Below are 70,005 nucleotides of genomic sequence, written 5' to 3' on the forward strand. Positions count from 1 at the left end.
GAAGAGAGGTGCTGTCAGCTGATGACCACCTGGTGATGAGTTGGATCAGATTGTGGGGAAGGTGGCCGGACAGCCCTGGCAAACCCAAACAAGTAGCTGAGGCCCCTGTCCATGGAGTCTTCAACTCCCACCTCTGGAAGAACCCAGGGTGTAGAATCCGAGTGGGCCATGTTCTAAGCCTCCATTGTGGACACGACTGCCAAATGGTCATTAGTGCCAGATGTGGCGGCAACTGGCATACTGGTAGTAAAAGAGGCTGTCAAGCTGAAGAAGGAGGCCTTTTGGGCCTGGGTGGATATCATTGGGTGGAGGAAGGAGCATTTTGAGGGATGCCTGAACCCAACCAACATATCTTCCAAGGAGGAGGCAAAGTTAAAAGCGTGAGGAGAAGTCTTGCCCATGTCCTTGGCAGAGGTCGCTGAGGTAGGCACCAGGAGTTGAAGAAATCCACCCTGAGATCCTGAAGACCTGAAGGAAATTGTAGGGCTGTCTTGTTTGACATGCTTCTTAAATGACACATGGAGGTAGGGGACACTGCCTGTGGACTGGGTGAAACTGGTGGTTGCCATTTTCAAAAAAGGGGACCAGAGGGTGTGCTTGAATTATCAGGGTGTCACATTGCTTACCCTAGGCCAGGGTGCTGGAAAGGAGGCTCCGACCAATTGTCAAACCTTGTCAGACCTTGTCCTGGCTGTGGAACAGTAGACCAAAGCTTTACCTTAGCAAGGTTACTTGAGGGCTCTTGGGAAAACTTGCCTATCCGGTCTACATGTGCTTTGTGGCATACAGCCCAGTCCCTCAGGTGATCTTGTGATCTTGGGAAATACAGGATTCAGGGGCAGAAAATCAAACACCTTCCTCGTGGGTGTTGGCCCTGTGGGTTATCTTTTGCCACCAATCCTTTTTGTGATTTTTTTTTTATGGACAGGATTTCAAGATGCAACCAGGGGGAGGAGTGTGTCCAGATACGGAGCCTTATAATTCCCTCCCTGCTATTTACAGATGATATGGTTCTGTTGGCTTTGTCAGACTGGGACTATCAGCATGCGCTGGGGCAGTTTGCAGCTAAGGGTGAAGTAGTTGGGATAAGGGTCAGCACCTAAGGGCCATTGTTCTCTGTCGGATAACAGTGGATTGCGAGGAGCTCTGACATCCAGTAGAGTAGAACTGCTATGTCTTTCATGTCAAGAGGATCCAATTGAAGTGCTGCAAGGCAAGGCAAGGCAAGGCAAGGCAAGGCAAGGCAAGGCAAGGCAAGGCAAGGCAAGGCAAGGCAAGGCAAGGCAAGGCAAGGCATCTTTATTTATATAGCGCATTTCATACCAAGGCAACTCGATGTGCTTTACATAAAGACAAAAAAAGAACAGCATAAAACTGCATAAAAACAAAAGAAAACATAGAGTTAAAAGCAGGGGCAAAAAAGTAAAATAGAAGAAAATTGAGTTTTAAGTTCTTAAAAAGAGCTCAGCTATAATCACATGAAAAGAGAAATGTTTTTAACCTGGATTTAAAAGTGCTTACAGTTGGGGCTGATCTCAGTCTGCTGGTAGTTTGTTCCAGTTGTGTGCAGCATAACAACTAAATGCTGCTTCACCATGTTTGGTCTGAACTCTGTGCTCCACTATCTGACCTGAGTCAGTAGATCTCAGAGCTCTGCTGGGTTTATACTCTACTAACATGTCATTCATGTATTCTGGACCTAAACCATTCAGTGATTTGTAGACCAGTAGCAGAACTTTAAAATCTATTCTGTAGCTGACTGGGAGCCAATGTAAGGTCTTAAGAACTGGGGTGATGTGATCTGATCTCTTTGTTCTGGTTAAAACTCTAGCTGCAGCGTTCTGAATGAGCTGCAGCTGCTTGATACTTTTTTGGGGGAGTCCAGTCAGAAGACCGTTACAGTAATCAAGTCTACTGGAGATAAAAGCATGAATCAGCTTCTCCCGATCAGTTTGGGACATGAAACCTTTAATTCTGGATATGTTCTTAAGTTGATAAAAGGCTGATTTGGTGACTGATTTGATATGGCTGTTGAAGGTCAGATCTGAGTCTATCAGCACGCCAAGGTTTCGGACTTGGTCTTTAGTTTCTACAGACAGTGACTCAAGGTATTTGCTGACAGCAACCCTCTTCTCTTTATTGCCAAAAACAATGACCTCAGTTTTTTCTTGATTTAACTGAAGGAAATTTTGGTTCATCCAATTTTTGACTTGCTCTAAACAGTGATACAATGATTCTATTGGACTGCAGTCATCTGGAGACAGTGCGAGATATATTTGTGTGTCATCTGCATAACTATGATAGTTGACATTAGAATTCTGCAGAATTTGACCCAAAGGCAGCATATACAGGTTGAACAGAAGGGGTCCAAGGACTGACCAAGGACTGAGGAACTCCACATGTCATAGCCACTCGATCAGATTGATAACTACCGATGGTCACAAAATAACTCCGCTCCTCCAAGTAGGACCTGAACCATTTTAGGACTGTCCCGCTGAGTCCTGCCCAGGTTTCCAACCTGTCCAACAGTATACTGTGATCCACAGTGTCAAACGCAGCACTGAGATCCAACAGGACCAGAACTGACACCTTGCCTGAGTCAGTGTTCAACCTTATGTCATTTGACACTCTAATGAGAGCTGTTTCTGTACTGTGGTGAGGTCGGAAGCCTGATTGAAATTTGTCAAAGAGTCCACTGGAGTTCAAGAAGTTGCTGAGTTGATTAAAAACCACTTTCTCAACGATCTTGGCTATAAAGGGAAGATTTGAGATGGGTCTGTAGTTGGTTAAAATGGTAGTATCCAATGTTCTCTTTTTTAAGAGTGGCTTGATGGCAGCTACTTTTAGGGCTTTAGGAAATGTGCCTGATTGAAGTGAGCAATTTATTATTTGCTGCAGATCTGTTTGGACAGAGCTTACAATAGTTTTAAAAAAGTCAGACGGCATTGTGTCCAGACAACATGTCGATGTTTTAAGACATCTGATTAGGGTGCCTCGTGGACACCTTCCATGGGAGGTCTTTCAGGTACATCCAACTGGAAGGAGGCCTCAGGGTAGACCCTGAACATACTGGAGAGATTATATATCTCATCTGGTTTGGGAATGCCTAAGGATCCCTCAAGAGGAGCTGGAAAACGTTGCTGGTGAAAAGGACATGTGGACTGCACTGTTTGACCTGCTGCCACCATGGCCCGACCCCAGATAAGCAGAAGAGGATGGATGGATCAGAACAGTACCTGAAAATTTCAAGCATGTGGCATGAATAGTTCAGAAGTAATCACTTATGGAAATTTACTAGTAAAACTTGATTATTAGGACCACAGCTAATTTTAAAGCCTCCATATCTCAGAATCTAAAGAAGATACAGTCTAAACATTTTGCACACTAGATGTTGGGTACATTGACATTATTTACATAAAGTATGAAGTAAATCCAAGATGGTCAGTCAAGTTTTCTCATTAGAGAACAGCCCAAACAAACAGCTCATATATAAATCAAACTACAACGTAATACATCTCAACTTAAATTTTCTCAGTTTTCAGTTTGTTATTCTGAACTTTTCTAACTTTGGTGAAGTCAATAGAATTTAGAACAGAGTGTCCAAAGGTTGTGGTGAATTTCTTGTTCTGAACCAGCTGAACAGAAACTAAGAACAGTCACCCAAGTCATTTAGTGTTTTTATAGGATATTTTTGATTTATACAACCAGAGAACAGGTTTGTTTTAATCCACAGAAATCGCAAGAATCTTCAATCTCCAAAGTGTTTTGTGATCATAATTTGTTAAATCCTATATTATGATCAATTATCAGTAGCACTTTTGTCTTCAGTCGAACAAACTCAACTTTTCACAGACTGAAGCAACATGAATTAATCATCAGTTAACCTGGGGAGGTATGTGTTTCTGTATGTGCTTCTGTGTGTGTGTGTGTGTGTGTGTGTGTGTGTGTGTGTGTGTGTGTGTGTGTGTGTGTGTGTGTGTGTGTGTGTGTGTGTGTGTGTGTGTCAGGTTCATAGGGGAGGAGTCGGTGGCTGCAGGTGAAGCTTGTGACCTCACAGACAGTCCCACCTGGATCATTGACCCCATCGACGGGACCACCAACTTTGTTCATGCGTGAGCTATTTAATTAGACACACTGAAACACACTGGCATCATCATCATCAGTTTTTATCAAGCACACTGACATCATCACTTCAGTTCAGTGACATCATCATGTTTCAGCTGTTTCAACATTAAATAAAACCAGTCAACTAGTCAGTAAAGGTTTCATTCATCCAAATGACATCAATATGTCCTCTCACCTTCTCTGATGGAGCCCAGCACTCAGGAGCTAATTTTGGGTCCAGGTTTGGACATTTGTAGTTTACTTCAAACCCACATAGATGAACAGAGTCTAGTTTTAAATATGACATTTAAAACACTGAATAGAAACAGAGTCACTGTTTGTCCAGTTATCCCCACCACACACTGGATACACACTGGAGACTGAAGAAACAGTCCATGTTAATAATTAGATCACACTTACCTTTAATAACCTGCATTGATAACTTTAATGTCTCTCTAACAGATTTCCTTTTGTTGCTATTTCCATCGGATTCTCTGTCAACAAACAGGTCAGAGTTCAGTTCACTACAGTCCACCTACTAAATATGTATCTTGATGACTTACTATAAAATGACTTACTATAGTCAAGTCATGTTTTATTTCCATAGCACATTACATAAACAGGGCAAAACAACATGGTTTCCATAAAATTAACAAGATGTACACAAAATACATACAAGAAATCATATACAAATGCATAATGAAAATAATAAAAAGTAAATTTTTGATGTGTTTTTAACCTCTATTTTTGAAATGTTTTTAGGTGGTAAAAGGCTGATTTTGTGAACTGATTGATATGGGTCTTAAAGTTTAGATAGCCACCTATGATTACAACCAGATTCCTCACTTCACTTTTGCTCTCAAAGACAGTGCACAGAGACGAGCTGCAGCTCTGCCTCTCAGCTGATGACGTACTATAGTGTGACCTGCTACATAATGAGTTACTATACTATGACCCAGCAAGTTATGATGTCTTGCCTGTCTCTCCACCCTCCTACAGAGTGAATTTGGTGTGGTCTACAGTTGTCTTGAAGACAAGATGTTTACAGCGAGGAGGGGCAAGGGAGCATTTTGTAACGGAGAGCAGTTGAAGGTTTCTGATCAGGAAGGTCTGTGATCAATTATACAACAGAAGATATTTACTCATTAACAACTGGTCAGGGCTAGTGATCACAATTATCATTAAATCCAGTTTAATTTAGATACACTGCTTAAAGGCAACAACTGAGAAAAACATGTGGTGCAGCATCAGAGTGGGGCAGGTATGATTACACCTGTTCTTGTAAAGAGATCTGAATATGAATGAGGCTTAATGAAGAAAAAAATCTTAACTCGACAAAATGCTCTGATTAAAGCAGTGATCTCTGAATACTAGAGCACAACAATGTCACAATGTTCTCATCCAATCAGAGACCAAAATGTGACCTCTGAACTGTGTTTGCTTTTGACCATTAGACATCAAACAGTCAATTATTGCCACAGAGTTCGGATCCAGCAGAGACCCTGAAGCTGTCGACAAGATTTTCTCCAGTCTGAGGAACATCCTCTGCATCCCTGTACATGGGTAGTAATGCTTATGCGTGCTTTTGTATTAATACAATTGCTATTGCAATATAAATGCATCATTAACACTATATGTATGTTTCCAGGGTGCGCGGTGCAGGAAGTGCAGCAATCAACTTGTGTCTGGTTGCGTCAGGTTGTGTTGAAGCATATTATGAGATCGGGATCCATATTTGGGACGTTGCTGCCGGCTCACTGATCGTCTCCGAGGCCGGAGGAGTTCTGATTGACGTGGAAGGTAAAGGTGTTCCAACAGTAGCTCATTGTTTGTCCTGATGATTCAGCTGAAGATTTTAGTATAATGGCAGTCTGTTACCTCCACCTGTGTTCAGGAGGAGCAGTGGACCTGATGTCACGGAGACTTGTCGCTGCCAACAGCAGAACCATTGCTGAGAGGATTGTCAAAGAAATTGACTCCTTTAGTCCGCTGAGAGATGATGCTCCACCACCAAAACAGTGATGAACAACAACTAATTGTGGATTAAACAACAACTTTTATGTTGGTCTGAAGATGATGTTGAGTTTGTTAAGTTTGTAATAAATAAAAACATCATGTTTGGCTGATATCACATCTAATCAGCATCTTCTTAATGACTTCTATACTATGACTTACTATAGTATGACTTATTATAGTATGACTTAATGTGGTATGACCTACTATACTAAGACTTACTATAATATGACTTACTATCCTATAACTTCCCAGTTGCTTACAGACTTGTTGTAGACTTTGGCCCATTGTTTCAAAACTCTACACACAAGCTACATGAGACAACTCATGGAGATTATCACCTCACTTCTGTGTCAAAATGAAACCCTGCAAACAAAACTTAACAATTCTTTTTCAAAATGGCATTTTTGTAACAAAATGGTACACACATGCACCATTTGAATTACTCTCCTGGAGCAGCAACAACACACTGATATTCTTTATACAAAACAATGCGGTCTTGTCTTTGATTTGTTTGTATATCTTTATTGTGATTTTCACATAAAGGCTACTTTCAAACACAAATATGGAAATGCTTCAGAAATTAGTTTATAGTTTTTACAACAACAAAAAAAGAAAGAAAAAAAAAAGCACTTGCGACAGGGTGGAAGGTTGGGGTGAAAGGCTTACCGGTCCCGCTTTCTGTTGGGTCCAGCCACATAAACATCACAAACAATGTCCTCACGAGCCAAGCAACAGGGGAAATATTGCCTTGTGTGCCATATCCAACCTTGTACAGACACCACCTCGATGTCTCCGCATGCCTCTCCCATTGCTTGCAGAAGAGGCATGCGGGCATGTGGTTGGTGGTCGTACACCGTCCATCGACATGCTGAAAAAACTCCTCAGTTGGGTTTAGAAATGGAGAGTAAGGGGGCAAGTACAGAACTATGAAATTGTTATGGTTTGTGAACCAGTCCCAAACCAGAGTAACCCTAACCCAGCACACAAGGTGGTATATCCCCTGCGCTGCCCAGGAACATTCACGACGACCCTCATTTCGGCCTGGATGCCTGGTTTTGGCCAGACTGAATCCTGCCTCATCTATATAAACATATTTATGCAGTTGTTCCCCTGCATTATCGTCAAGGATTCTCTGTAACAGAAAATGAAGACTTTGCACTGTAAATATGGTGTTCCACAAAACAAGGATGGGGGTGGGGTAGGGTTGAGCTGGGTCAGACATATATACTTTTACACATTTAGACAAAACCACAGTACGGTATACTGTAAAAGCAACAGGCAAGGCAGGTGTTCCAGCTAAACCTAACTGCTAACCCTGTACAGCTGCTTCATGGAAATGTGGTGTTCGCGCAAAATTCGGCAGAATGTTGAGATGCTGACCAGGCTAACTGTAGAGAATGTAGTCTGCAGATTGTCTTGTTGACCCTCACGATATTGACAATAGCCAGTTTTTGTTCATGGGTAAAAATGCGTTGCCTTCCACCCTGAGGAGGCCACCTGGCAGTTCAGTTGGAAAAGCAAGGATGTCATACTGTACACAGGACTGTAACATCAAAACTGTATTACTCTACATATATTCACAGCATTATACCGATCCTTTGTTCACTGAGGAGCATTGACCAACAGTGTGGTAATACTATAGTATATTGTAGGGCTACATTGTATTGTATTGTATTGTATTGTGATGCAGAATCATGTGTAACATGAATACAGTTCATAGGTACAGTCCAGTGTAGAAGTTGAAGACATACAATACCTGTTCTCCAGTCTAAATGTCCGTATAATTGATTCAATTCAATTCAACTTTATTTGTATAGTGCCACCTCATACTCTATATGATCTCAAGGCACTTTACAGGGTCAGGCTGAGACCTTAACTTTGTTATAGTTGAAACCAACAGTTCCCACAAAGAGCAGCACCTGGTGACAGGGGGGAGGAAAAACTCCCTTTTAACAGGAAGAAACCTCCAACAGAACCGGGCTCAGGGTGGGGGGGGGTCTGCCTCGACCGGTTGGGTTTAAGAGGAGAAAAAGGGGGGGGTGGGGGAGGAAGAGAGGAGAAAGAGAGAGAGAGAGACCAGGAACAGCTGTGTAGGTAATGGTGTTATCAATAATAATGATGACAGGTAACAGTGGTTAATAGTAAAGATGAGTAGTGGTGGATCTGGATCCTGCTGCTCCCGAGGCAGAGATATCTGCAGAATGAGGACAGAGAGAGGGAGAGAGAGGAGAAGCACAAAGTATGGGGGAGAGAAAAAAAATACAAAGTTAATGGCATAAAGTAATCGAGAGAGAATCATGGGAATCCCCCAGCAGTCTAGCTCTATAGCAGCATAACTAAGGGATGGGTCAGGACATACCCGAGCCAGCCCTAACTATAAGCTTTACTAAACAAGACAGTTTGAAGCCTGATCTTAAAGGTAGAGAGGGGGTCTGCCTCCCGAACCCACGCTGGGAGCTGGTTCCACAGGAGAGGAGCCTGATAGCTGAAGGCTCTGCCCCCCATTCTACTCTTACAAACTCTGGGAACCACAAGTTGACCTGCATTTAGAGAGCGAAGTGTCCTATTGGGAAAATAGGGAACTATAAGCTCTCCAAGGTACGATGGTGCCTGACCATTAATGGCTTTGTAGGTGAGGAGGAGGATTTTAAATTCGATTCTTGAGTTTACAGGGAGCCAATGCAGAGAGGCTAACACAGGAGAGATGTGATCCCGTTTCCTAGTTCCTGTCAGTACTCGTGCTGCAGCATTCTGGATCAATTGGAGGCTTTTACTGAATTTTTGGGACATCCTGACAATAAAGAGTTACAGTAGTCCAGTCTTGAGGTAACAAATGCATGAACTAGTTTTTCAGCATCCTTTAGACACAGAATGGGTCTGATTTTAGCAATATTGCGCAGGTGGAAGAAGGCTGTCCTAGAGACTTGCTTTATATGTGAAGTAAAGGACAAGTCCTGGTCAAAAATGACACCAAGGTTTCTGACTGTAGCACTGGAGGCCAAGGTGATGTCATCCAGAGTCAGTATATTATCACATAGTGTATCTCTGAGGTGTTCTGGGCCAATTACAATTACTTCAGTTTTGTCTGAATTTAAGAGTAAAAAATTACTGGTCATTCACTGTGTAGCGGCTGAGGTTGGGCTGCACTCTCTGCCCAGCCTCCCTCATTGTTAGGCCATGATTTATGACATGGTCCACCAAAGTGGCCCTAATTTCATCAGAAATATGCTTCAGTCTTCTGCCTTGTCCTACTCCTCTCTGTCTTAATCTTCCTCTGCCTCTGCCTGCATCCATGCTTACAAACAAAAAGGTGAGCTCATCTGAGGTCTATTTGTAGTGCTAAGGCTCTGACTGATTAATGTTCATTTTTCTGTGTAAGTGTTTTCAGGTGTGTACATGTGCTTTGCCAATTGAAGTTGGCGCCTGTGATCGGCATGGCCACTGCTGCACCGTGTTTGTGTCGACTGTCCTTGTCTGTACTCGTCTTTGATGTTGTCATATCAGCCCCACTGTTTAACAACTGTGTCTCTGCTGCTTGGGTGTACTATTGACACACTTTGTTGCGCAGAGCGTCTGTGGAAAAGCTTCAGGACACATCGGAGAGCTACAAACAAACTTTTCCTCCCCCTTTTGTGCACTCTTCCTCCTCATCTGAGTACTGGCTTTTGTTTACCACCAAGGTCCCAGGTAATCTTAAGGAGAGAAGGGGCTGCAGGGCTGGCGTTCAGGTCATGATGAGGCAGTCTAACTGGTCCGGAGACTCCAGTCCACACCTCGGACAACACACCCAGTGTCTGCGACCACTTTCCCTCCAGAATGTGTGCGGCTGCTTTTCCCCGTTGCCTCTTACTACCCACTGGTCGCGAGCTCCTTCCGTCCTGGCGTTATGCTGACTTCGTGGGACTGTCAGCCCCGTGGTGCATTCTTTTGAATCACAGATTATCAAGGTTGGTTCTTTTAACATGCTTTATTGTGTGTCCAGCATCAAGTCAAGCACCATGGATTGCCTGAGAGAGGAGTTGAAGCCAATATGAATCTCCTCTGAATACCAGCTCTAACTACCCGCTTATATAGGTTGGTGTCATGAAGCAGAGACAAGATATATGGTCCATATTTAAATGGACCTCATTTCCTAAGACAAAGAAACGTTCATCTCCTATGTCCTTTTGACCTAGGGCCCCTAATTAAATGTACCAGACCCAGGAAGTCATATAACATATGGAAATTAAGACATTACAACATACAATACCCATGAAGTCACATACCATATGGAACTTAGGACACTACAGGGATTTTAACCTTCACATTGATGATGACTGATGTAACATGGCTGCCGAGCTCCTGTCCATCACTGACTCTTTTGAATTTTTTCAACATGTCTCTGGACTAACACATATCAAGAGACAAACCCTGGAACTTCTTTTCACTTGGCCTAAGTATAGGAAGTATGTCAGTAGAGGATGTTCATCTGATCGACTATAACTGTATATTCCTCGTTCTTACCTGTCCCCTGGACCCTCTGCCTCCACAGATTAGATCCCAAACGCAGATTATCAATCAGGCTACTGCTGAGAGGTTCTCTGCCTTGTTTGACCCATACTGGCAAGTCGCATGCAATGATGCAGATGTTTGTATTCGGTCCTTTAACAACCAGTGTTCACTCATTTCAGATAAAGTGGCATCGGTGAAATCAAGGCTCTCCCGTAAACAGCTTTGTCCCTGGATAAATGAATCTATCCAAAGTCTCAGGAGGAGCTGTAGGAAATTAGAATGACTATGGAAATCCACCGAATTAGAGGTCCATAGGCTTCAACTTCAAGTGAAAGCTTTTGATTCTATTGGGCCTTGTATTACAAAAATGCTTAATACTTCACTTTTAACTGGTGTTCTCCCCACCAGTTAAAAGTGAAGTATTAAGATAAGCAGCTGAAGACTCTGTTATTTAAACAGGCCTTTAGTTAAAGGAGGGCTTTTATGGCTGTTTGTTTTATGTTTTAACGTTATTTGTTATTTGAAGCTTTACTACTTTATCTCATTTATACTGTGAAGCACTTTGTGATTTTTATCTGTGAAAGGTGCTATTTAAATTAAGTTTACTTACTTAGTTTACTTAATTTCCAGATGTCTTATGCATTGTGAAAAGAAATGTTCTCCCAATACATACAAGAGTTTTCATTCACAAATGAAGTGTCTAATGTAAGACAATGTGTGTACTGTTTTGCAAAGGTGGTGCAAATGCATTGCAAAAATAGTCTAAAGTAGAAATTGTGTTTGTTCTTTGGGTGCCTTTGTTTAAGGTATGGTTACAAGAATTTAAGGTTTTCATGCTTTTGTCTAACCATTCATTTTTAGTGTGTTAGCAATCAGGAAAAACTGTAATATGATATGACTAACTATACTTTCTGACCCATCCCTGAGTTATGCTGCTATAGAGCTAGACTGCTGGGGGATTCCCATGATTCACTGGGCGCTCTCTCTCTATTTCTGTCTCTCTCCCTCTCTCTCTCTCGATGACTTCATGCCACTAACTTTGTATTTTTTTCTCTCCCGTAGTTTGTGCTTCTCTCTCTCTATCTCTCTCTCTCTGTCCTCATTCTGCAGGTCTCTCTGCCTCGGGAGCAGCAGGATCCAGTTCCACCACTACTCATCATTACTATTAACCACTGTTACCTGTCATTATTAAATAACACCATTACCTACACAGCTGTTCCTGGTCTCTCTCTCGCTCTCTGCTCTCTCCTCCCCCCACACCCTCTTTTTTATCTTTTCCTAAACCCAACCGGTCGAGGCAGACCCCCCCACCCTGAGCCCAGTTCTGTTGGAGGTTTCTTCCTGTTAAAAGGGAGTTTTTCCTCCCCCCTGTCACCAAGCGCTTGCTCTTTGTGGGAACTGTTGGTTTTTCTCTGTAACAAAGTGAGGTCTCGACCTGACCCTGTAAAGAGCCTTGAGATAATGTATATTATGATTTGGCGCTATACAAATAACATTGAATTGAATTGAAATGAATTGAACTTTGACTTAGTATAAGATGATTTACTACACTATGACTTACTATAATATGACTTACTTTAGTATGACTTAATACAAAATGACTTACTATATTATGTCTTACTATAGTATGACTTATTGTACTATGACCTGCTATACTACTACTACTTAATATAACTTATTATTGACAAGCGTTAAATCAAGAAGACAGGTGTTGTAACTTCTTCTGGTTTTAAAGACACTAAGTGGAGGCTCAACCCACTGTTTATCTCAGTGAACCAACTCCTAACATGTAACAGTAGTGGATGCACACTGGAACCCAACTATGAAGTATTATCTACCTCAAAGTTTACTTATTGTGGTCATCAGGAAAACAGAAGAGAGGATGCTGAAATATCAAGGTAGTATTTAAGACATTCATTTATTATATTTATCCAAACAGTTAAAGTGCAGGAAGAACTTAAACAGAGGGTTGAGGGTTCAATGACCATCACAGTCAAGACTGATATACTGATCAAAATAACACATGCTAACAAGTGCTGCCAACAGTGACTGAAACAATGCTAGAATATTGAGAAGAGGCTCATTGGCATTGTTAGCTCATCAGAACAGTGTTAACACTTAAGTTGTTGAGGTAAACAACAGTTTCTTTGGTCCCTTTTTTTTACCCTTGGATGGCACTGAGCCAATCTGAAGCCACCAGCTGAAGCAGACTGGTGATGTCACTAATTATTTTACTGAAATTAAACTGGTGAGGACTTTTATATCAGTCTTTCCTTTTTAGTGGTCAGAAGTCAATTTGTTCTCCAAAGTTCTTTGTTAAAATAAAGTTCAGTAGTTATTATGGTGACACAGAACACTGCCATCTGATTGGCTGCTGTATCTGGAGTTGGCAGAGTCAGTCTGTCAGCAGCAAGTGAGAGGGCAGACCTCCAGCAGCCATAGCAGGGGTCAGAGGGCAGAGGTCATTGTTGAGTTTGAGTGGAGAGCGCTGCTGCTTCCTGAGAGGAACTCTGTTGGTCAGAGTCTGAAGAAATACAGACAGAATTGTGTGCTGTGATATCTGAAAGGAGGTAGCATTTTACTACATGATAACAGCTAGTCTTCAATAAACATGTTTACTTTGTTTGTAGGGCCATGTTCCCTCTCCTGTGATACAAGAACTGAATCAGTTAAAAGGATCATTAAGGGCTGAAGAAAACCCATTAAAAACCCTGATACATTATATATACTATAATTAAATATATCCAATTAATTTATACATTGATTAAAGTGATAGTTGTGGTCATGTGACTGTGGTTGTGTGAGGTGGTCATGTACAGTTAGTGTGTTACTGCAGTATCTCAAAGGAGTTTTAAATTGAAAGCAACTGGACTTGGTTATTTGTCTAGGAAGACGTTTCACCTCTCATCCAAGAGGCTTCATCAGTTCCTTCTCGCACCTGACCAGGCTGGGACTGGTCCAACTATCTGGTGTGGAGACCCAGGTATTTTTAACCTCTGGGAGGGGCTTTCACAAGGCTGATGATGTCATTGGTTCCCTTTGTGGTCCATGTGCCAACGACAGTCGTTAGAGTGACTGTCTTGGTGGAGAGTTGGTTTCCACTTCGTTAGAGCCCTATTGTGTTATAACGACAGTCGTTGGAGTCACATGCCACTTGTGAACAGTTGTTTCTCTTAGAGGTTAAATTGTTGAATCTCCTGGGAAGGGATGAAAGGGCAGCATTGTAAATTGGAGATAGGTGGTGTCTGAATCCTCCTGCCCTGTTGAGGGATGGTTTCTCTACTTTCACATAGATGGCTTCTTTCACTCCTCTTTCGAACCACCTGTCCTCCCTGTCCAGGATGTGAACCTTGCTGTCCTCAAAGGAGTGGGCTTTCTCCTTAAGATGTAAGTGGACAGCAGAGTCCAAGCCTGAGGAGTTAGCTCTCCTGTGTTGGGCCATGCGTTTATGCACTGGTTACTGCAGTATATTCAGATCAGTTTAGAGAAGCAGCAGGAACAGAGTGATGAGCTGCTGTGATCAGGGTCAGCAGGAAAAACGTGTTTTGGACACCTTTAAAAGACAAAACTATCCGATGTCTGTTTAAATGTTCGCTTCATGTTGAATATTCTCAGAGCTTTATCTTCCCTCCCAGTTTAGCTCTTTCTGATTCACTCAGCTGACCTGAGGCTGCAGTGTAATACAGTGAACGCTGTAGGTGCTTTTGTACGTAGGAATACAGTAGTTCAGTGGTTGATGTAAAAACAAAAAAAAACATGTACTACCAAAGGAAAGTGCTGTTCTGACTCTGAACACAGCAGCTCATCACTATTAGTGTGTCTGTTCATGCTGCTTCTCTAAACTGATCTCAATCTACTGGAGGTAACACACTAACTGTGCATGACTACACCACATCACATGACCACAACTATGACTTTAACAAAACATTTGAAACCTTTGGATTTGAATGTTGATAAACAAAGTCAGGTCATTTTGGGTACAAATAAAGACAAGGGGCGCCTGTTATTTTGTAGATTTTAATCCATTTTACCCTTTAAAAATCCCTTAATCTGTCCTAGTTCATGAGTGTTTCCACTAATTTGTTCAGACTTGATGAATCTGTTAATTATCTGAAGTCAATTAAAAGCTCACTCATTAAACCAGAATCTCTTCACCTTAATAACACTTCAGTCATCAGTCACATATTTCACATTCACCTGGAAATTAAGGGAAAGTCAGGAAGCCCTTAACATCTACTTCATTTGTTCATTAAGGCCTTTTCCAATTAATGGGTACTTTTTTCCTGGCTTTCTAGGCCTTTATTTTATAGATGCAGTGAGAGAGAGACAGGAAAGTTGGGGAGAGGGAGAGGATAATGCATGTTAGGACTAAGCCTTAACGGTACGTGCTCTACCAGGTGAGCCACTGAGGTGCCCAAATTAATGGCTTCTTAAAGACTTTAGATTTTCTTAATAAAGACAAACGAAGATCTCTAGTTGATTCAGATGATTGTGGGTTTTCAGGGGAAATTAAGGAGTTTTTAAGGGATTGTTGCTTCACAGATAAACTGTATTTACAATGACAACAATTATGATGATGATGACTGACCAGGCGGAGTCGGTGGGTGTACAGCGGCTCTGATTCGTCTGGTTTCCTGGTTGGCACGGCAACATGCCAACGCTGAAGTTCTGCCATCATCTCCGCCAGACTGAATAGGACTGCTGGGTCGGCACGGCAACGATTGATCAACTCCACCAAACGCTCCTTATAGTGCAACCTGTCAGCATAAATAGGTAAGACACCTGTACACGTGAACATATCCTGAGTGGGATTAGACTGGGAGGCTGTTACTGGGTATACTGATCTTACTTGCAGTATCCTCTGTATTCAGGTAGTGTAGGTTGTCCACAGGGTTCCTCCCATCTGCTCCTGTCGTCTCTCAGCTCCAAAACCAAACATACTCCTGAAAATGAACAGTTGAGTCAATCAAGTTGGGAGAGAAAAGAGTCCACCTGAGGAGCAGAAAGAGACCTCACCTGTCAGACTGCTGTCACGTGAGCTACCATTGGCTGGTTCCAGCCAGGAAGGAGACACTCTGTAATACTGACAAAGAAACACAGTCCTCCTCATCATGTCTCAGGTGTTTCTTTTTTTTTAAAGATATTTTTTGGGCATTTGCCAAAATGGGCATTGCCAAAAGATGTATTACCTGTAGCAGCAGGTGTAAGCGGGTCACACTCCAGTCTCTCAGGTGATACAGGCAGTCTCTGGGATGGTGGGCGTGAAGACCTTTGGTTCCACAGTCGGCAGAGAAACTACAGGCCTGAGGATGTTAGAACAAAACAGTTTTCAGTCACACACCTGAAACACCTGAGCACCCTTAAAACCAAAAACTCCATCAACAACTTTTTAAATTAGCTTATTGTTCCCTGTTTTATATAAATTATCTACATCAAGTCAAGAATGTAAACATATTTTCAAAAAAACAAATAAATCCGACTAAATGAACTGTGAGAAATGGACCAACACTGTGTTCCTTCATAACTGGAGAAGGCCTCAGTCCTTGAGCGGTTAGGGTTAGGTCGGTGATGTGCCAGCTACAGGTTCATTATTTCCTTCAATTAAACACAGGACATAAAACTGAGTCTCTGGATTATTTCTATTATATTTTAATTATTATGTAATCTATAATTATTCTATTATTATTATTATTATAATTATTATATAATGTTTCACAGAATTGAATTTAGACTGTGTTTAACCCCAACACTAAAAGAGTAGATACCAGTAGAACCAGACACTGTAGATGACAGCAGAGCCTGACACAGTAGAACATGTCACAGTAAAATCTGACACAATAGATGACAGTGGAACCTGACAATAGAAGAAAGTAGAACCTGACAAAGTAGAATCTGACAAAGTAGATGACAGTAGAACCTGGCAGCAGAAGAAAGAAGAACCTGACAGCAGAACCTGACACAGTAAAACCTGATAGTAGAACCTGACTCAATAGAACCTAACAGTACATGGCAGTAGAACACAGTAGACTCACAGCTCCCAGGGCGAAGGTCTGGCTGCATCCTCCACAGAACTGATGCTGACACTGGCTGCAGGTGAAGTGAAGACAGCCTCCTTTGGACAGACTGAAGACAAACTGACAGTTCGGACACTCTGAGGACACAAACACATCACAGTCAGACAATAGAACCACATTAGACCACAGTAGAGATGAAACACAGTAAACAATATACAGCACAGTATATCAGACAGTAGAAGCTCCTTTCCACTGCAGGGACTTACAGACCTGTGACCTGGTTCTGCTCAGGTGGAAGGTTCTACCTGTGTTCTAAGAACATTTCACACAAATGTTTTACTGTTTTGTTTACTTTAACTGTGATGAAATTAACGTCGTTAACAGACCGAAGTACACAGACAACAGTAGAATCAGTGTCTCCTTCTTCACCTCACATCATCTTTTTATCTTTATTAGGACTTTGATCAGAACACAGTCTTTATGAGGACAGGCTGTGATCAAACCACAGTCTTTATGAGGACTGTGATCAGACCACAGTCTTTATGAGGACTGTGATCAGACCACAGTTGTTATGAGGACTGTGATCAGACCACAGTCTTTATGAGGACAGGCTGTGATCAAACCACAGTCTTTATGAGGACTGTGATCAGACCACAGTTGTTATAAGGACTGTGATCAGACCACAGTTTGATGTTTGTTGTAGTCGTCCTTGTTGTGATGTGAAGTTAAATCTGATCTGAAAATACCTGAATGAAATGTATTGTCACCCCCTTCAGGTTCCTCAGGACCTGGTTCCCACAGAGAGGGGAACAGTGGAAACTAAAGAAAAACCAGAAACAGTGGACACAGGTTCAGCTTAAGCTCCTGCAATGGAAACAAGGCTCTGGAGTCCTGGAGTCCTGGATGCCCCTCCAGGACCTGGATTAAGGCCCTGGTGGTGCTGTGTTTGTACCAATGCTGTTTTGGCTGAGCAGGGTGGTGTTGTGATGATCCGGCTGGTTCTGCTGCTGCCAGACTCTGAACTGCTCACAGGACAGACCCTGATGCTGAGGAGACCACTGCAGAACAGAGAGTCAGTGTATAGGCAGATCTGATCTGAGATCAGTGACTGTACTAACACAACACATGATTCACACATGAGTTTGTATGTGTGAGCACACACACACACACACACACACAGAGTGTAGAACACCAAATATCAGTTTGACATGTCACCGATCAGCATGCTTTAGATACACACAACATTCATATGTGTGTGTGTGTGTGTGTGTGTGTGTGTGTGTGTGTGTGTGTCTGTCTGTCTGTGTGTCTCACAGGTGATCTGCACTGAGAGCAGGTACTCTTCTTACAGCTGGGACAGTCCATCCTCATCCGCTCAGCCTCATGAAGCATGCCAAATGAACACTGAAAGACACACACATACACAGTATGTTGGTCAGATACCACCAACAGACACGGCTGATAAACCTTTGTCAGAGATGAGACCTGTATTAAAGGTCTCTGGTCTGTAGTGGTCCTGTCTGGGTCAGGGTCTTACATGAGCACACCAGCAGAAGTTTGGCATCTCCTGCAGAGCTCGATCTCTGAGTTTCCTCTGGAAGAGTTCATGGACCTGAGGAGGCAGGAAGTGACGGATCTGCACACAAACATACAAAGTCAGAACCAGCAGGTAGAGATGATCCACCTGAAGCTGATCAGCAGCCTCAGTCTGTGACTGCAGGTGATAAAACTTTGCTTTCTGTATCATTATTTCAGTTTCAGTCTCACTTCCCACTAAGATAAACTCTGTGTTTCCAGGTGAGCCCCTCACCTGAGTGTCCAGCAGGTTAAAGTAGTCCATGCACTCCTCCATCCCCCCCTGACCTTTGACCTCAGGTCTACCACACTGAGGACAAACCAGCTGATCGATGCTGCGCTCTTTAATGGCCGCAGAGAAAAATGTCTTAAAACACGTCTGACACAGGAAGCAGGAGCAGTGAGTCATGGTGATGATCTGCAGGAAATATACGTAGAGAAGAAGAGATTAAGTAATTAAATCTTTCTCTGCAGAAGGAAACAATACAAACAGATACTTCAATGACAGCTGATCAAAAAAGATGAAGATAGAGGAGGACAGCAGGTGTGGAGATGAAAATCACTTGACCTTTACCAGGACTTCAGAAATGACAGACTTTGGGCCCCATGAGGACTACTGGTCCCCACAAGGTCAGTGTTTATACTGGTCCCAAAGAGGTAACAAAAGCATGTACACACACACAGAGGCTCACACTCACCTTGGTGAAGGTCACCTGGTCCTGGCAGATGGGGCAGCTGTGAGTCAGGAACCTTAGGGCTGATGGGAGATCTCTGTTGAGCTGAACTGCTTCTATGACATCACTAGGGCTGAAACTCCGCCCTTCCATCCTCATCAGAGACAGGAACATTGCTGCCTGGTCTGGAGGGAGACGGGACGCCAACTGAGGGGGGCAGATGAGAATTGAGACTAACTGGGAATATCTGAGACTAACTGAGACTGATTGAGACCTGCTGTTGTCCTGCTCACCTTGATGAGGTCTGCTCCAATTGCTGCTTCAGATTGGAGGCTTTGAGTATCCAGTTCCTGGTGTGCTCCAGGTGCTGGTCCAGAACCTGTTCTATGTCTGTCTCTGGCTGCTTCTACTTGGAAGATCTGTAAAGGTGAGTCACCCTGCTGGTCTCTTCTGGATTCTCCATACAGTCTCAGAGCCTCCATCATCCTGCTGAGGGGTTCTGGAGGGGAACCTGCAGGGACCAGGACCAGAGGTCTGTACTATGAAACAGGATCTGAGGTCAACAAGGTAACTTCAAGTTTAACTAACACTCACTCTGTCATCATCCCTCACTCAGTCAATATAAATCTGTCATTATTTGTCAGACTTGAATTAAACTCGACCACAGAGCAGCTTCAACCACAACCTCCTGTTCTCATTAGATTCAGTCCGCTCATTCAACAGTGACTGAGCTCCTGTCGTGAGCATCTCACCTGCACCTCCACATTTGACATAAACACCTGAGGAAGAGGAGCTCTTTAACTGGATCTCACCTGTTACCTGTCCTGTCTCACCTGAGGAGGACATGCTCAGGAAGGGGTTGTTGTCGTTGGAGGAGGAGGAGGGAGGAGCAGCACTGAAGTCGATCCCCAGGAGCTCCTCAGTGTACGACCTCCTCACCCTCACCTCCCTGCTCTGCTCCCATTGGTTGTCTGCAACACAGTGGGAGGGGCTTCATCAAGTCACTTTAAGCGCAAACAAACAGGCATGCTACAGTTAGCATGCTAACAATCATCTCAGAACAACAGGAACTTTACCTTTCTGTCCAGACACGTAGGAGGAGGTGAGGGAGAGACAACAGCTTTGTCTGGAGGAGGTGATGGAGGAGGTAATGGAGGAATGGTGGAGACTGCAGGAGGAGGATGTAGAACTATAAAAACTCTTTCACAGGAGCATGTCGGACATGATCAGTAATTGATTATCAATAATCATTATTATCAAGTCTAATGCCACAGGTAGTGTTTACCTCCCTGACCTTCCACCTGTCACTGACTGTGACACCTGAACACCGGAAGGAGGCGGGGGTTGTGCAGGACACCTGGCATAGAGGGGCGTATCCATCTGGAAGGCCCACCTCATCTCTGACACAAGCAGTGATAGGTCGGACACACCCTGACAGGAAGTGACATCGTCAACATTACCAACACATAAACAAGGACCAGGGCTGTGGTTGAAAAGTCTTTTTCTCTTAGGAAGGTTTGTAACTGGATGAAGTGATAAGTTGATAAGAGCTGTTCGAATTCTCTAATTGATAAGGAAAGGAGCTATCTCATCTCCTTTAGCATAGGAAACACTGGACATTCCTTTACAAAAGGAAAGGAGAAAATGTCGTCCCACAATTCCTTGGCACAGCAATATTTAAAGCAATGCACCTATGGATATATTGATCACACCATAATCCCGGCCAACCCATATATATACAGAAACATCAGAGTAGCTGTTTTATATTTGTGACACGATCCAGAACTGATGTGAATCCTGGTCTAAGCTCCAAATCCATAAATGTATGTCCAGATTTATAGCAACAATATCATCATAACAAAATACTTTTCTAGCTCTTCTTTCAGCCCTTGGTATTTTTACAGCTTCTCGTGTTCCTTCCTCTTGATGTTGCTGTCTTTTGGGATTGCTACATATATCACCACTGCCTTCTTCTGTTGTTTGTTGACCAACACGATGTCTGGTTGGTTAGCCATCACCAGTTTGTCAGTCTGGATCTGGAAGTCCAACAGGATCTTAGCTTGGTCGTTCTTGACCTTCCATTTTGACCTTGGGACTTCCAGTCCATACTCAGTGCAGATGTTCCTGTACACTATGCCAGCCACTTGGTTATGACGTTCCATGTACACTGTTCCTGCCTGCATCTTACACCCTGCTATTATGTGCTCAACTGTCTCATCCTTGTACAACCTGCACCTGGGGTCCTGTCTGGTGTGGTAGTCCCCGGCCTCTACTGATCTTGCACTGAGTGCCTGTTCTTGTGCTGCCCTGATTAGTCCTTCTGTGCTGTCTTTCAGTCCAGCCATTTCCAGCCACTGGTAGGATTTCTTGATATCAGCCACTTCTTCTATCTGTCAGTGATACATGCCATGCAGAGGCTTGTCCCTCCATGATGGTTTATCTTCCTCCTCCTCATCATCATCAGATTTCTGCTGCATGAGGTATTCACTTAGCAGTTCATCTTTGGGGGTCATCTTCCTGATGTACTCCTGGATCTTTGTTGTTTCATCCTGGACAGTGGTTCTTACCCTCACTAGTCCTCAGCCTCCCTTGTTCCACTTAGTGTATGGTCTCAGGATGCTGGACTTGGGGTGAAAACCTCCATACATTGGAGCTTCCTTGTCTTGATGTTGGTGGCCTCCATCTCCTCCTTTGGCCACCTTATTATACTGGTGGGCTATTTGATGACTGGCATGGCGTATGTGTTGATGGCTTGGATCTTGTTCTTCCCATTCAGCTGGCTTTTCAGGATCTGCCTTATTCTGTGTAGGTATTTGGCTGTGGCTGACTTGCTTGTGACCTCCTCGTGGTTTCCATTTGCTTGTGGGATCCCAAGGTATTTATAGCTGTCCTGAGCATCTGCAACGTTGCCTTCTGGTAGTTCAACTCCCTCAGCTCTGACCATCTTCCCTCTCTTTGATACCATCCGACCACATTTATCTTGTCCAAATGACATTCCGATGTTGTTACTGTAGATCCTGGTGATGTGGATCATTGAGTCAATGTCTCGCTCATCCCTGGCATACAGCTTGATGTCATCCATGTGGAGAAAGTGACTGAAGGTTGCTCCAAACTGGAATCTGTATCCATTCTTTGTGATGATCTGGCTGAGGGGGTTCAGGCCTATACAGAACAGCAGTTGAGATAGTGCATCACCATGGTATATGCCACACTTGATAGTAACTTGTTCCATTGGCTTTGAGTTGGCCTCTAGAGTTGTTTTCCACAGCTGCATTGAGTTCTTGATCTTATCCTGTTGATGTTATACATTTCCAAGCATTCCAGTATCCATGTGTGTGGCATTGAGTCATAGGCTTTCTTGTCATCAATCCAGGCGGTGCACAGGTTGGTCTGCTTGGTCTTGCAGTCTCGAGGGACTGCTCTATCGACCAGTAGCCTGTGTTTGGATCCCCTGGTATTACTACCTATTCCCTTCTGGGCATTACTCATGTGGGTCATGTGCCTACTTATATTAGCCACTACGATGCCTGACAGAAGCTTCCATATTGTGCAGAGGCAGGTTATTGGCCAGTAGCTGGATGGAATCGTTCCTTTCTGAGGATCCTTCATGATCAGGATTGTCCATCTTTGGATTAGCCACTCTGGGTGGGTGTCATCCATCAACAGTTAGTTCAATTGTGCTGCTAGGCGTTCATGGAGTGCAGTTAGATTCTTTAGCCAGTAGGTGTGGAACATGTCAGGGCCTGGTGCTGTCTAAGTCTTCAGGCCTGATACTGAAATGTTGGAGAAATCCCCTCCCATTGTGTAAAGCAATAAAAATCTATTTTTTCCACTTCACAAATGTATAAAAGCGTCCATATCAGGAAATACTTTACACTGATGTCTGAATATAATTTATTCTGACCCCTTGGTCAGTTTATTATTTTTATTTAATTATTATTTTAATGGATCGACTTTCTCCGCTTGTGTTTTCCTTTCATGTTTCTTATTTTAACAATTCAATCTAGATTGTTTTTGTGGTTAAAGGAGGATTTATCGCCCATGTGTTATAAATAAAGCTGGTTTGAAAAAAAAAGCCTAGTGAAAGTTCAGTCGGATTCTCTATGCATCACTGTTGTCTTTTCCTAAGTCCTTATGATCTCTCTGGGACATCTTTCTTTGACCTCATTATGTTTTCCATTGAGGTTGAGGAGAAGTGGTTAGGAAGGGAGATTATTTTGAGTTTTTGACTGCAGCCCAGCTATTTGTTTCAAAGACTTTGTTCAATAAAGATTTGAACTTAAGTCTTTATTAACTTCTTCAGATTCAATTTCACAAAGAATAAAAAATCTCAGACTTGAGGAATCTAAGTTAATGGTGAATAAACATAAGATAAGATAAGATAAGATAAGATAAGATAAGATAAGATAAGATAAGATAAGATAAGATAAGATAAGATAAGATTGCCTTTATTAGTCCCACAGTGGGGAAATTCACAGTGTTACAGCAACAAAGTGGCAGTGCAGAGAACAGGAAAAGAGAGATAAATAATAATAATATAATAATGTACATACAACAATAGTAGTAATAAACAAGTGTCTGAACAGTCTTTACTATTACGCTCTAAAAAAACAACACAAGCAAACTCTGGTCCTTCTCCTCATGTGATTTCAGACTAAGTTCATTTGTTTTTTTTCCATTGTTTGATTAACAGTTTCTCTAATACAACTGATGAATAAAGAATAATCCAACTCCTTTAACATATCTTCTAATATACAAAGTGAGGGTTTAAAGTTAAATTTCATCCCCGACATCTCTGATAACCAATATTCTCTATCTATCAACCTATAATTCCACGTTTAAAACAATTCTCGGATTAATTTAACAGTTATTTAATATTTTCCTTCACAGGTGAGGCTGTGATGTTGGTTATACGCGACTGATTCAGCTGGAGGATTCAATATGTGTTTTGTTTCATTCTATTCTCAACAGTGCATTTTAATCTTTTCAGTTAACGGTCAGTTCACGGTAAGAATAAAAATTCAAAATGAACATCTCTATTAATACTAGGTTTCAGTTCCTGACCCTCATCCTGAGTTTCAGCACAGGCCCTGTTCAGACCTGCATTAATATCCATTTCAGGTGATCCAACCACAGGTGTTCAGCTCTAAATCTGTCTAAATCTAAATCGGCCCTTCAGTAGAGGAGGCAGTCCTTCAGAGGACGTCAGTAGAGGAGGTGGTTTTTCAATGTGGTTCAGGACACATTCATGTTCACACTGCTAAAAGAATGTGGCCACATCTGGTCCAGACCACCTCAGAATGTGGTCTGAGTGATCAGATCTCAAATGCATCCTGAATGCATCTTGGGTGCGTTCATACCTGAACTTAGAGCTGACCACCTGTGATTGGATCACCTGAGATGATGTTAATACAGGTGTGAACAGGACCATATTGACACTCCCCACACAGGGAAAGGATTATGTATCTGATCTTGTCAGGGGACACCACAGGAACCCCCACGAAGAGCTGGAATTTGGACTATTTTGGTCTGCTACCTGGATGGGGACAACCATCCTAACTAATCCAGTCTGACTGGGCATGCTAGGTGAGACTTACATGGGTCCAGTTTTTCAATCCGTCCAGACTGATGTTGCCAGAGGCATCCACACAGGGACAATACGGGTTGATCACCATGGAGACAGACGGACAGACATAACAGCGGGGACGGGACACTGGGTGACTCTCATGAAGCCAGATGCACACTGGGATATTATACTCACTTCCTGCAGAGACATACACAACAACAAAGAGCAGAGAGACAAGACCAGACTGATCTGGGTAAGACTAATCCAGATCAGACAAGATCAATCCACCAAGATACTATACTCACCTCTTGTAGAGACACCAGAAAGTTAGAGAGAGGTTTTACAAAACCAAACCAGACCAGATTGATTCAGAATAAATCATACCCTAGACCAGGACATACTAGGCTAGACCTGACCAGATCAGACCAGAATGGAGGGAGTTATGTCTCTGACCTAATTTTAAACTTGATATCCATTTGTTCATTTTCTTCCACGTATCTGGGGTCAGGTCATGATGGCAGCAGGCTAAGCAGGGTCCACACATCCCTCTCCCCAGTTCCTCCTGGGTATTTCCAGGCCAAATGGGGTATATCGTCCCTCCAATGAGTTCTGGGTCTCCTCCCGTGCCAGGAAAGCCTCAAAAGGAAGGTGCTCAGGAGGCATCCTAATCAGGAGCTCCTACCTCTTACCTCTAAGACTGAGCCCAGTTGCCCTATGGAGGATCACTTATATCCACCTCTGTAATGAAGGCTTTGAACATGGCCCACTCAGATGTCATGTCCCAAAGCTCCATCAGAATGCAAGACAAATTTGTCCAGAGCTGGGAGTTGAAGACCCCACAGACAGGGGTTTAATTTGGGTTTGCCAGGTCTGTCTGGCTGCCTTCCCTGCTATCTGATCCACCTCAACACTGGTGGTGATCAGCTCTGCCTCTCTCTTCCCTGAGTGTCCCAGACAAACTCTGATGAGATGACCACAAAGTCAATAATTAATCCTTGACCTCAGCTATTCTGGTACCAAAAACACTTTTAACAACCTTGTGCTCAAACATGGTGTTTGTTACGGCCAGCAAACTTGATAACAGAAAGTGTGATTGTGGTGTGTGGACTGACTCAGGTGTGAGTCAGGTGAGAAAAGTAGCTCATTCAGCTGATCTGTACTGACCTGGACTGATCTGGATTGATGGGGAACAGTTTGAATGCTTTGGTACAACATGTTCATATAATTAAACTCTCAGGTGATGATGATGAGTTCACCTGGTAGTCTCACCTTCATAGTGAACAGGAACTGTTCCAGCCAGGTAAACCAGCTTCTTCTTCTCTTTGCTTGGAAAACCTGTGAAAAGAAACAGGTTCAGAGGTGATTGATTAGTAATAACCATTAATCATCAAAGAGTTGATTGATTGGTAATAAAACCCAATCCAGATCATAGAGGATCAGCACAGGTACACTGTAACCCAGTAGCAGTGGTGATACACAGGTATACCCCGTAGACCCTCTGAGAATGCTCCAGAATTTCAACATAACCACCTGAGGATACGTAAATTAGGGTTAGGGTTAACTGTTTTACTTTTATAACATAAGTTATAATATATATTTGTGACAGAACTTTAACCTCAGCAATTTGTTTATGTAAAACCAGGTCTGTGAATAATATGATGTCAAGTGAAAAGTTTATCAACTTCCTCTGAGGTGGACATCGCATAGATATATTAATATACTCTTTAATTGATTATATATTGCCACCTACAGCCTATATTATATTTAACGTCAAATCTAATCTACATCTAATGACTTCTTTGTTTCGACCCATGTATATTAATCACACTTTTGAGTACAACCTAAATTAGTTGTCAGTCAGTATTAGGCAAGGGGGTGTCCTTTATTTCTTCATATGGACGGTGGGAGGTATACAGCACGACTGTTTGAATCAATATGCTTTTATTGTGAACGACAGACAGGAAATGAACGAATGAATGAAAAACATTAGAAACAGTTCCATACTCACAGTAAAAATCCACATAGAGACGAAGATCAGAGAAAAATGACCGAACCTCCTGAAGATCAGACAGAGTCTCTGCTGGATAAGTGTACCGACACTGGGGGGTGGAGAAGGAGAGAAGGGAGGAGGAGAGAGGGGTGGAGAGGGGGAGGACGGTGGATAATTTAAGGAGTCAGATTAGGACTTGTTGTTGTTAGCATATTGCTAACTAAGCTAGCTAGGAGTTTTGAATAGATGTTAATGGAGTTCAATGTTAACTTCGCAGGCTAGCCACCTAGCAGCAGGTCAAGTGAGATGCCAACTTGTTTTCTGACCAATAAAGTTTGATTTTAAGCTGAAGGTGGAGGTTTAAAGCTCCGTCCTCACCTCCACCAGAGTCCGCAGCTCCTCATCAGCTCCGACTCGCGGCATTTTATCCTAAAGTCAGTCAAGAAACTCGTAACATTCACCGGCTAACAAGCTAAGAGCTGCTGCTAGGAGGCACTCATTTAAACACAACACACCCACGTCCGGTGTTAGGTTTTCAAATTAAAAGACAAAGCTCTGACGTTTCACCATGTTTGTTTCGTGTTTTATTTTCTTTTTCTTACGTTTTATTATTGGATTATTAAACTGTAAAAGTCTCTGTCCTGTCAAAGCCATGTATCTTAGCTCTGTGTGACAATGCTGTGTTCAAATATTATTATCTGCTTTTTAATTTTTTAATTTAACAGCCTAAGAGAATGTCCTCATCACTTATTCATTGTTTTACTAAAACTAAAATAAAAATGGTACGATTGTAAAGAACATTATCCCTGTTAGTTTTCTGACATAAATATCATGTACCGTTTTATTTTTGTAGAAAACATAACTGATGAAAATAAACATGTAAAGACAGAATAATAACAACAGTCATGTAAACCATTACTGATGTTAAAACGTGGACCTGTATCAGTGGTGGTGAATGAAAGCAGAAACACTTCCTTCCTCTCTCAGGTGTGTTTTTCTGAACAGGTCCAGCTCCAGTGGTTTACAGTGGACAGCTTCTGTTTGGATTTTCCACATCTGGTTGAGCTGCTGTTCATCCCTAGTAAACAGGTGATACCACTCAGCTGTTTTTACACCTTTCTTCATTTTACCTGGTTTCACCTTGAACTGGTTTGTCTGGTTTTGGTTGCTGTTATTTACTCTGGATCAGGTTGGAGACAGAACCTCAGTTGTTCATAGTTACAGTTTTTATGATGTGATATGAATGCAGTTTTAGAACACACCTGTCTGCTACCTGCTGACCTGTCACCATGTGACCTCCTGTAACAAATGACAGAGGAGCAGGAAGTGACTGTGATGCTTTATTGATCTGTGAATATAGATTATGAAATAATGAACAAAATTAACAAGAGTCAGCTGATGAGATTCACATTTAACTAAAAACTTTATCATTAGACTCAAACTCCCATCAGCCCCGGCACAGTAAGTCTCGCTGTCTCAGATGGGCGTGGCCCTCCACTCCTTGCCCTCGGTCAGAGCCCGTGGCTGGTGGATGAACACGCTGTATCGGACGCCCTGATTGGCTGCTGCCCTGACAAATCGGCTGTTTGCTGTCATGGTAACGGCTCTCAGCGAGTCTCCAGTGCCAAAGATCATGAGTGAGCGCTGGTTGACCTTGGCACTGGGTGTGAGGCGCAGTGTTCGCTCTGACGGCTGGTCATCCACCAGGTGGAGGCGGGCCAGCAGCTTCTGAGCACGCTCCTTCTCACCTGGCCCCCCCAGCGTGTCCAGGATCAGCTGGAAGTCAGTGACGGCAGCCCGGCAGGCAAATAGCTGCTTCCCTGCCATGAAGGCATCTAGCTGCGGCAGCACCTGCAGACAGCGCTCCTGGGCAGCCTGCTCTGTCAGCACAGGTTCCCTAAAGGTGAAGTGACAGCGGCCATGACTCAGTGATGACACGTACGTGATGAGCGTGGTGATGTCCAGGTTCACACGTCGACACTCCTCAACCTGCACCTGGGCAGGAAACGCCAGGCTAGCAACCACTGTGTCGCGGTCCACCCGGGTCAGCTCAGCCGCTTCCTCCTCCTCCCCTTCATGGTTATCTTCAGCTGCCTCCCTCTCCATCCCCTCCTCCTCCTCCTCCTCATCTTCTTCATCACTGCCTCCATCTGTCACCACAGCGTTGACGGCGACAATGTCCCCACGGACAGAGACACCCATGTCCCTGAGGCGGTCAGCCATGGGGCAGGAGACCCCGTTGTAGAAGGCAAAAACAATGTGGGGGTGTCGGTAATGAACAGGCTGCTGGCGGCTGGCCTGCAGGAAGTCCTCCGCCTGTCTGATGATGCTCTTGTCCCCGTACTGACCCCGCCCCTGCCAGATGTTGTGCAGAGCCTCCGCCTTTCTCCCCACCGCCTTCACCCAGGTGTGTCCCCCATTAGCCACCACATCCACCACCAGAGTCTGGCGGTGGCCAGAGGCGTCCTGGTAGGTGAAGACATGCAGCAGAGCCACCACGTCCTCCAGACTCTCAGCTGATTCCACAATGGCCGTCAGGTGAGTCAGGTTGGTGCTGTGCAGGTGAGACTCTTTGACCTGCAGCTCTCCAGCCTCCACCCGCCGCAGGAAGCGCAGCTCAGCTCGCAGTTTACCACAGAGCTTCTGGTGACCCTCCACACCCTGACACAGCTGCTCGGCCCGCTGCAGCAACGCCTGGGCAGAGCTGATCCTCTGCTGCAGCACCACCTGCACAGACATGACTCTGCATCACACCTGAGGAGACACAGACAGGTGGGACTGGTGAACACCTGGACACTGAAGTGAGTCATTTGTGATAATCATTGTTCTCGTTCTTCAGACATGTTTAATGCAGCAGAATGATACAGTAAACATTTTTATCAAACTAAAGAGACGGTGGCACACGGTTGACTGATGATATTATCATCTCTAACTGCTGTGCACTCCTGACCTCACCTCAAGTACCTAAAAATTGTACTTAAGTGCAGTAATTAGAGTAAATGAACTTAATTACCTTCCACCACTATTAATAAAATTACTGAGCCTTCAGCACACATTAATTTTTATATTGTCCAATGACCGAACAGGAAAAACTCTATTCCTGAGTGACAACAAAAACTAGAAGCTGATATCAAAAAGGTAAAAGACTAAAACTAAACCACCACAGACAAACAAAGACTATTAACATGAAATATTAAACTCTGTAGTACTAATGTCAACATTTATTTGTACAACAACTAATCCTCCATTGTCTCACTGCTCATGACTTAGTAAGCACCAGTGTTTGCTAACATTAGATCATGCTAACATTGAAAATGAAAGGGTGCACTATCATTATCTAACATTAGCTAGCTGAACTGTAACTTCAGCTACTACTTAAATTTACCAACAGTTTACTGAAAGTAAATGTAGGTAATACAGACTGGACTCAATTTGTATGTGCCACCCACCCACGCCCTTTAAGTTTTAATGTTCACGGTTTCTTTAGCTTTTACACTTGTTATAAATGAGAGAAGCAGGTATTTTCTGATGCAGCTGATGATCTGGTGTGGTGAATGAAGCAGGACAGGTTCATGTTGATCTGTGACTGTCTGAAATAATTCAGCTAAACCTTCCTGAAAAAGTGAAATATCTTCACACCATGATTGCCTGAAACCTGACAAACAGTGGACTGAAGATTCATATGTTCATACAGTACTGAGTGTTACATCATTTTAAACAAAAGAACAATGACAGTGGCTCGGTTTCACAGACACAGCTGTCAAACACACACACCCTCGATGAAGCTCATTCGTTTCTTTAAAATCTCCAGAGTCTGATTAGGAGTCTGGCTCAGCAGTTATTGTATAACATCAGTAGAAGGAAGGAAGGAAAGGAAATACGATCACATGATGATGATTTCATTTCGTTCACCAACAAACTAAGAAATCCCGACTTCACGCAGTCTATAATCTTTAAATATGCCACTTTTTACATGGAGTCTGGCGAGACTGGACCTGTCTGGTCTTCATCAGACACCTTGCTTTAACAAACTTCAGCTGTTAGCTTGTTAGCTCTGATGCTTTTCTCGTTCTGAAATGTGACGTCATTCAGCCATTCTAAAGTTTATTACGTCAATTTAACGATTATTAAGAGACATGGTCAATATTTCAAACGCAAATCGCATCGCGAAGACTCACGGCAGGAGAGATGTATGAATTTTAATCAGTGGGTTCTGCTCCAGATATCTGCTACCTGCTAACGCTAATGCTAATGCTAACTGACAGTTTTTTCTTCTGTTCCGCTGGCAGAAACGAAGATACTTCCGGCGGTGTTTTCAACGTCATTTCCTGTCACTTTAACTTAATTGCCTGTTTACGTCCATAGACTGTATTTAATGTTTACATATGGCTGGATTGGGGTTTCCTGGCAACTGCAACTACAACTACAGCGCCGGGACACAGGCTGAGGGGTCCCCCGAAAGATTATTTTAAGAAAGTTCGATATCATTTAACTAGAGAATTAGAGTACCTGTCTAAAAACGTTAAATACGAAACTTTACACTGGGCGTTTTCTCCAAACACTGACTTGAGTGCTCTTCTTCAGATATATATATATATCTGTGTGTGTGAGAGAGAGAGAGAGCTGCAGCTCTTTTTCTCTGGAGACGTATGCTGGTCTTGTTCTGACTCCTCTCTAACTACACTGATTGGAGACTGTGTTGTATCTCTTTGGTTAATACCTTTGTTCTACAAACATCTATATATATTGATGTAATGGTTTATGAATGTGTTCTTAAATATTATGATGAACATTTATATATTAGTGTATGGTAAGGTTTGCATCTACTGTGACAATGTTTTCTTTGGTTTTGAAATGTGCATAAATCTACTTAATATCAGAACATAAAAACCAAACATGAACATGAACATGATTTCACTCAGTGGGAGTTGCAGCACATTTGGTGTAAAAGAAGAAACAGAAACATAATGTGATGTTTCAGTCATTTCTCATCTGATCTTCAGTTTGGAGTCCAGTGATTCAAACTTCAGTCTGCCATTGTTTGACTGAACAGAATAAATATAGGCTACTGTATAATCAGATGTGGTTTCAGTGTTTGGTTTCTGTGATTCTGAGTTTCTGAGTGAATTAAAGGACAGAAGTTCAATACCGCTCTGTTTGAGGCATTTTTACTGGTTACCTTTGATTCAGATGTTTGGAAGTAAATGAACTGTTAACTGTTGATGGTATCTCAGCAATGTAAAGATGAGATATATTTTCCATAAATTCGTTAATTGACCGAGCTTTAAAAAATGTTTGTGAAGCTCTTTGTAAAGAACTGATGCTCAGAACCTGAAGACTTGAGACACAGAGAAAACCTCTAACACAGAACAACAAGAGACAAAATAATATTATCAGACAAGTTAAGATAAACGAGTTCCTCCTACAAACTGATCTCAGACCTGCAAGATCATTAACTTGAAAACACCAGTGTTAACTCTTGTTTTCCTTCTGTTTCTATCAGTTTTATACTGAAGTTAGCATGCTAACAGTTAGCTCTTCCCCAGTTGGACCGTCTGTCCTCAAGACGCAGACCAATTATAACTTCTATTCTTAAAAACACAATGATGACTGAAGCTCTTGGCAAGTGACAATCAGTGCTATCATCATCATCATCATCATCATCATCGTCATCGTCATCGTCATCGTCATCGTCATCATCACCACCACCACCACCACCGCCTGCTCCCAACAGGAAACCTGGTTCAGACAAGAACTTACAAACACCCTTTAAACATTGAACATGACAAAGAGAAAGAACTACCGGAGGTAATAAATACTTTTTATTGATCAGTTGAACAGAAGTTGATTGACAGCATGCTAAACAGAGATAAGGCACATGATGCTGTGAGGTCAGAGGTCAGGTGGCTTCAGACTGGTTACCTGCTTCCTTTGACACATTGGCTTTAAAAACACACCTGAGCAGGTGAGACACCACATCATAGACATAAAAAACAAACTAAGATTCAGTCCAATCAGGAGGCAGCTCACTTGGACAGACATAAACCGCTGCTACAAGTCACCTGGTTGTTCACCTGTCTGACGGGTCACCTGAAAGGAGGTCAGAGGTCAAAGCAGGAGGAGGCGAAGTCAGAGGTCAGGACTTTTCATCAGCTCTTTGCCTGTTTCCTCTTCTGAACAAGCTCAGCCAACATCTTATAACGAATCATACACTCCTCCTGAAAAAAATAACAGACCAATAATTAATCAATAATCAAGCAGTTAACAAACAGGTCTCAAAATGTGAGCCAGTGAGTCCAAAGGGTTCAGCTCTTTAATATTCATATTAATCTTAGTTTGGAAACTTAAACCTTTATGCTGATGACACTGTTTTATAGTGTTCTGTTCATCTCATAGACAATCTGATATTAATCGGATATTAATTAGATATCAGTCAGATAACAGAGTTGTATAACAAAGATTTTTTTCTTCAGATAAAGTCAGTTTAAGTGTCTGTAATATCAGGTATGTGTCTGTATCATATATTTCAATAATAGCACTGTGAAGTTTAATGATCAGGAGTCTGTGCAGTGATGACACTGGTTTAACTGTCTGCCTCCCCTTTCAGAGACTGTTTCCCGCTGTGCTCTAATTGGATACTGCTTGACTCCAATGAGCTCATCCAGATTTTAGCTACAAAGAAAGCGACCATGTTTGAAAACATGTTGCACCTGGGACAGCTGATGATCAGATGAAGGTGATCAGGTGCCCCCACACCTGAGGAGTGTGGATTTCATGCCGACTTGGGGGTTGTAATCTCAGATCTAAGGAATCTGCTACAGGATCCAGATCTGCCACTGACCCTCATCATCATTCATTTTATCATTATTCATTGGTGCTGTTATTATTAAAGAGTTCCTCTGTAGATGATGCAGTATTTCCTCTACCACTGTATCAGTCTTAGCCCCGCCCCTCCAGGAAATTAAAGAAGAAAAAATTTCAAATAAAAAAAATTTGTCAGAGAAGTGTGCACTGGCCTTTGTATTGATCAGATGGACACAACTCCAAATGAACAATCATGAGATATTCAATGAACATGTGGAGCTGTCCTGGTTTGGACTTCTACAGGTTTGATAAAACAGTTAACCGACCAGCTGACAGTCAGACTGACAGTCAAACAGGTAGACTCTCTACCTGTCTGTCAGTCCTCACCTTAGTCTTCCCAGGGACCACCTTGGCGATCCGATCCCAGCGTTCTGCGGTCCCTCTGGGGAACTGTTGCAGAGCAAGTTCCAGCAATTTCTGTTGGTTCTGAGTCCAGGCTGCAGGGTCTACCTTCTCCCTACTTTCCTGAGGCTCTGCCTCCTCCTCCTCGTCCACTGCTACTGGGTCAAAATCTCTCTGCCGACGACCCCTGACCTTCACTTCTGCCCCTTTTGCTGCTGCCGCTGAAGACTTCCTGCTCCTCCGGCGGACTGCTGGAGCTGTTTCCTCCTCTTCCCCTTCCTCTTCCTCCTCACAGGCCCCGCCCAGCCTCTGTGTCATCACAGTGTCAGCAACAGGAAGTGACCTTACAGGAGGAAGAGGGCCCTTCAGGTCTGACAGCTTCACCAGACCTGAAACAGAACACCAAGGTCAACTATAGGTGACAGTGGAATCAACAGAACCTGATACTGACAGTAGAATCAGTTACAGTAGAACCCGAGATTAGCAGTAGAATCAGTTACAGTAGAACCCGAGATTAGCAGTAGAATCAGTTACAGTAGAACCCGAGATTAGCAGTAGAAGCAGTTATAGTAGAAGCAGACTTCACCTGATGTGTGGCTCACATTGTCTTTCACCTGTTTGACTTTAGTTGTCACCTGTTGAAGGAAACAGATTCTGTTGGTTTCAGTTGTTTAAAGGAACAGTCCCACATTAAATTAGGTTTCAGTTTCATGTCCAGGATGAGTTAACCTAGCTTAGCGTGGGGTTTGCATACTGCCATGACCCTGGGAGGGTGAAGGAGGAAAACTGGTTTTAGGCAAGAGTCCAGATTTTGACTCTTTAACTCTTCTAGATTTGAGCGACTAGACGTCTGGGAGGGGACCTCACTTTGGTGCACCTGGTGGTCAGGCATACACCTGTGTGGGCCCTGTGGTTCCATCAGCTGTAAGATTGGACGTAAGGGTCAAGTGTACCAGTCACCCTAGGCTAGGGCTGGACGATAAATCGAATTAATTCGATCAATTAATAATTCGGTTGGCGCAATTTCCCAGACACACCTTTATGTCTGAGCGCCTCTGGGTAAACGAACAAGAAGCGTGAGCCATGGCAGCTGCAAAAGACGATGAAATAATATCAAAAGAAGGTAGTCGTGTTACTTCAGTCATATGAACATGGTTTGGTTTTGCAAGGTCTGACCTGGAATAGACCACTGTGCTGTGCAGAGTTTGTAAAAGTGCTGTTAAACAAAATGTGGTACCACAACAAACCTGCTCCAACACCTGAGACAAAAGCATCCAGTGGAATGGGAGCAATGTTTTCTCTTAAGTTCATGTAGGCAGAACAAAATCGATTTAAAATCGTGAATCGTCCAGAACAGAGAAAAAAAACTGCGACTTAATTCTTTAACCATATCGCCCAGCCCTACCCTAGGCTACAAAAACTGGTTGTAGGGATGTGCATCGTCACCACTGTGGTGGAGAGGGACCCAGAATTGATGCTATTGAACCATAATCCTGGAGAGGGGCTGGACTTTCCAGAATTGCCCAGGGTGACAGACACCAGAGGTTTAGGGAGGCCATGGAGGAGATTCTGGTAAAACATCACATGATTCAGGTGGGGGAGCAGACCTTAGTCCAGATTGTTTTCGGTGAAGAACTGCTGACCTGCAGTGATGATACTATCAGATGGTGGCAGAAACATTTGAGAAACTGGTCTGAACTGGACTGGACTGACTCGTCCCCACAGAGGAGGCAGATTAGGAAAACTTGTTCACTCACTGGATCAGATTCATGCTGGAAGCTCTGGACCACTGGTTGACTTTTCAGTGTCGGGGTACCATACCTTTGGAAAGGCAGACCAGGGTGGTGGTTCTCCTGTCTAAAAAAGGGGACCAGAACTTCAACTATCCAGGTCTCACACTTCTCAGCTTCCCTGAGACAGCTTCTGTCAGGCTGCTGAAAGAAGACTCCAACTGACTGTTGAACCTCAGATTCAGGAGGACTGATGTGGATATTGTCCTGGTCCTGGATCAGTGGACCAACTGTTTACTCCTGCACAGATCCTGCAGGGGTCATGGGTCTGAATGTGTTGTGTGGACCTGGAGAGGGTAATGACTTTGGTCCCAGGGACATCCTGTGGGGAGTTCTGAGTCCTTCTACAAACACACATGATACCTCAACTGATAACAAAGTTCTTTTATAAATCTTGTCTCAGTTCTGACCAGAGCTTCCTGGACATGGTCACTGACTCTAAATGGACACGGTCAACCTGATCACCAGTATGATTCAAACCGCACGGGTTTCGAACCAGTTTAAACTTACATCAGACACTGATCGTCCTAGTTCATGAGCGATCTTCTCCCATCGACCTGGAGTTCCTCCTGGAAATTTAACCATCAACCTGCTGAGGAGGCTGAGCTCATCCTCTGTCCAGTCAGCAGCCTGAGGACACAAAAACAGAGACATCACCCAGGTGTCCTCACACCTGTAGTCCACCACAGTCCAGTCTTTAGTCTGAGGACAGTTTGATAACTGATCAGTGACATCACACCTTCTTCCTGTTGGCTCTGCGGTCCTGCAGCCAAGTGTCCATCTGGTCTTCAATCTCCTCAATGGACGAGGTCTGGTCGTAGTTCTGGTAGTTCAGGTTCTCTGAGGATGGCTCGTAAACTGGAAACTCCACCTTCGGCTTCTTGAGCTTCGGCCTCTTTTCTCCTGAGATGACAGAGAGACAAAGAGGAAGACAAAGAGACGGAGAGACATAGAGATAGAGAGAGAGAGACAAAAAGACAGCAGAGGTCAAATAAAAACTGGACCAGGGACAGAGGTCAGATTCTGGATCATTCTGAACCTGATCAGTTGGTGGATTCAGGTGAAGGAGTCACAGACCAGCTGCTGAAGATCTGGTTTCTGTTCAGTGCCCTTAAATCTGTGATTGTCCCTAAATGCACCAAGTTCAACATTTTATCAAAAAGTTCCTTATCATTGATTATCTATCAGTATTGATTATTTGTCAGCATTGATTATCGTTCAGTCTGTGGGGTCAGGGTCAGAGGAACTACGGCAGCCTGGAGGCAACAGGTGTAAAGTGTTTACTGGTCACAGCTTCCTGTTCAGCTTCAGCTTCAGCTTCTTCTCTCTGCTGCTGCTTCATCTGCTGGTAGTCCTCATAGTACTGCTTCACTTCCTGAAACACACAGAGACCAGGACTGAGACCAGGACCAGAGAACAGGTCTGACCTGAGACCACTTAACCTCCTAAAACAGGGAGAGACCAGGACTGAGCATAGACTAAGTCTGAGCAGCGTTTCCCCTCCTACCTGGACGGTCTGAGGCAGGTTTTTGACTGACAGGTAAAGCCAGATGCTCAGCTTCAGAGGGAGGATGTCCTGCCAGTGAGGTCGGTCCTGAATCCTGAAACAAACAATAATCAATAAACAACACAAACAAACCAAAAACAGGAGGTCAAGTGCAGATGATGTCATAGCTGTACCTGTCGGTCCGGTCCTGGCCGATACACCTGAGCTCCTCAGCAGGCCTGGAACTCACCTTCTTCTTCTTCTCTTTTTTCTTCTTACTCAGCAGCTCGTCCTGGAAACAAGGAGGATCAACCATCAAGTTACATGACATGGTTTGTTCTGATTGGCCATTTTTGCTCTGCTCTGATTGGCTGTCTCACCAGCTGTTTCTCCAGGTAGATGGACCAGATGACAGCATAGTGTCCCACAGTAAGGATGAGGAAGAGGAGGAATCCCAGCTCAGAGTTACTCATCTTCCTCACTCGTCTGTAGTAGAAGACCGGCTGCCGCCAATCAGGAAGCCCATTCACCAGGATGTCATCATACCTGTACAGGTAAAGGTGAGACATACAAACACTGTCTCAGCTGTGCTTGGCTGAGAGCTGACTCTGCTGTGACTGGCTGAGGTCTGACCTGAGCTGTGATTGGCTGAAGTCTGGCTGTGAGCTGTGATTGGCTGAGGTCTGACCTGAGCTGTGATTGGCTGAAGTCTGGCTGTGAGCTGTGATTGGCTGATGTCTGGCTGTGAGCTTTGATTGGCTGAGGTCTGACCTGAGCTGTGATTGGCTGAGGTCTGGCTGTGAGCTGTGATTGGCTGAGGTCTGGCTGTGAGCTGTGATTAGCTGAGGTCTGGCTGTGAGCTCTGATTGGCTGAGGTCTGACTGTGAGCTGATGTGAACAGGTGAGACTCACTTGCGTCGTCTCTCCTCGTCCTTCAGAACTTCATAAATGGCAACAAGCTGAAAAGAAAATGAACAATGATGAAATGATTGAATCTGATTGGGCGGCAGGTGTGTGTGTTCCTGTCGTTGTCTCACCTGTCTGAACTGGGTCTCTGCATTTTCGTCTTTGTTCTTGTCAGGATGCAGCGTGAGAGACAGACGACGGTACGCCTTCTTTATCTCTGCAGCTGAGGCGTCCTGAGGGACAGAGAGAGGTGTGTTCACCTGTTACACTGTGAAGACTGTTGCACTGGTTCATCAATAAACTGATCCATAGAAATTATTCTACCTGTTTCCAGTTGGTCATGTCTGTTGTTTTTCAAAGTAAAAGACCACACCAGTTCTCTGGTATTTCAGTGTGAGGACACAATGACAGGTTGTTTAATGGACCAAATGATTGGTTAATTAAGAGGATGATGAGCCTATTAATCAATGAATCAATGAGTTAGATTAAAAATCACAGAACCTGGAGAATGAACAGGAAGAAGGGAACCGTTCATCTGGTTTAAGATAGTCATGAAAAACTGCGAACTGGTCCTTTAATATGTGACGTCATAGGTCCTGCTGAGACCGGCTGGCCCTAACCCGGGACCTGGTCTGTCAGGGTCTCTGACCACAGCCACACTAACTCTTTTCTGTGTTTCAATTACAGAAACCGGACCGTCCAACGTTAAACTGAGCCTCTGCTCTGCCGCAGGTAAAAGTAATCAGACGAGCAGCGGGACCCTGCGGTCTGTTTCACCTGCAGCACATGAGCATCAACACCTGAGCTCATCACACTGAAAGTGCTGGAACACAACAGCTGTTAGTATCAGCTGGCGGCTCAGAACCTCGGCTCTCAGCCGTTAGCATTGGCACCCCGTCAGCTGCTTCTGTGCGGTTACCATGGAGACAGTTAGCAGTTAGCCGTTAGCACGGACCTGGTCAACGGACAGGAACTGGTAGAAGGTCTGCGGGATCTCCTCCACTAGATCCAGCAGCTCCAGGTCCGCCTCCCAGGCGTTCAGAGGGGGGACCGCAGAGACCAGCAGGGTCAGGAAGACCAGCAGAGACCCGCACGGACCCGCACGGACCCCCATCACCACGAAACCGTTACAGTGAAAGAAAAGACACAGAGCGCCACTCGGTCCGTGAGCCAGCTCAGAGATCTGGTCCAGGAAAACACCGTCAGTCACATCCGGGGCACACCGGACTGTCAAAATAAAAGTTTTCTCTGTGACTCAGTCAGCAGCGACACCTGCAGGACGAGCGGGAAAGAAGAGCTCGAAGAAAAATCAGATCTCCAGCTGAACGGTGACCGGTTACTAAGCACCAATAAGAGAACAGTCACACCTGTGTTTACGGTTTATAAGTGTGTGACCTAGAGGAAAAATAATATTACATAAACCAGAGGAGATTAGAAGAGATAAATAGCCTAAATAAATGAATAAATAAATAGAAATTAGTAAAAATAAATAAATAAAGTAATGACAAGAGTGCTGCCCTAATCATTAAGAAAGGAAACACCTGGGAAAAATCAGTCTGGCTTTGAAAGATAAACTTGGTGACTGATGACAATTTATAAAGTGATTCAGCCTGTAACAAATTCACTGAGTGTTGGTTTTCTTTTTTATTACAGTTGTCTGTGAATAGCATTTTAATAATAATAATTTATTACTTTTCCAAAGATACTCAAGACCCCTTTACATGACAAGTTTGATGTAATAATAATAATAATAATAATAATAATAATAATAATAATACCTCAGTAGTATGAATTCTTTGTCTGATGTCAAAAAATAATATTTCAAATATTTCAAAAACGAGTCTCTGAAGTTTTATTTCATAACTTTTATTTTCTGTAGAGTTTACAAACACCAACACTGTAATAAACCTCTGAACACACAGTTTAAGTCTAAGGCAGTCACACCTCAGCTCTGTCCAGGCCCCGCCTCCAGCAGCCTCAGTGAGTGTGCATCCCGGCTCTGTGTCTGCTCTGTCTGTGTATGTAGAGTTTGCAGGATACTTTAATGTTGTATTTCTCTGCATTTTTTACAGAAAATACAGTAAATGCATTTAAAACTCCACTGTCTCCACATGCAGCTGTTGAAATGGTTAAAAATGGTTTTTTGTCATGTCTGTGTCATGTTCAGCCTGGACACAGAGACTATAGTGGAAGGTATCATTTTTGTGTCATATTGCTGGTATGATGTAAAAATGGCAGGCAGCGTGTCCACTCTCATCCATGAACATGGCACCGAAATGAAAACCAAGACGTTCTGCAGCCGCAACGCGCACATGACATCCAGTGTCTCCAGGGTAAATCCTGACAGCTGCTCACATCTAAAGACAATGAGTCATCAGTCACAGACGTTTTAGTCTCACAGTATAAGACGCTGTAAAGACTGGGATCTAATCTAACCCTAACTACTGAAGAAAGTTAAAGTCAACACACATCACTGAGTTCACACAGTAAGTCATATCTCTCCACGCAGCCTCTGTCCATATGAACACATTATTAATATTATTATTATTAGCAGGAGTTGTACTCTAAGTAGCATTGTGCAATAGCATTGTGTGTGTGTGAGGATTGCAAGGTTATGATGCTTGCTTTTGATAACTATAGGTTGGGGAGTTGCTGAAGTCTCAAAAGGGAGCAGGGTGTTACAGATAGTGAAGCCAAGGATGTGTGGAGGGGTTGTTCTTCAGATGCGGGGTGGACATGCCACGAATAGACTGCATAGGTAGAAGATGAGGATAAAAGTAGGCAAGGGCCCGGTTAACTGATAGAGGGGAGACAGCCCTGAGGGGATGGGAGGGTTGTGTCTGTCTCTGTCTTCTCTTCTCTGTTCCACACACAGAAAAATCAGCTGTTGCCAGGCAGGAGTGAAGGAGGTCAAATGGAGTCAGATAACCACGAAGGAGGCGCCTGGGCGAAGGCCAGTCGGGCAACAGCCAATGAAGAAGAGTTCAACCTACATTCCTTGCTTTCTTTGTGTAACAATAATAAAAAGACCGGGTTAGGGGGAAGTTAGTGTGTCAAACTTTGTGAACTGGCACAGCTGCATGTTGTTGTCAGGGAGAGATAGTTTGAACCCGGAGCTCTGTAACGATCCTCTTTTAATTTTGTGAAAGCTTGTTTAATAAATTAGTGAAAAGAATTCGGAATTCGTCTCCTGCATTAACTTCATCAAACGAACACGCGAGTTTACTTGAAATGAGAAAAGGCAGTAAACTCAACAGTAGCTGGTGGCATCATCTGGTGACAACTGACAAACACACCATCAACAAACTCACACACACAAGTCATGTGACAGAGACATATATAACCACGGGAGTATGTCTGCAGGACCAGGCAAAGAACCTATGTGACCAGTATAATGGGCCCCTGTGTCACAGGGCAGCAGACTGACCTCTGCAGTACCACCCAGTGAACACTGAGACTCTCCTGATTCTGTTTTCAGACACTGTTACGTCCCCAAGTGGTCCGGGGGAGTGGGGAGTAACAGTGTTAAAAAAACTGGGGAGAAGGAATAACCAGGCAACAATGGTAAGGTTGCAAATAAGGTAATTTATTATAAATTAAATAAGCTAACCAAAATCCTTTCACAGTAACATAAAACGAGCTCCGGGAAAATGAGTGGAGCCAGTAAAACCTGGGAAAGAATAAGTAACAATCAGGAGCAACAAACAGAAAAAAGGAAACACTCTCCCAGCCACAGGGAGTAACACGCAGACACTACCTCATGTATACACTCAACAAACCAGCCCACTGGCCGATAACAATAATCTTAGTGCTGTCACCACTTGTTCACTCGTGCACACAGCCTTCACGCTGCTATCTGACCCACTGGCCAAGACCAGGCCTCCTCAATCCTCCTTATACTCCAGCTCTGATTGTCAAACCAGGTACAGCTGTGCTGGTTCACCTGCTGGAAAAAGGGGAGGGGCCAAGGACAAAACACACACATACACCACTCCCGCACTTAACAGACACACTGAATGATTCAGTTTCTGACTGGACTACAAACATGGCCAACTTTAGGGAAGATCCTCTGTTTTAAAACGTTTGACTCAGTTGATATTGCTGTTTCTAGATCCAGCTCAGACAGGTCAGATACAGGTAACAGATGAAAAGGTGACAATTCAACACACCTGTACCTGACTCAACTGTGACAAAATAATCTAAACTGAAATCTTTACAAATAGAGGGAAAAACTGAATTGACAGAGTGTAATAAAATAAACACATTATATCCAATCTGTAATATTAAAAATCTAATGAAGTTTAATATCAGACTCACTGCCTCTGTGTGGAAGAAAATATGTCTCAGCAGATTTTGAAACTGTAAAGCCTGTGAATTTCTATCACTGTTTTTTTTCACATTGAAATTATCTATCTGATTTTTTTGACTGCAAATTCAACTTGTGAATTTTTCAAGAGCTAATTTTTCAGTGTTCACATATTCAGAATGAAAAATTCAAGCATTAAAAATTCAAATCATACATATTCAAGTTGCTCAGATTCAGATCCCAAAATTCAAGTTAAAAATTCTGATTCAACATTCAGGATACCAAGTATAAGCAATCCATTCTGTCTCTAATTGAACCAACATCCAGCCAATCAGGTTTCACTCGTGAACCATAGCAACTAATATTCATGCAGAGATGCCAAGATTGAAAAGCATGAATGTAGAAGGTCCTATAATACATCCATGTGGAAAAATGGCTAATGCTATGCTGCTAGTGGAGCAGCTGATGTCGGTCTCCAGTCGTTTGCCACTCATGCTCCACTGTCACACACAGTTTCCCAATGACAAACTTGACGGTTGTCATCCACCGCCAGACTGACGCCCATAAGTTTGTCTCGTCTGCTCTGTTGTTGGAATATGTTTGATGCTTTGACACTAAAATTACACTCAAATAATTTCTTAATCTGAGTCTAATTCTGAGCTAAAGTAGCCTATGTTAGCCTAGCCACTGAAGCCAGTCTCCAGTCAGCAACATGAGTCACTGCTTTGTATGAAAATTTCTGTTTTGATTTGACTCTATAAATAAAAGTGACTTAACAGCTCTGGGTTTGGTGGTGATAATAAAACTACATCAGGTGTAATCATTACATACATAGTCACTTCAGACTATCTGAACATAGGTCTGAGGTCAATGTCAATCATGGCTGGGAATGTCACTATGAAACAGTTTATCTCACTGGATCAGTGTAAACTATCTGTGCCCTTATATAAGAGCAAGGATTAATTGGGGGAAGAAATTTTTCCAGCAGTTTCTTGATAGAATAAATCAGACTATGAACAATGCCGACAGCTCTGTGTTTAGTGCCTGTTAAATGAATGAATTAAAGAAGTTACCAAATGTGTATAATAGTGTCCCCTCCTGACAGACATAGATCCCGCCTGTAGATTCATCACCAGTGTTGGTATTTACAGTAAAACTGCATCAGGTGTAATCAGTACATATATATAGTCATTAGACTATCTGAAGATAGATCAGTGAGGAAATAACCTGAGGTCAATCATGTCTATGTTGGTAGAGAACGGCTAACGCTACGCTACAACCAGTTACTGATTCAAAGTATTTATGGTGAATAATTAGGGATGTAACGTTGTTGAATCAGCTAAAAATCGATATAAATGTGTATAGATTAAAACTGGTTGAGATAAAAATAAATTGCAATACAATTTTCACCATAACAAAGTAAAAGGCATAATCTACTTTTGATTTCAGATGTCACTATGTGTTCGACGTTGTACATCGCATTCAGTTTTTGGTAGGCTGTTCAGACAGAACGAGAGAGATGGCAAGCAATTTTGAAACCCAGCTTTAAGTCAGCAGGGTGGCAACATTTTGGCTTCCCTGTGTTTACGAATGAAAACAGTGAGGAAATCACAGACAAGCTAAAACAGAGTGTAAATATTGTAGGAAGCTGATGTCACAAATAGCACAACCAACATGATACAGCATGTCAACCAGCATCATAGTGAGCTCAATTCGCCACCACCTAAGTGAAAATTGCCGAGAGGACAAACCACACTGAGAGGCAGGTTTGCAAGTCTTCTTGCAACAGCCAGTGCAAGGGCCAAGGAGATTATGACGTGCATTGGTGTTTTAATGTATATAACAAATTATTTTCTCAGAAGAACTTTCACTGAAAGCACATACATGCTTTTTTGTGAGTGTTGTTCTTGTGATAAGATGAGGTCTCTGCCTCATGCTATGTGGATTTGCTTAGTTCTTTCCCCACTGTTTACAGACCAACTTCCCTGAGGCGGAAACAGATGAGGGAGGAGCACGTACCAGTGCCCCTACACCTGCAGCAGAGCAACCTGCTGATGAGGCAGACACAGCAGAAGCTGAGCTGCAACAACCTCCTCCCAAGAGGATGGCATTGGAAGATCTCCGAGAAGGGATTTTCACAAAACCTGCAGAGGCAGCACAGATCAATCACATGAGTGATGTCCACTCAAGTGGTGGAGGGAGAATGGTAAGATGTATCCACTGCCTAGCAAAAGCATACCTCACTACACCAGCCACCTCTGTTCCTAGTGAAGGGGTTTTTTCAACCGCAGGGGACATTATGCAGAGATCTCAGCTTCCATCTGAGAATGTTGACATGTTGATTTTCTTAAGGAAAACATGTAAATATAAGGGTACACATGCAAGACTTAGTTTATTTACTTATTTACTTCTTTTCTTTTTATTTAGTTATTTTGATGTGGGATTTGTTTTAAAAACCCAATTTATTTTTATAATTATCTTTATATTATTTTTTTATTCTTTTTTTGTTATTTAAGGTAAAATACAATTTTAGTTGCAGTTTTGAAAAGAGAACACAAATGGTGCTTTGCACAGTATATAAATAAAGAAACATTTTCCAGTCATAATTTGTCTGCCACTCATTCTGTAAAAAAAAAAAAACTGAGAAAATCGTGAAATGTTTCACAAGAGCACAAGAACAGAGGAGAATGCAGATTGAGAAACACTGGAGTCCACACTTTAACCATGAACCCCCTCATGGTTTCCATAGAGGTCTGCAAGCTTCCTGAACCTTGGCCCCCACTCTCTCAGAAAGTCATAGTTCTGCTCAGACTCTAACAAGTTCATTGAATTTAATGAATCCAATGAGTCTAGTGAGTTTAATGAGCTGAGCGAATCTGCAGTCGACCCGTTGCCTTCAAAGGCATAGGTCTGCAGAGAGTCGTAAGGGGGTGCTGTCTGATCCAGGTCTGCCTCTTGCAGTTTGTCTTTGATGAACTCCTGGAACAGCTGGTTTTTGTCCATGCTGGACTCTGGTGTTCTGGGGAGTCCTGGCGGGTGGAGGTTGGGGTCTCGGAGGGTTTGGATCGTTTGGTTCAGGTGTCTCAGAGCAACCATGTCGAAGGCCTCAGTGTCTTCCTCACCTCCGCCTTCATCATCATAACGGACGATGTTCTCACGAATCTCTCTCTCATCGTTCATCATCAGAGGCTCCCTCTTCCTGTGTCTGATGGCGACTGTTACCATGACAACACCTGAGGAGAAAGGATAGGGCCGAGTCAAACTACTCACACTGTATAGATAAAGTTAACAACAATCAGCTAACAAAAGCTGCTTTATATTCAGATCCTTCTTAAAATGACCAAAATTCAGCTGGAGTTCTGCCTCTGCCAACCAGTCACAGTTAATTTTGCAATGTCACAGTGACCTTGACCTTTGACCTTTGACCACCAAAATCTAATCAGTTCATTTTTAAGTGAATGTTTGTACCAAATTAGAAGTTCCCTCAGAGTGTTCCTGAGAGACGAGAGATGTGAAATGAGTTAAAGGAACAGTGTTTTTGTTTTGTTTTAATTAATCACAAATCTACTGCTGTCATGACTGTAGGTGGTTGCTATCATGATTGTGGGTTGTTGCTGCCCTGTCTTAGGTCATACCCAGCAGTGTGAGGACACAGGTGAGGATGGCGGCGGCGGCGACAGTGCTCAGTCCAACCACCAGCGGCGTCGCTCTTTGGCTGCAGGAGCGCTGGTGTCCATCAAGGTCACAGTTGCAGACAGTGACGGACAGCGTGTTGGTGCTGCTGAGAGATGGACTGCCGCTATCTGAAATCACCACTGTCAGGAAGTGAACCAACTGATCCTGCTGCAGGAAACCACCACGCCGAGTCAGGACGGACGCTGTGTTGTCTGAGGACATACAGGATTAAATACCTGAGTGATGTCAGCAGGTAGAAAAACCCTGCTGGACCTTAAAAAAAAAAAAAAAATCACCTGAGCTGAGAGAACCTGTTCAGATTTAGGGGCTTGACAACATATTCGGGTCCAACCATTCATTGAACGTGCTCATTTTTTGGTGAATGATGAAATGAACGTATCTGTTTGCAACTAATGAACGTCACGCACCAGAAGGTGGCGGTAGTGAACCAAAGAGCTGTTTGCCAACTGCCAAAAAAAAACACCAGAAGAAGAAGAACTGCCTGCCTGCCTGCCTGCCTGCCTGCCTGCCTGCCTGCCTGCCTGCCTGCCTGCCTGCCTGCCTGCCTGCCTTTTTTTTTTTTTTTTTTGGTTTTACAGCAACATACAAGGGTTTACAGCACTCATCATGTGTTGCTGTGGTGTCTAGTGCTGGCAGCAGAAAGAGCACAGCTGACGTCAGTTTGTATGAAAATCTGAAGACTTTATGAACAAATCAGTTTAGATTTCAACTGAGAAAATCTGAATAAAAAGCCATCAGTTACGAATCTGAGACGACACCTTGAGGTGAAGCGTCCTACCAGTGTTAAAAATCTTCTGAGTGAATGATGATCAGAAGAAATTGTTAAGACAGAGTAAGACCATGAACCAACAGAGCCCCCCCAGTCAAACTCATGGACACATAAAACATACACTCACATTGTTTTTTCTTATCAGTGATTTGATGGTGGGATGAGGAGGTGGAGGAGGAGATTCATTTTAACCTTTGTGAACTGAACTAACTGTGAAGAACACTGAACACTGCATATCAATATATATGTCTGTTATTATTATTATTATTTTTTTTTTTAATTATAGTATAATTATATATATTTTTTTATAATAATTATAATTACAGTAAATAATTTTGAGTGCAAACCGATCTTTTACAACATGATCATCACACTAACAGTGTTTAATCCTCCTGGTTCTATATTTTACTTCTGGTTAAAGCTGAATTAACTGGTTCTCAACTTTGGGGACAAGTACATGAAAACAACTTTCTCTGTGAATGAAGTTTGTTTTGTTGCCACGGAGATACTGTCCAAAAAAAGCCAGTAAGTGGACCTTGAGTTAAGAATGTTCTGTCACATCTATTTCTAAACTAAGATTCTGTCTGGTTTAACTGTTTCAGGTCTGAGCCTATACCTGTGCAAAGTGTAGTTATTTAAGGTCAAACTTTTAAGGTGGACTGTACCTTTGTTGTCTCTCAGGGTGAAGTTGAGGTTTTCAACAGCCTCATTGGTCAAAGAGAACAGGAAGTGATGCCCATCTTCTGGTTCATCTCGGTCCACAGCGCTGAGAGTCTCAATGATCTGATGGTCAAATGTCAAACACAGAAAACACGATGATGTACAAAATGACTCAGAGAAATTATTTGTTAAAACACAGAATCTCTAGTTCATGATTCTGATCAGCCTCCCTTTACAACAATTACATATTTACAAAAAAAAAACTACAAATCACTTTGATTTTTTGTGTTTCAGTCCATGAATTACAAATCCACTCTGCTTTGTCCTCTGCTGATCATTATATGAACTCTGTTTTGTTTTTTTAAATCCTGGTCACGTAATCAGATTAGAGTAGCAATGATGGGACCTTTGAATAGATGAAGATCAAAAACAATCTCAAATGATTTATCTCAGTAGTAATATAGAGGTCAGAGGTCACACCTGACAGACTATGCTACCCAAGTTAATCTACCACTTCAGTATTTGGCTCAACAGCACTGAGGCAGACCAACATCTGCATCAATATTTACTGCACTTTACTTTATTGTCGTCATGATCTGCAACTAAAAAGGACTCCTGGTTTGAACTTTGTTTATTATTTCCTATTTTATTTAGAAATATCCTTGTGTGTCATAGTTTTACTTGCTTTCTTTGGTTGTGTCTGAAATCACACACTCATTCACTCCTCCCTCCTCACTGTCCAGACAGTTCTCCATAGCAGATGATACACTGAGCTTATCAGTTAAATTGAAAAACACTTTCAAACACTACATGGGTCATTTTCTCTGCACAGTTTTTCAGTCTTTCACCAAGTACAGTGCATGATGGTAAATATTTCTTGGTTAGTGACCATCAGTTGTACACCACTTTTTATGTTGCATTGTGGGATACTATTAGACCACTATATAGGGTATAATAATTCTCACTATACATTTGGACAGCACTACAAAATGGTGAACTCACTGTGTAGTGGACTATAGAGGGAGTGGTGAGTAATTTCAGACACAGCCTTTTACCTGCCTTTTTAAGTCATCTGTTCCAGTGTGGATCACCTGTTCATTTTCTGTCAATTAACCTTTTATGTTGCTGAGTTTTGGCCTTAGGCTTTGGACTTTGATTCCTTGCCGACCCAGATCGGATTTTGTTTCACCTGCAAAGTAAGATTCTTGTATTTAGTATCTAGTCCAAGTACAGGTTTAGCAAGGCAGTGAGAGAAGCTAAACGACTGTACTCTGAGAAACTTCAGCTCCAGTTCTCAGCCAACGACTCTGCTTCTGTCTGGAAAGGGCTCAGACAGATCACTAACTACAAACCTAAACCCCCCCACTCCATTAACGATTTCCGTCTGGCCAATGATCTGAATGAGTTCTACTGCTGCTTTGAAAGACAATGGGACAAGCCTAACACTAACCTCAGAGCCACATCAGAACCCCCCTCCTCCTCCCCTACCAAAGGAACGTCTCTCTCTATCCTGGAGAGAGATGTCAACAGGCTTTTTAAGAAGCAGAACCCCCGCAAAGCAGCCGGTCCTGACGCTGTCTCTCCATCATCCCTGAAGCACTGTGCTGATCAGCTGTCTCCGGTGTTCACGGACATCTTCAACACCTCACTGGAGACCTGCCACGTGCCAGCCTGCTTCAAATCCTCCACCATCATCCCTGTCCCCAAAAACCCAAGGCCCACAGGTCTAAATGACTACAGACCCATTGCCCTGACCTCTGTGGTCATGAAATCATTTGAGCGTCTTGTCCTGTCCCATCTCAAATCCATCACTGACCCACTCCTGGACCCCCTGCAGTTCGCCTACAGAGCCAACAGGTCTGTAGACGACGCCGTCAACATGGCTCTCCACTTCATCCTCCAGCACCTGGACTCCTCAGGGACCTATGCCAGGATCCTGTTTGTGGACTTCAGCTCTGCCTTCAACACCATCATCCCGGCTCTGCTGCAGGACAAGCTCTCCCAGCTGAGCGTTCCTGACTCCACCTGCAGGTGGATCACCGACTTCCTGTCTGACAGGAGGCAGCACGTGAAGCTAGGAAAGCACGTGTCTGACTCCCAGACCATCAGCACTGAATCCCTGCAAGGCTGCGTTCTTTCTCCTCTGCTCTTCTCCCTGTGCACTAACATCTGCACCTCCAGCCATCAGTCTGTCAAGCTCCTGAAGTTTGCAGACGACACCACTCTCATTGGACTCATCTCTGATGGCGATGAGTCTGCCTACAGGTGGGAGACTGACCGTCTGGTGACCTGGTGCAGGCAGAACAACCTAGAACTAAACGCTCTGAAGACAGTGGAAATGATAGTGGACTTCAGGAAGAGCCCAGCCCCACCCACCCCCATCACCCTGTGCAACTCCCCCATGGCTACCGTGGAGCATTTCCGCTTCTTGGGAACCACCATCACAGAGGATCTCAAATGGGAGCTGAACATCAGCTCCCTCATCAAAAAAGCTCAGCAGAGGATGTATTTCCTGAGGCAGTTGAAGAAGTTCAACCTGCCAAGGACTATGATGGTGAACTTCTACACCTCCGTCATTGAGTCCATCCTCACCTCCTCCATCACCATCTGGTACGCTGCTGCCACGGAGAGGGACAATAACAGACTGCAGCGTATCATCCACTCTGTGGAGAAGGTGATTGGCTGCAATCTTCCATCCCTCCAGGACCTGTACGCCTCAAGGACTCTGAGGCGTGCAAGGAAGATTGTAGCTGACTCCTCCCACCCTGGACACAAACTTTTTGTGACACTCCCCTCTGGCAGGAGGCTGCGGTCCTTCAGGACCAAAACCTCTCACCACAAAAACAGCTTCTTCCCATCTGCTATTAGCCTTATCAACAAGGCTAGAGAGCCCCACTGTCACTGATCCCCCTGATCCTCAATTGCACCAATCACCAGAACAAATTCCTTGTATGTGAAAACATACTTGGCAATAAAATTGATTCTGATTCTGATTCTGATTTTCTTTGTCAAAAAACTTCTGAACTGTGCCTGCACTGTCTTTGTTGTCTGCATTTGGGTCCAGTTGTCCTAAGTCCTGAAGGTTACCATGTCTCAACATGTAACTAAATTGCTAAGTTAATGAAGTTGAGGACTGATATGATTTCACACTGTCAGTTTAATCTGTGAGTTGCTTAGTTCACAGCTTTGCTCAGTGTGAAAGTGTCTGCCTGATTCTGCTGCCATCATTTCTGGTGAGTGATGTATAAAAAAGGGTTTTATTGTAGACTGTAAGATGGACCACAATTACGGTTGGACTGTACAGCAAATAAATGACTCACAGGCAGGTTTTGCAGGTGTAACCAATGAGGCCTTTTATTTATCCCTTTTCTGGAGCAAGCATCCCAGCATCAGACCAGCAACACACAAGTTGTTAAAATGGTGCCCTTTTGTACTGTGCACCGGCCAATCACCACGGGAGACTCCACTCACAGGGGTCCAGTGCTTGTTCACAGATTAACACCTTTTTTCTTTTCTTACAGCCCCACACACACATACATATTCTCACACCCCCATACACACATATTCACTTCCTCACTATCAAACGAAACCCAAACCCACACTCCATCTACTACAATAAAATACACATTTTCTGAATCACCCCACACCAATTTACACTTGGTTTAGCCCAGAACTATAAAACATGAGGACCGTTGTCAGGGGAAGCCTTTTGCCCGAACACCCTGCAGACAAAAGACTGGTAAGTAGTTAACCCATTTATGCTCCCTCATTGCACCTTCACAGACTTATTGCACATACACATTACATCAACCATTACATTATTTCAGCTCAACTCCAAGCCCATTGTCTTGTTCCTTAACACATGGCTGCACATTTACTCACATGTCCCTCTTTTCCAGGTGGAGCTGCGTGGCCTACACAGCACCCGCCATCCAATAACAATTAAAAGAGGACAAACCCATGGACACAAATATTCCAGTCAATTGTGCAAAGTCTAGCTATACCATGTGCAAAATGCAATGTTGTCAAATGTATTGTGCCAATCTTCAATAAAGTGCATGTGTTCCTATTAAAGTGTCTGTGCAATTACTGAGGTGCATATGTTCCCATACCCCTAACAGTCAAAGTGCATGGTGCCATATTTACATTGTCAGGTGATGAAGTGCTCTTTGTCACATAGACAAAGCAAGGGACATAAACATATACTAAAAATATTGGTGTAAAGGAAATATTCAAAGAAAATCAATCAATCAATAGCTGGCCATAATGTGGTGAAAGTTTTTGACGTGTGAAGCATTTTCCCAGTAACCACTCTGTCAAATTAAATCTCACTAGCCTTTACAGTTTTTGAGATATTTAGAGTCATGTTGTGTTTGCTGTTTTTATTATCAGACTTTTTTTTTTAACAGTAAATATTGTGGGTTTTTTTGTTGTTTTTTTTGTATTTGTGTTGATTTAAAAATGATTATTTATTCAAATAAAACAACCGATTCAGATGCTAAAATGAACATAATTATGATGGCAGCAAAAACTCAAACAGTAAGAAGTTAAATATTAAAATGTACGGTCTGTAACATACCTGTCCAGGTTTGGTGTTCTCACAGACGAACATTTGGTATTCTATGGCGAAGCTTGGAGCGTTATCGTTAATGTCTGTCACAGACACCAGAACCACAGCTTTCCCCACCTGAGAAGGATCCACTGACACACAGACAAACATCTGTCAGATGTCTGTTACAGACAGGAAGTTGTCAGAATAAATTGGCCGAAGACATTATTAAAGTCACATTAAAATCTGACTTACAGCTCTCTGTGGCGAGGATGGTGATGTTGTGCAGAGCAGAGATCTCTCTGTCCAGAGGTCGGTTTGTTCTGATCAGACCTGAACTACTGTCAATGTTAAAGTAATGCTCCACATCAGACCTCCTGTCTATAGAGTACCTACAATGACAGTTACAGATAGTTACAGTCAGACAGATACAGCTACACACAATTAGAGTCAGACAGTCACAGTCAAGACAGATACAATTGCCCTCAGTTACAGTCAGACAGATAAAGTACAGTCAGTGACAGACAGATACAGTTACAGACAGTTACAGTCAGACAGATACAGTTACAGACAGTTACAGTGAGACATTTACAGTTACAATCAGTTACAGTCAGACAGATACAGTACAGTCAGTGACAGACAGATACAGTTACAGACAGTAACAGACAGATACAGACAGTTACAGTCAAGACAGATACAGATTTATTTAGTATCACTGATTTAACTTCATACCTGACAGGACTGTTGGTGGCATCTGGGTCGTGAGCTGAAACTGATCCCACATCTGTTCCTACTGCAGCAGCCTCTGAGATCACCATCTGACTGATGGAGGAAGAGAAGACCGGTGGCTCGTCCTCGTTTTCCACAAGCAGACGAATTGTTGCCATGTCACTGAACGGACCCACAGACAGGAAACGGGTGTCCACATAATGATTGGACGCCTCAACATGCAAAGTGTAGCTGGACTTGGTCTCGAAGTCCAGAGTCTGGAGGGAGGAGAGGGAAACTGATATGACGGTTGTTGTTCCAGCTTGGTTCAGTTGTTAGACTAACAAAACATGTGATGAGATAATGAGCCAGAAAAACATCATCCTTCATGAGAAAATCATGGTCTTCCGCTCTGACAGAAACAGCCGCAGACACTGTCTTTCTGTCAGAGCGGAAGACCATGATTTTCTCATGAAGGATGATGTTTTTCTGGCTCATTATCTCATCACATGGGGACTAGTGGCTAGTGGCTAATCCATTAAAATGATTTTAACCACTGGAGGTTATATGGTGTAACTGACACACACACTGTATAATATTTTCATTTTAGTAAATAATGTACTGCTGAGCCTTTCTGTGTGTTACACTGGCCTCACCCTACAGTCCAAAGACATGCACAGTAGGTTAAATGGTGATCCTAAAGTGCCCATAGGTGTGAATGTGAGCATTTGAGCAAATACAAGACCTACTTATAGCTAGGCTGCTGGGGCAGCAGGAACACAGCAGGATCGCATCACTTAATTAGCACCTACACAGGTGAGTATCAGGTAATCATATCATCCACATTCTGCTTGAGGTCCTTTATGCCACTTTACTCAAATTAACATTAGTATTCAAATTAACATAACTCAAAATAAATGTTAAAATACTGCATCCTACAGATTTTCCTTATTTAACATAAAAACAGGCTCCAACAGGGACATATTTACTTCATGGAGCCTGATTTCAAAGGACTTACTAAAATTTCCTGTGGAAGAAGAAATAACAGATGATTTTGTTTTTGCAACACTGACATAAATCTAAATTTAAAACTAAGTGTTTCCAGCAGCTGTTCAACAGTGGAGGACCCTCCTCTGGGACTGACAAAAAAACTAATACAACACAGAACTGTAGAAACTGATACAATGATCAGACCCAGTTTAGAGCTGCAGATGTTTTGAGAGCTGATGACTGAAATCCTCTGAATCAGTTCAAAATCTGGATGAAGACACTAACAAAACAGAGAGAACACATCTGACCAAGAACAAGAATATTGGTCCATGACAGAAGACGAACATGTCAGTGATTTCCAGGAAGACACTGGTCACCAGTAACCTCTACAATATGTCTGGTACCTGCTATAAGAAAACCAGGTCCTGCTACACAGAAACCAGTATCTGCTACCCTGGAACCATTTCCTGCTGCATGGGGCCAGTACCTGCTACACTGGGACCAGTTCCTGCTGCACTAGAACCAGTACCTGTTACACAGAAACCAGTAACAGCTACAAGGACACCTACTATACTCGAACCAGTACCTACAAGGATATTGCTAACTATTGCAGAGTCACCAGTATGTTCACCAGCCCTTACTGGAAAGTATGTTCTATAAAGAGACCAACCTCTCTTTTAGTGTGCCGAGTCCTTACAGGTAATGAACCAGTACCTTGTTCAGGATGACCATTCCCTCCTGTGTATTTGGATCAGTGTGGATCCTGAAGGTTCCCAGTCCGTCCCCATCCAGGATCCTGTAGTCCATCTCAGCGTTTGGACCAACATCCAGATCGAGAGCTTTGATCTTAGCAACCACAGCTGACACCAAGACAGACTCTGGAACACTGAATTGGTAACTCTCTGTAGGAGACAGACAGGTACACAGACAGGTAGACAGACAGGTCGACAGGTACACAAACAGGTAGACAGACAGGTACAGCTATTGTCACACACCTTTGTAATTAAATGCCTCTGTGATGTTTCAAACATGTTTACTCCACGACTTTAACAACAGGAAACTCATCAGCTTCATGTTGTCATGGACTGGTGAACAGGTAAACAAGTAAACGAGTAAACAGGTGAACCTGTCAGGTGGTTTCATTCATCAAACTCCTGAACACTGGTTTATTGGAGCCTTAAAGCTGTTTAGGAGTCTGCCTGTCTGTCTGCCTGTTTGTCTGTTTGTTAGCGACAGTAGAGGGAACTGACCCAGTGTTTGGAAATCCAATAAAATGACTCACTATTTCAGCTCCCACACAGACACACATAGGTCAGGTGCTCCGAGCTCACCAGCCTGAATGCTCCTGATCCTGATCTGCTGATGTGACGTAGCTGTCTGCAGGGTGTTGGTGGGCTCTGAGCATGCTCAGATCAGCTTTCTGTGATCAACACTCAGGCCTGAGTAAACACATTTGTCAGAACCTGACTTTTCCAAAAACCAGATGACACACAGTGAAGCCCAGCTCTTAGGCTCCTTGTGGTCTGAGGGTCTGGTGGTTTGTCATAATTAAAGGTCAAAGGTAAGACTCACTGCGGGGGAAACGAGGAGGGTTGTCATTCACATCTGTCAGTGTCACAGTAACGGAGGTGGTTCCTGACAGACCCCCTATCTGACCAATCATGTCTTTGGCCTGGATGACCAACAGGTACTGATCCCGCACCTCCCGATCCATGTCAGCTAAAGCCGTTCGCACCACACCTGCAGGACAGGTAATTCACAGACGTCATCAACACTAGGCCACTGATTGAGTCCCCAGGTTCTCCAGTCAGTGTTTTACTGAAATTGTTACAACAGTTCAGTTACATCATCGTTGTTTTCTTCACTGCAGCTGAACAAACATTAAACACTTTAAATCAGCTGATTATCACCACATTTCAGCCGATGAGAGGAGACGTCATGTGACTGAAGCAAAGCAGTTTATACACAATGCGTAGATACATGGTGCATTTAGAGCTGCTTATCACAACATAATCTACACACACACACACACACACACACACACACACACACATACACCTTTTAATCTGATCTGTCTGACTTTCCCCTTAATTGCTGAATTGGAAGCTACAAATCAGAAGCTAACTGAGTACCCTATCATATCAAGAACTACATCATATGTATGTCCTTTTTTAAAATAGTCTCCTATAATTTCACTCTCCACCTCCATTCTTTCAAACTCATGTTGAAATTCCTTTAGAAACACTATTGAGAGTATGTGGAAGAAATAGGAAATGACATGCAATTGTCTATAGGGGCTCTGTCCAATCACAAACGAGGTGTTGTCCTGCCCTTTGCGTGATTCAATTCAATTCAATTCAATTTTATTTGTATAGCGCCAAATCATAATATACATTATCTCAAGGCACTTTACAGGGTAAGGTCAAGACCTTACTTTGTTACAGAGAAAAACCCAACAGTTCCCACAACGAGCAAGCGCTTGGCGACAGGGGGGAGGAAAAACTCCCTTTTAACAGGAAGAAACCTCCAACAGAACCGGGCTCAGGGTGGGCGGCCGTCTGCCTCGACCGGTTGGGTTTAGGGGAAGATAGAAAGAGGGGGAGGGGGAGGAGAGGGGAGAGAAGAGAGAGAGACCAGGAACAGCTGTGTCGGTAATGGCGTTATTAATAATAAAGACAGGTAATAGTAATAGTAAAGATGAGTAGTGGTGGATCTGGATCCTGCTGTTCCCGAGGCAGAGATACCTGCAGAATGAGGACAGAGAGAGGGAGAGAGAGGAGAAGCACAAAACTACGGGAGAGAAAAAAAAAAAAAAAAAAACAAAGTTAATGGCATGAAGTCATTGAGAGAGAGCGGGGGAGAGAGACAGAAATAGGGAGAGAGCGCCCAGTGAATCATGGGAATCCCCCAGCAGTTTAGCTCTATAGCAGCATAGCTAAGGGATGGGTCAGGACATACCCGAGCCAGCCCTAACTATAAGCTTTACTAAACAGGACAGTTTTAAGCCTGATCTTAAAGGTAGAGAGGGTGTCTGCCTCCCGAACCCACACTGGGAGCTGGTTCCACAGGAGAGGAGCCTGATAGCTGAAGGCTCTGCCCCCCATTCTACTCTTACTAACTCTGGGAACCACAAGTTGACCTGCATTTAGAGAGCGAAGTGTCCTATTGGGAAAATAGGGAACTATAAGCTCTCCAAGGTACGATGGTGCCTGACCATTAATGGCTTTGTAGGTGAGGAGGAGGATTTTAAATTCGATTCTGGATTTTACAGGGAGCCAATGCAGAGAGGCTAACACAGGAGAGACGTGATCTCGTTTCCTCGTTCCTGTCAGTACTCGTGCTGCCGCATTCTGGATCAATTGGAGGCTTTTTACTGAATTTTTGGGACATCCTGACAATAAAGAGTTACAGTAGTCCAGTCTTGAGGTAACAAATGCATGAACTAGTTTTTCAGCATCCTTTAGACATAGAATGGGTCTGATTTTAGCAATATTGCGCAGGTGGAAGAAGGCTGTCCTAGAGACTTGCTTTATATGTGAAGTAAAGGACAAGTCCTGGTCAAAAATGACACCAAGGTTTCTGACTGTAGCACTGGAGGCCAAGGTGATGTCATCCAGAGTCAGTATATTATCACATAGTGTATCTCTGAGGTGTTTTGGGCCAATTACAATAACTTCAGTTTTGTCTGAATTTAAGAGTAAGAAATTACTGGTCATCCAGATTTTTATGTCCTTAAGACACACCTGAAGCTTGGCTACCTGGTTAGTCTCACCTGGCTTCATGGATAAGTACAGCTGGGTGTCATCTGCGTAACAATGGAAATTCATCTGGTGCCTCCTAATAATGTTTCCCAGAGGAAGCATATATAGACTGAAGAGCATTGGTCCTAGCACAGAACCTTGTGGAACTCCATGACTGACTTCTGTGATGATAGAGGAGTCATTGTTAACATGAACAAACTGGAGTCTATCTGACAGATATGACTTAAACCAGCTTAGTGCGGTTCCTTTGATGCCGACCATATGTTCTAGTCTCTGTAATAAAATCTTATGATCGATGGTGTCAAATGCGGCACTAAGATCTAGTAGGACAAGTATAGAGACAAGTCCATTGTCTGAGGCTATGAGGAGATCATTGGTAACCTTAACCAGAGCTGTTTCTGTGCTATGATGGACTCTAAAACCTGACTGAAAGTCTTCAAACAAACCATTCCTGTGCAAGTAATCACATAACTGGCTTGCAACGACCCTCTCAAGGATTTTGGAGATAAAGGGGAGGTTGGATATAGGTCTATAATTGGCTAAAACGTCAGGATCAAGAGTAGGCTTTTTAAGTAGAGGTTTAATTACTGCAACTTTAAAAGCCTGCGGTACATAACCAGTTGATAAAGATAAGTTAATCAGACTTAATATAGAGGTGTCAAGTAAAGGAAAAACCTCTTTGAACAACCTTGTTGGAACAGGGTCTAGAAGACAGGATGATGGTTTAGATAAATAAACTGTTGAAGTGAGCTCAGGGAGATGTACAGGAGAGAAACAGTCAAAATATAAGCCAGTTACAGTTGACTCTGAGGCTGCTGAACTGGACAATACATCTGAACCAGCTGTGGGGAGGAGATGGTGAATTTTTTCTCTAACAGAGACAATTTTATCTGTAAAGAAGCTCATGAAGTCATTACAACTGAGGGCTAAAGGTATAGATGGGTCAACAGAGCTGTGGCTGTCTGTCAGCCTGGCTACAGTGCTGAACAGAAACTTGGGATTGTTCTTGTTTTCTTCTATCAATGATGAATAATAGGATGTTCTGGCTTTACGGAGGCTTTTTTTATACGCCAACAGGCTGTCTTTCCAAGCCTTTAAAGATTCATCCAGGTTAGTAGAACGCCACCTTCTTTCTAGCTTCCTTGAATTTTGCTTTAAAGCTCGTGTTTCTGAGTTGTACCATGGAGCTAGCCTTCTCTGACTCACTACCTTCTTCCTCAGAGGGGCCACAGTATCTAGAGTTGCACGCAGTGAGGCTACAGTACTATCAACAAAATCATCAACCTGTGTGGCTGTGAAGTTAAGAGAGCTGTTCCCTACTGCATTGATACATGGCAGTGGGCTAAGTACTGATGGGATCCTTTCTTTAAATTTGCTAATGGTATTGTCAGAGAGACACCTGCTGTAATAGATTTTTTCCCCAGATGCTGTGTAGTCCATGACTGAAAACTCAAATGTTAACAGAGAATGGTCAGATAAAAGAGGGTTTCTGGGAGAAACTGTTAGATATTCAATGTCAATCCCATAAGTCAGAACCAGATCAAGGGTATGATTAAAAGAGTGAGTGGGTTCATTAACATGCTGAGAGAAGCCAATTGAGTCTAATAATGAATTGATCTGAAATGTTATTTTGTTTTGTGAATTGTTGTTTTGTTTTCTAAAATGTTATTTAGTTTTCTCAATTGTTGTGTTTTGACCTTCAGGGCCACCATAGGCTGTTTTCAGGTGAGTTCAGATGTTCTCTCACCTGTCTTTGGCTCCACAGAGAAGTATGGCTGACCCTGTAGGATGCTGTAAACCAGTCTGGCAGAGTTTCCATAAGTTGGATCATCAGCATCTGTGGCCACCACAGTCACCACCGACGTACCTGTAGAGACAGAACACAGTGATTCACCTGAACACAACATCTGTATACATCTGGATACACCTGAATACTCCATTTAACAAACTCAGCAGGTGTGTCACTGAGTAGGGAAAACCTGTTAGAAAACAGGTTGGTGAACAGGTTGGTGGTGAACCGTCACCCAGCTGCCTAGGTTTTCTGGCTGCTTGGGAACTGCTGAGGGGAGAGTACAGAAGAGGCTACAGAAGGCGGTAAGGAGGTGCAGAGGGAGGTACAGAAGGACGTACAGAAGGAGCTACAGAAAGAGGTGCAGAAGGATGTACAGAAGGAGGTACAGAAGAAGGTACAGAAGGAAGTACAGAAGTAGGTAAGGAGGAGATACAGAAAGAGGTAAGGAGGTACAGATGGACATACAGAAGGAACTACAGAAGGAGTTACAGAAGGAGGTAAGGAGGTACAGAAGAAGCCACAGAAGGAGCTACAGAAGGACGTAAGGAGCTACAGAAGGAGGGAAGGAGGTACAGAGAGAGGTACAGACGGATGTACAGAAGGAGCTACAGAAAGAAGTATGGAAGGACGTACAGAAGGAGCCACAGGAGGAGTTACGGAAGGAGGTAAGGAGGTACAGAAGGAGCTACAGAAGGAGGTAAGAAGGTAAGGAAAGAGGTACAGAGGGAGGTAAGGAGGTACAGAAGAAGCTACAGAAAGAGGTACAGAGGGAGGTAAGGAGGTACAGAAGAATCTACAGAGGGAGGTAAGGAGGTCCAGAGGGAGGTACAGATGGAGGTACACTGTAAACTAAATATGAAGCACATGGAGCAAGAGAGAGAGAGGGAGAGAGAGAGAGAGAGAAAACATTGCTAACTGCTAAGCTAAAGTAACTAGCAGCTCTGAATAGCTGTGGTTTAAAAGGAAGGAGTGTGATCGAACAGGACTAGTGTTTGTCACATCAGCACCTATAGACTCAACAAAATGTTCTTTCTGTCTGTCTGCTATTAAAACAAACCTCTCTGAACTTCATGTATTCATCATGTTCATGGTCTCATGTTGTCATCATCTCTATAGACTCAGACTGGAAACAGTCTGGCCAAAGATGGAAAGAACAGCTGATGGAAGCATCATCAGAGGACAGATCTGACCTGGTTTAGGTTCAAGCTCACCTACAGGAGATCGCTCAGCCACTCTGGCAGTGTACGGTCCATCCAGGAACTTGGGCTCATTGTCATTGATGTCTTGGACTTTGATGATGAACTGGGACTCGGGTTCGACCGGTAGGTTAGTGTTTCGGTCTCGAGCCTGAGCTCTCAGGGTGTAGTACGCCTGCTGTTCCCGGTCCAGCCTCTTGGTGGCATGGATGTCTCCTGTGTTCTCATCAATGGTGAAGATGGATGTTGCACCTTCACCGTTCAGGACGTACCTCACCTGCCCATCACCTTTATCCAAGTCAGAGTGGAGCTGCAGGGACCAGAAACCAGTTAAACCAGTTAAACCAGTTAAACCACCAGAGGAAACCAGTTAATCCATCAGAGGAGACCAGTGGAGGTAAAGGAGCAGGAGTCAGACTACTGGTCTGTCAGAGTTAGAGGTTTCATATGGAGATCATTAGCTTAGCTTAGCAAAAAGACTGGAAGCTGGGGGAAATTGCTAGCTTAGCTTATCTTATCTTAGAGACAGTTAGCCTTTTCTCAGAGTTACAAGTTGAATGTTGTTTATTGTCATTTCCTTAAGTTGAAATCTGCAATTTGAAGTCATCACAATAAATGAAGCTTGTATTTCCTGATGTGATGTAAACCAGAACCAGCACAGACTGAATATGAAGAAAATGTCCAACATCATCTCCAACAATAATTAATTTTTTTTTCTCTCCCCCATAGTTTGTGCTTCTTCTCTCTCTCTCTCTCTCTCTCTCTCTCTCGATTACTTTATGCCATTAACTTTGTATTTTTTTTCTCTCCCGTAGTTTGTGCTTCTCCTCTCTCTCTCTCTCTCTCTGTCCTCATTCTGCAGGTCTCTCTGCCTCTGGAGCAGCAGGATCCAGATCCACCACTACTCATCATTACTATTAACCACTGTTACCTGTCATTATTATTGATAACACCATTACCTACACAGCTGTTCCTGGTCTCTCTCTCTTCTCTCCTCTCTCCTCCCCCCACCCCCCCTTTTTCTCCTCCTAAACCCAACCGGTCGAGGCAGACGGCCGCCCACCCTGAGCTCGGTTCTGTTGGAGGTTTCTTCCTGTTAAAGGGAGTTTTTCCTCCCCCCTGTCACCAAGCGCTGCTCTTTGTGGGAACTGTTGGGTTTTTCTCTGTAACAAAGTAAGGTCTCGGCCTTACACTGTAAAGTGCCTTGAGATAATGTATATTATGATTTGGCGCTATACAAATAAAATTGAATTGAAATTGAATTGAATTAATAATCACATGGACACAGTTTCATATAAACACAATATAAATAAACACACGGGTCTGTCAGTCAACACTGTGAAATCATTCAGTCTGTTTTCATCTAAAGTTTTATCCGAAGTTTCATCTAAAGTTGTTTCATCTAAAGTTTTATATAAAGTTTCATCTGTGAGGACATGTTGTCTGGTTCTCGCCTCTGCAAATGTCAGCTATCAGAGGCAATTTGGGGTTCCGTGCCTTGCCCAAGGACACTTCAACATGTGGACTGGAGGAGCCTGGGATCGAACCACCAACCTTCTGATAACTTGATGATCTGCTCTGTGCGTGTGTGTGTGTGTGTGTGTGTACAGCCTTCTCATGTTACAGAATATGAACAGTTGTGTCGTCCAATCAGAGACCAAATCAGATCTGAGGCCTGAGGAGGTCAATAGACCACACACACATAGTCATAAACCTTCTCTAAGTCCACAAAACACATGACTGGTCCACTGATCCAGGACCAGGTCAGAATCAACACCAGTCAACATGCGGTCCAGTCCTCCCCACGTGCATGACTGTTTATGCAGCATACACTTACCCTGACACTCCCCTCTCCTTTGTCCGTTTCATCTCAGGAAACTGTCACCTACACTAGCCCCCCCTGCCATTTTCCCCTGGCAGCTCTCTCTCCAGTCACAGTTGTTGCGTATCACCCCATCCCTGTCATTACTAGCCACGGAGCGCGTAGGCAGCCAGCAACCAAAAACATCATCATTACCAGCAGACACAACACCACACAAACCAGTGGAGTGAACAGTAGTAATCTCAGTTTCTCAATCTCTCTTTTAACTCGCAACACAAGAAAACCTCCCCAGTGACTTTCAACATGGCACCTTTAAATGTTAGGTCTCTTTTAAACAAGACTTTTCTTATTAATGATCTGATTCTAGATAATAATATTGATTGCATGTTTTTAACTGAGACTTGGCTTAGCACTGATGGACCAGTTACCCTCATTGAAACCACACCACCAAACTACAGTTTTTCATATTCCTCCAGGACTGGTTAAAAAAGGAGGGGGTACAGCAACCATTTTGTCAACATCACTGGTTTTTAAAGATGTTACATTGGATGAATACCTTTGAACATCATTCTATTGTTTTTAGCAGGCCTCCTATACTGTGTATGTGCGTTTACAGGCCACCCAAGCGATCACTTTTATCACAGAATTCTCAGAAATACTTTCAATCATTCACACCAATTACAGCAAAGTATTATTTTAGGTGATTTTAATCTGCACGTTGATAATCAGTCAGACTCATTTGCCTTAGATTTTTTTAATTTACTAAACTGTATGGATTTTATACAGCATGTTACACAGCCCACACACAACAGAGGCCACACACTAGACCTGGTAAATAACACATGGCCTGTCTGGACACATATCCTCCATTGTAGATGTAGATATTTCTGACCATTTCTGTGTCTTTTTTACTGTTAATGGTTTTGTGCAACAGGATATTCCAGAGCAGACAGTCAGGAAACACTATCTTAAGTGGCTCCAAATTTTATTGAGCTTTTAAGTGACATTCCTACAGACGTTTTTATCTTTGTCTTGTGATTTTATTGTAGATAGTTTTAACAGTAAACTCAAATCAAACATTGACACAGTGGCCCCAGTAAAACTTAAAAAGGTCACTATTGATCCAACACCACCATGGAGAAATGAACAAATCAGACAATTAAAGAAAAAATGTCAAATAGCAGAAAGAAGATGGAGAAAGAACAAACTTACAGTTAATTATCAAATCTATAATAAAGCTACTAGACAAGCAAGACAAGCATATTTTACAAAACTGATAAGTGAGAACCAGAAAAAACCCCAAATCCTAAATCCTAATAAAATAGCTACAATTAGGTCAAATTTAAATTTAAAATTGGTGTAGTGGTACTCGAGATTGGTCAATTTTTCAAGGTCTTGGTCTTGTCTCAGTCTTGGACGAGCTGGACTCCGGATTTTTTCTCAAGACGTGGTCTCGACTGGTCACCGCAGTGACATCCTGTTTTAACTGCAACTGAGTGTGAAAATCCCACATTCAAATGCAACCAATAAAGTTTTTTACTTAGTTTTAACGCCACCACTCGCCCCCTACGTGCCAAGGATGAGGAGACAAGGGAAAAAGGAGGGAACCGTCTGCGGCCGCAGAGGTGTCCAAATCATCAGTGATACGATTTGCTTATTCAACACACAAAGAGTTTATTTGCAGATCGAGTGGAAAGAAAAAACACTCAGCAGCGCATAATGTCTGGAAAGCAACTTTAACTGAGACGGTCGAACTTTTATCGTCACCTTGAAAGAAAACATAAGGAAAAGTAAGTGTCAAGCTAGCAAAGCTAGCTACAAACACAACATTAATATAGTTAATAAGTAGCTTTATGTGCTCTGTTTCCCCTTTCTTACCATAAGCAAAAGTTTAACACATGACCAACAATTTGTCAGCGTTATTTAATTTCTCAGAAGCTAAGCTAATGTTACAGGTTAGCTTGCTAATGAGCCGCCACTGGCAGATTGTTGGAGTCGGTCTTTAGCGAAGTTACATTTATAAAACTCATAAAATGACAGTCACTGGTGTGCTTGTGGTTTTATTTGATTTGGTAATTATAGTTACACATGGCATAGAGAGGATTACGTATAATGTGCAGTTTCATCATTAAACATCCTACTTCACCCCTTTATAAACACTGTTCAAGGTACATGACTTGAACGGTGGTAATTTGGATTTTGAATACACACAGATTATTTAATATTTTACCTAATCCAAAGAAGACAGCTCTGTTGCTTGTGCTGTGTTTTGAGAGTCGCAAGCTCCGTCCTTCTCTCTGTCGCTTGCTCACCCAGTCTTTGGTTTATGTAATGTAATTCAATAACTTAAAGATAATTACATTTTTCCAACTAAAGCATATGCTTGTGTAACCATCTGAAAAACATTGTTGCACCAGTGTCAAAAGTGACTTTACACTTTAGCAAGACATTAACAGGTTCTGTGCTGTGTTATTCTGTTCAATCCATACTATGTTACAATTAAATATGGTATAGATTTTATATAAATATATACACCTGAGATACTTTTGCTTTCTGTACATCTTGCACCATTCTGAAAAGTATTGCCCTTTTGATGTGATTGATGCTTGTATAAGCAGAAATCTTAAAGGTCCCCCCCCCCCCCTGTATTTCAGGTTCTTGGAGTACAAAGCAGGGCAAGAGACAGATGTTTCACAGTCAACTATTGCCTCCTTTACCCAGACTGTGCAGGTCAAGCAAACTATTCTGGAAGAGCTGGAGACCCAGTCATCTGTGTCATTAACAGCTGACCTCTGGTCTGATCACAGGCTACGCTCTTTTCCTGGTGTAACTGCACATGTGTGCTGCAAATCAAAGGGTTCCTACGCACTTGAGTCCTACCTGCTGGACTGCAGGCATTTTACAGGAAGACACACTGAAGAACAAATTGCTTGTGCCTTTGAAGAAATTATGGAAGAATATGGTATTCGTCAGAAGATAAGCTATATCATTACAGACAATGCTGCCAATATGAAATGCACTTTCAAGGTCCAGATGCCACAGCAGCATTCTGATGAAAGTGAGAGTGAGGAAGAAAATCTGGATGATGAACACCTGTGGGAGGCCATGAATTCAGAGGAAGACAGAATTACCCTGGTCAACAGTTGAGCGTCTCTCCTGTTTTGCTCACTCTTTGCAATTAGTTGTGAATGATGGCATGAAGGAGGAACATCTCTCTTGCTATTGCTAAAACGTCCCAGTTCACAACACTGTTACATAGCAGCTCACAATTTAAAGACAAGTTTGAGGCTATGTTTGGCAATGATAAGACTGTTCCAGCAGCAAACACTACTCGCTGGAACAGCACCCGAAAAAACATACAGGCCCTGACATCTCTGGATCACAAAGCCCTCTCTGAAATCTGCAGCAAGGACTATGAAAATCTAGTATTTACTGCTCGAGAGTGGAAACAGCTCAAAGAACTGACTGCAATTCTTGCACCATTCTCTGAGGCAACAGACCTGACAGAAGGAGAGAAATCAGTTACAATAAGTACGGTGGTTCCAACTGTCCTGGACCTGAGTACACACCTACTCAAGGTGGAAAAGACCCATATACAGTGTCGGCCATTAGTCAGGGCCCTTCAAGAGTCTCTGGTGAAAAGATTCTCTGGAATCTTTGTGACAACAAACATTGCCAAGAAGAGTGGAAAAGAGGAACCTTTTTATCACAATGTGCACTTTTTGGCTACCATGCTGGATCCACAGTTTGGCCTCAGCTGGGTGGATCTGGATGTTATCCATGGGGAAAGTGCGTCATCATCAAAGAAGAACTGAAGAAGACACTCACAGGTTAGTACGTGTTTTTATCCAGTTACTCTTTTCCATTTTGACAAAAATTAAGCAACTGTTTAACTCTTTACATATAACTCTAATCTTTCTCAGTCTCTGTTGTTTATTTTGTGTTTTTCAGATACTTTGATCTTGGAGTCTGAGAACATGGACGGTGTAGGAGATGCGACAGCCTTGGGGGCCACTGATGTGGATCCATCCAGTGACTCACCACCAGTCAGATATCCACGCCTTCTGTCCCGCTACAAGGCTCAGGCCAGGATTCAAGTATTGTAACACAGATCAGCAAGTACTTTGATGCCATCCAGGACTCTGATGTTGACAATGCTCTTGACTTCTGGGCCAAATACCATGACCACTGAGCACGTTTAGGTCACAAAATGTTGCAATCTCTCATCTTTCTAAAATGCAACCACACTCTAATTTAAACTCACTAGTATAGTGGGTAGTTTGCCCTGCTGCTGCACTGAGCACTGTTCGCTTGTTTATTCCAAGTTTATTATTATTGAACATTTCATCGCATTTTAAGTCTGACACTGCACTTTCCAGAAACACACCCACCACGTGTAAACTAGATCGGACAAGCGGTTCTCTTATGCAAAGGACACACACTCGCAGATTTCTTTTCTCAGCGATTTGCTGCTTGTATGCGTTTCCATTTTGCAGTTTGTTCTGAAGAATAATTTTCAGGTGTTAATTTTTACCAAGATTGGAGTCATACTGCCTCACCACTTTTGACATGAATCATTTTGAAAAATGACCAAAAAATTCAAATACAGTAAATTTGTTTTGTTTTTTTCATCAGAGACTCACCTTTCAAGTGTTGATATATTCTTCATGCATTGATTGTGACAGCACTCACTGGTTGCTATTTTTGAAAGCACCGTGTAAAATGGGGAAATTATTTTCCACTGCAGGCCTGTTGGCTTTACATTTGAAATAAATATATTTTTCAATATGACTAATAGACTAATGCTTCTGTTTATTACTGACCATATACTGATCATACAAGTTAATACACACTGTTTAATTTGCCAGTAATCAGTGACTGTTTGGGGAGTCATAATGTAGCAGCAGTAAGGTGTTTTTACATTTCTTTTTCATTCTACCCCCAGTATCGAGCCTTTCTAAAGGTCAGTGATATGGAATTGCAGTGCTTAAGTTCAGAGTATTGTCTTCTGTCACTGAGTATATACTGTACATCCATTTGTATTTTACTAACATTTCTAAACAGTGCTTTTCTTTTTACCAGAGGAATAATGTAAATGTCAAGCCATATGATTATTATGATTACAGTAATGGTCTTGAAAATGGTCTCGTCCCCCCCTTGGTCTGGGTCTTGGACTTGGTCTCGCCCCCCCCTTGGTCTTGGTCTTGACTTGGTCTCGCCCCCCTCAAAGTCTTTGTCTTGTCTTGGTCTTGGTATGCTCTGGTTTTGGTCTTGACTCGGTGTCAGGCTTGGTGAGCTTGACTACAATACTAGTTAAAAGTTAGTTAAAACGAGCAACCTGTGTTTTAGATCCCATTCCCACATCCTTCTTTAGAACAATTCATGACTTTTTAGATGAACATGTTCTTAATACTGTAAATTACACCCTTCAGACCGGTGTTTTCCCCACTGCTTTTAAGAGTGCCATGGTCAAACCCCTCTTGAAGAGAAATAATTTAGATGTCTCACTCCCCAGTAGCTACAGACCAGTGTCCAACCTGCCATTTTTAAGCAAAATTTTAGAGAAACCTGTTTTTAAACAGTTGAATGATTTTATTAAGTCAAACAATATCTTCCGGTTTTTGAGCCAATCACAGCACAGTGACTGCGCTGGTCAAGGTTTTAAATGACCTTAGACATAATATGGACATGAAAAAAACTCTTGCTGCTGCTTTTGACACAGTAGATCACTCAATTCTTTTAAATAGACTTCACAAGCTGGTTGGCATCTTGGGTACTATTTTTAATTGGTTCAAATCCTATCTTACAGAGAGCATCGATGAATGTACATCAAAAAGCTATGAAGTGGATAGTGGTGTCCCCCAAGGCTCAATTTTAGGTCCATCTCTTTTTAATTTATACATGCTGCCTTTTGGAAATGTCATCAGGAGGCACGGTATAAACTTCCATAATTACGCTGATGAGACACAGCTGCACACTGCTGTGTCTCCTGGTGACTCAGGGCCACTTGATGCCCTTTTTAACTGTATTTTAGATATTAAGTCATGGATGGCAGATAACTTTCTCCAGCTCAACCAGAATAAAAGCTCTTAATTATCGGTCCTGAGGATCAGAGAGAGAAGATTGACAAACTTCAAGCACTCGCACTAAAACCCAGTCAGCAGGTGAAAAATCTTGCTGTTTTATTTGACTCTGATCTTAACTTTGAGCCTCACATTAGCACAATAACTAAAACAGCATTTTATCATCTGAAGAACATCACCACTAACCCTAACCCTAACCCTATGACTATTTCTCCCTAACCCTATGACTATTTCTCTCCCATGCCAACACAGAGACTCTAATCCATGCTTTTATTTCCAGCAGAATAGATTACTGTAATGATCTACTTTCTGGTCTTCCTAAGAAAAATATAGCTCAACTACAATTACTACAAAACTCAGCTGCATGCATGCTGACGAAGACCAGAAAGAGAGCACACATTACTCCAATTTTAAAATCTGCTGCCTGTGTCCTTCAGGATCGATTTTAAGGTCCTTTTACTGGTTAAAAAGCTCTTACTGGTCTTAGTCCTACTTATCTGTCAGATTTGCTTTTATCTTATGAGCCCTCGAGAACCCTCAGGTCTTGTGGTAGTGGCCTTTTAATCATCCCAAAAGTTAGAACAAAAACCCATGGTGAGGCAGCCTTTCATTACTATGGCCCATGTTTATGGAACAGCCTGTCTGAAGACCTGAGGGCTGCACAGAGTGTTGATACTTTTAAAAGCAAACTTAAGACTTACCTTTTTAATTTGGCTTTTAACTAGATCTTAGTCTATTTTAGGGAACATTATTTATTTATTTATTATTCATTTTTATCTTTAGTTACTTTTATTATTCATTTCGTCTTATTGCAATGTATTTAATCTTCTTTTCACTGACTTATCTTTTAGGGTTATATTATTTTATTCTGATAAACTATCTGTTAGTATTTATCTTACTTACTTATTTACTTTGTTTTCTTTGCTGTTCTATTGTTCATCACATCTATGTAAAGCACTTTGTGCTACATTTCATTGTATAAAAAGTGCTATACAAATAAAGTATGATTGTGTTTTTTGTGTTGTGAATCCAAGTGTTTTTGTTTGTCCTTGTCGCGTTCATCCATCTCAAAGCACACATACACCATAGAGTTCCTGCTCAACATCAGCAGAACCACATTCTCGGAACTTAATCCTGCGGACGCTGAAGAGCTTCGGGACTGCAGTCTGTTCCAGAGGCCTACTCCATCCCCGCCCCCCTGTCCTGCACTCCGCCCAGAGTGGAGGTGCCACAAGCGGCACATGAGAAAGCAGAGGCGGGGTAAGTGCGGTGGTATCCGGGCTAGACTAGCGGCTACATCTAAGACCATGAGAGAGTGCTGTGTGCTTGTGTTTGTGTAAACTGACTGCGCCATTCAGCTTGACCGGCTAACATGCCACCGGGCAGACAGAGCTCTCATCGAGGGAGGTAAGACCCGCAGTGGTGGACTCTGTGTTTACATCAGTAATGCTTGGTGCAGCAACGCTGTTGTGGTTTGCAAATACTGCTCAAAACTGGCGGAGTTTATGGTTGTTAAGTGCCGGCCTTTTTATCTGCTGAGGGAATTTACAGCCATACTGCTGGTAGCTGTGTACATCCCTCCCGGCTCCAACAACAACAGGAGTGAGGCACTGAATGAACTTTACAAACTCATCAGTGAGCAACTGACAGCCCACCCGGATGCTTTCCTCATCCTAGCTGGGGACTTCAACCATGCAAACCCAAAGAGCGTATTTCCCAAACTTCAGGGATACATCAACTTTCCCACACGCGGGAACAACATACTGGACAATGTTTACACCACACAGAAAGGCGCCTACAAAGCCATTCCCCTCCCCCACCTCGGTGCCTCAGACCACTCCACTGTTAAAAGTCA

At 42.9% G+C, this 70,005-nt stretch overlaps 5 protein-coding genes across 22 annotated transcripts in view; 1 reads left to right on the plus strand and 4 right to left on the minus strand.

Moving 5' to 3' along the window:
- LOC139629116 (inositol monophosphatase 1-like) overlaps positions 1-6,232 on the plus strand; it is a 10,170-nt gene extending 3,938 nt beyond the window's left edge. For all 5 annotated transcript variants that reach the window (XM_071491514.1, XM_071491515.1, XM_071491517.1 and 2 more), the window contains 6 exons: positions 4,008-4,112; positions 4,567-4,612; positions 5,104-5,212; positions 5,559-5,667; positions 5,753-5,904; positions 5,999-6,232. In XM_071491514.1, coding sequence (XP_071347615.1) covers positions 4,008-4,112; positions 4,567-4,612; positions 5,104-5,212; positions 5,559-5,667; positions 5,753-5,904; positions 5,999-6,126 — 649 coding nt within the window. In that variant the 3' untranslated portion in view covers positions 6,127-6,232. The remainder of the gene's footprint in view (positions 1-4,007; positions 4,113-4,566; positions 4,613-5,103; positions 5,213-5,558; positions 5,668-5,752; positions 5,905-5,998) is intronic.
- Positions 6,233-12,367: 6,135 nt separating this feature from the next.
- LOC139629863 (E3 ubiquitin-protein ligase RNF31) lies at positions 12,368-27,611 on the minus strand. 7 transcript variants are annotated; one of them, XM_071492770.1, is made up of 19 exons: positions 26,809-27,611; positions 26,449-26,539; positions 25,710-25,775; positions 24,472-24,638; positions 20,160-20,305; positions 19,951-20,042; positions 19,687-19,845; positions 19,168-19,385; positions 18,899-19,081; positions 18,436-18,618; positions 18,163-18,261; positions 17,940-18,029; positions 17,578-17,683; positions 16,644-16,762; positions 15,801-15,914; positions 15,628-15,694; positions 15,461-15,554; positions 15,200-15,368; positions 12,368-13,135 (listed from the first exon to the last, which is right to left on the minus strand). In XM_071492770.1, the coding sequence occupies exons 1-19, from the start codon at positions 26,851-26,853 to the stop codon at positions 13,007-13,009; spliced, it is 2,337 nt and encodes a 778-aa protein (XP_071348871.1). In that variant the 5' UTR covers positions 26,854-27,611; the 3' UTR covers positions 12,368-13,006. The 7 variants fall into 7 exon arrangements, 6 of the variants coding, with proteins under 6 accessions (XP_071348871.1, XP_071348872.1, XP_071348873.1 ...); XM_071492771.1 differs by having other exon boundaries at positions 12,369-13,135; positions 19,708-19,845; XM_071492772.1 differs by lacking the exon at positions 12,368-13,135 and adding an exon at positions 13,144-13,808.
- A 146-nt stretch (positions 27,612-27,757) lies between these two features.
- cunh7orf25 (chromosome unknown C7orf25 homolog) lies at positions 27,758-30,787 on the minus strand. Of its 2 annotated transcripts, none has more exons than XM_071492783.1 (2): positions 30,609-30,787; positions 27,758-29,184 (listed from the first exon to the last, which is right to left on the minus strand). In XM_071492783.1, the coding sequence occupies exon 2, from the start codon at positions 29,167-29,169 to the stop codon at positions 27,907-27,909; it is 1,263 nt and encodes a 420-aa protein (XP_071348884.1). In that variant the 5' UTR covers positions 29,170-29,184; positions 30,609-30,787; the 3' UTR covers positions 27,758-27,906. The 2 variants fall into 2 exon arrangements, with proteins under 2 accessions (XP_071348884.1, XP_071348886.1); XM_071492785.1 differs by lacking the exon at positions 30,609-30,787 and adding an exon at positions 30,205-30,570.
- Positions 30,788-32,239: 1,452 nt separating this feature from the next.
- dnajc1 (DnaJ (Hsp40) homolog, subfamily C, member 1) lies at positions 32,240-39,113 on the minus strand. 4 transcript variants are annotated; one of them, XM_071492779.1, is made up of 12 exons: positions 38,774-39,105; positions 37,950-38,051; positions 37,825-37,871; positions 37,293-37,458; positions 37,107-37,204; positions 36,934-37,027; positions 36,711-36,801; positions 36,166-36,329; positions 35,937-36,056; positions 34,223-34,271; positions 33,622-34,025; positions 32,240-32,648 (listed from the first exon to the last, which is right to left on the minus strand). In XM_071492779.1, exons 1-12 carry the CDS (start codon positions 38,930-38,932, stop codon positions 32,580-32,582), a joined length of 1,563 nt encoding a protein of 520 aa, XP_071348880.1. In that variant the 5' UTR covers positions 38,933-39,105; the 3' UTR covers positions 32,240-32,579. The 4 variants fall into 4 exon arrangements, with proteins under 4 accessions (XP_071348880.1, XP_071348882.1, XP_071348881.1 ...); XM_071492781.1 differs by having other exon boundaries at positions 38,738-38,862; XM_071492780.1 differs by lacking the exon at positions 38,774-39,105 and adding an exon at positions 38,143-38,407.
- Positions 39,114-39,254: 141 nt separating this feature from the next.
- LOC139629865 (cadherin-7-like) lies at positions 39,255-60,586 on the minus strand. Of its 4 annotated transcripts, XM_071492776.1 has the most exons (10): positions 60,261-60,586; positions 59,005-59,124; positions 55,069-55,236; positions 54,211-54,398; positions 52,531-52,784; positions 52,054-52,190; positions 51,829-51,950; positions 47,255-47,372; positions 45,760-46,011; positions 39,255-45,357 (listed from the first exon to the last, which is right to left on the minus strand). In XM_071492776.1, exons 3-10 carry the CDS (start codon positions 55,208-55,210, stop codon positions 44,843-44,845), a joined length of 1,728 nt encoding a protein of 575 aa, XP_071348877.1. In that variant the 5' UTR covers positions 55,211-55,236; positions 59,005-59,124; positions 60,261-60,586; the 3' UTR covers positions 39,255-44,842. The 4 variants fall into 4 exon arrangements, with proteins under 4 accessions (XP_071348877.1, XP_071348876.1, XP_071348878.1 ...); XM_071492775.1 differs by lacking the exon at positions 60,261-60,586 and having other exon boundaries at positions 59,005-59,197; XM_071492777.1 differs by lacking the exons at positions 54,211-54,398; positions 55,069-55,236; positions 59,005-59,124; positions 60,261-60,586 and adding an exon at positions 53,163-54,121.
- Positions 60,587-70,005: the final 9,419 nt, after the last annotated feature.

Source organism: Trachinotus anak, unplaced genomic scaffold, assembly GCF_046630095.1.
Source record: "Trachinotus anak isolate AG129_WGS33_773 ecotype Australia unplaced genomic scaffold, CSIRO_AGI_Tana_v1 ptg000012l, whole genome shotgun sequence".
Taxonomy (NCBI): domain Eukaryota; kingdom Metazoa; phylum Chordata; class Actinopteri; order Carangiformes; family Carangidae; genus Trachinotus; species Trachinotus anak.

Excerpts from the sequence above, each read along its gene's own strand:
- LOC139629863 (XM_071492768.1), bottom strand. The coding sequence starts at position 26,853 with ATGCCGCGAGTCGGAGCTGATGAGGAGCTGCGGACTCTGGTGGAG. Across the intron at positions 20,306-24,471 it reads GATTGAAAAACTGGACCCAT|GGTGTGTCCGACCTATCACT; the intron begins GTAAGTCTCACC and ends ACTTCCTGTCAG. Across the intron at positions 17,684-17,939 it reads GCTCTCAGTGCAGATCACCT|TGGTCTCCTCAGCATCAGGG; the intron begins GTGAGACACACA and ends TCTGTTCTGCAG.
- cunh7orf25 (XM_071492783.1), bottom strand. The coding sequence starts at position 29,169 with ATGTCTGTGCAGGTGGTGCTGCAGCAGAGGATCAGCTCTGCCCAGGCG.
- LOC139629865 (XM_071492775.1), bottom strand. The coding sequence starts at position 59,197 with ATGGAGTATTCAGGTGTATCCAGATGTATACAGATGTTGTGTTCAGGT. Across the intron at positions 52,191-52,530 it reads GCCACCAACAGTCCTGTCAG|GTACTCTATAGACAGGAGGT; the intron begins GTATGAAGTTAA and ends CTGTCATTGTAG. Across the intron at positions 46,012-47,254 it reads CACCCTGAGAGACAACAAAG|ACAACACAGCGTCCGTCCTG; the intron begins GTACAGTCCACC and ends GTATGTCCTCAG.
- dnajc1 (XM_071492779.1), bottom strand. The coding sequence starts at position 38,932 with ATGGGGGTCCGTGCGGGTCCGTGCGGGTCTCTGCTGGTCTTCCTGACC. Across the intron at positions 37,205-37,292 it reads TCTACCTGGAGAAACAGCTG|GACGAGCTGCTGAGTAAGAA; the intron begins GTGAGACAGCCA and ends CCTTGTTTCCAG. Across the intron at positions 36,330-36,710 it reads TGAACAGGAAGCTGTGACCA|GAGAAAAGAGGCCGAAGCTC; the intron begins GTAAACACTTTA and ends CTGTCATCTCAG.